Source organism: Malus sylvestris, chromosome 8 (genome assembly GCF_916048215.2).
Source record: "Malus sylvestris chromosome 8, drMalSylv7.2, whole genome shotgun sequence".
NCBI classification, from domain to species: domain Eukaryota; kingdom Viridiplantae; phylum Streptophyta; class Magnoliopsida; order Rosales; family Rosaceae; genus Malus; species Malus sylvestris.
The window spans coordinates 18,043,491-18,115,579 of NC_062267.1; the positions used below are offsets into that span (position 1 = coordinate 18,043,491).

General features: G+C 38.3%; 2 protein-coding genes across 3 annotated transcripts; one reads left to right on the forward strand and one right to left on the reverse strand.

Annotated features, from left to right (window-relative positions):
- Positions 1 to 30,502: 30,502 nt before the first annotated feature.
- Positions 30,503 to 35,917, forward strand: LOC126631646 (metal transporter Nramp5-like). The gene is made up of 13 exons (XM_050301771.1): positions 30,503 to 30,721; positions 30,834 to 30,912; positions 31,198 to 31,238; positions 31,423 to 31,501; positions 31,830 to 31,934; positions 32,213 to 32,322; positions 32,657 to 32,838; positions 33,021 to 33,090; positions 34,069 to 34,242; positions 34,615 to 34,719; positions 34,845 to 34,976; positions 35,147 to 35,242; positions 35,591 to 35,917. The coding sequence occupies exons 1-13, from the start codon at positions 30,569 to 30,571 to the stop codon at positions 35,915 to 35,917; spliced, it is 1,653 nt and encodes a 550-aa protein (XP_050157728.1). The 5' UTR covers positions 30,503 to 30,568.
- Positions 35,918 to 36,604: 687 nt separating this feature from the next.
- On the reverse strand, positions 36,605 to 43,997 carry LOC126631644 (SWI/SNF complex subunit SWI3C-like). Of its 2 annotated transcripts, none has more exons than XM_050301769.1 (9): positions 43,796 to 43,997; positions 43,132 to 43,647; positions 41,813 to 42,351; positions 39,977 to 40,328; positions 39,798 to 39,871; positions 38,827 to 38,954; positions 38,442 to 38,515; positions 38,152 to 38,336; positions 36,605 to 37,236 (listed from the first exon to the last, which is right to left on the reverse strand). In XM_050301769.1, the coding sequence occupies exons 1-9, from the start codon at positions 43,812 to 43,814 to the stop codon at positions 36,775 to 36,777; spliced, it is 2,349 nt and encodes a 782-aa protein (XP_050157726.1). In that variant the 5' UTR covers positions 43,815 to 43,997; the 3' UTR covers positions 36,605 to 36,774. The 2 variants fall into 2 exon arrangements, with proteins under 2 accessions (XP_050157726.1, XP_050157725.1); XM_050301768.1 differs by having other exon boundaries at positions 39,965 to 40,328.
- Positions 43,998 to 72,089: the final 28,092 nt, after the last annotated feature.

Here is a 72,089-nt window from a genome sequence, read left to right on the forward strand (position 1 = left end):
GTGTTTTTTATGATTTATGATTTATATGTTGTAAATGTTACAAGCTTTGTTCTTGCTTTTGAATATAAATTTTGCTTGAAAATTTAGCATCTCAAATGTTGTAGATGTAGTTCATTTAAGCATGAATATTGGAACTAAAATTTGGTGCCACGTATGTGGGGAGATTCGGCCAAATCCAAAGGGTGGATTTTTGGGTTCATGTTTGTCTTGTTAAAAGAGTTTTAAAGTGACTTTTGGAACCCCTAAGTACCCTAGGATGTTAACCCTCTTTTGTGTAGTGAAAATTTGAGTTTTATTGAGTGAAAACACTCATGGAGCTCTTATGAGTTTTCATGTGTGTTCTTCAATGTTCTTGATGTTCTTACCAAGAACAAAAAGTTTTGGTGTTTTGATTCAATATGTTTGTTGCTTTGAATAAAATTTTGGTTTATTATTGATTGGTGATGGATGAATGATTTATGCTTTTATTATTTGACAAAACATTTTTCTTACAACCCATCTCAATCAACTTTTCCTCACCTACCTATCCACTTGCACCAAACACTTTCAAATTTTAAATTTTTCACCAAAAACCTTTTCCCCCTCCTTTTTCACTACCAAAACCGGCCACCCCTTAGTAGGGGTACTTTTGGGGCTTTCATGCAATTACATAAAGTTTTGATACTTTTGTGTATTTGCACTTTGACCCAAAAGTTTATGTTTTTATATTAAGGCCCAAAAAACGCTAAAGGACAAATTGTTTTGCTCCTTTAATGAAGTTTTTATTATTGTTGAAATTTTTGGGTTCTAGTTGTAATTACATGAAGTTGTGGACTCTTGTGTTTTTACAAAGTGACCCCAAAAGTTTATGTTTTAAATTTATGGCCCAATAGTTGTGGTCATTGTTTTTCGGCCCAAAAGATGATGAGAACAAAATGGTTTTGTCTCTTGAATGAGAATTGAATTTTCATTTCATTTAGTTCCATTTAAATCAATTCTATGAATCCGAAAACCAATTGTTTAAGTTGCTTTCTTAGTTAATTTGATTGATTAAGAAAAGGGTGATTATGAACCAAAGGCCTCAATAATTGAGCTATGTGATTGGCCGCTTTACATTATGAATGCTTGGGTTAAGTAGTTTAGATTTGAATGTAATTTTATTAGTTCAAATTTGTTGTAAATGGACATAAGTCCATCTAATGTGTTGTAAAAGGGCATAAGCCCTTCTCTTTATTTCAAGTATTCCTATTTGTTTATTTGTATGCAAATTGGAATAGTTGGGTCCAACGCCCAATAGGAAATAATGGTTTAATTAGATTAAATGCGTAACTAAAATCAACAACTACCTACCTTAGACCCAAGGTCCAACACAAGGCTCGTGTTGGATCAAATCAATCGGCTCATAATCATCCTAAGACCTAATATGACTATATAGTCCATATGAGGATGCAATGCATTCGTTAGTAGTTCCATATAGTCTCGCTTGTTTCATCGAAATAGTGGGAGTATTATATACTACTAATTCATATTAACTTGGACCAATGGTTGTGATAGGCCCAAGTTCTTTTAATAAGATTAAAATAAAATTGATGTAACCCAACACTACTCCCTCAACAAAACAAATATTAAGTTGATAAAGCAAGAGATGCTTTGAACATCTCTTCGTAGGCCTTCCACCATGGTGGGCTTCAATCGTTTGTGACTCCTACACCGGCTTCACCCTATCATGGGGAAGTTCAAAGTATGTGCTTAAATTCAGGAGGAGTCCATATGTACATACATGATGTGGTGAGGTAGGCAACGAGGATGGCCAACATCATATCATTGTGAGGCTATTCTTGAACCCCTACACGAACTAGCATGGTGGGATAACTTAACTAAGTGCAATGGTGCCAACATCATATCATTGTGAGGCATCATTCTCGAGAGCCCAAATTAGATGGGTAATTACAAGAGTTGTAAATGATTAAAGCGTTATTCTCTCATCATTATTTTTGCTAACCAACATCGTATCATCGTGGGGTGGGCTTGGTAATGGTGAGCCTCCCATACCCCGCTAAGAGTTCAACATAACTCTCGAATTCCATTGAGGGGTGTGGAATTTGCCAAAAATAGTGGGTGGTACTATTTGATTTAAGACCCAATCAAGTAGTTTTAAAATCAATAATCTAATACGATTTCTGTTATGTTATATAGTTAACGACATGCCTAAAATTACACCCACCATTATACTTGACAAAAGGGGCCTTAGGGGCCAATGTTTCCTTGCTTGGTATCGCCACATTGAGAATGTCTCAAAGGTGAAAGACATATTGTATGTGCTTAAGCAATCCCCTCCTCATGTACCTCCTACGAAACTAGCTTCAAAGGAGGAGTGTCAAAATTATGATAGACACTATGAGGATGACTTACAAGCCAAATGCTTAATCCTCACTTCACTTAGTGAGGAGCTTATGAAGCTACATAAGCACATGGACACTTCTTGTGCCATGGTTGAAAGTTTGCATAAGATGCATGACATTGAGACTAGTAATGTACGATTTTCAAATGTTTATAGTCTATTGAATGCCAAAATGGCAAAGGGGACATCGGTTCATAAACATGGACAAAAAATGGAAAGGATCTTTCAAGATCTTGAGAGTTTAGGAACTTCCATCAATGGGAAAATGGCCCAAGACTTTTTCCTTGCATCTCTCTCGGATTATTTCACTAAGTTTATTGTAAACTATAAAGTGAATAGATTCGATCATACTTTTACCAAGATGATTGACATGTGCTGTAAGTTTGAACAAGGTTTCAAAAAGGACAGTGGGAGTGAGAATGCAATCACAAGGAAAAGGTTACATATGAAAAAGGCAATAAAATCCAAATGAACATGCTTTCATTATGGAAAGGATGAACGTTGGAAGAAGAAATACAGGGTGCGCATTGCGAGCCTTATGACACGAACTTTAGAAGGGACTATTTCTGTCATAAAAAGTGCTTTTACAATGAGCTCCAATTCCTGGATATTTGATTCAGGCGCTAGTCAACATATCTGCAATTCGTTGCAGGGATTAACAGGGAGCAGGACACTGCGCAATGGGGAGATGATTGTACGAGTTGGGAACTGCATTAAGATCTCTGCAAAAGCAATAGGCACCTACATGCTTAAACTACCCTCTGGGGAAGTCCTGGAACTTAAAAATTGTTTATATTTTCCTTCATGCATAAAGAATTTGATTTCTATCTCTAAGCTTTTACGAGATAGGCACTCAATATTGTTTGACAAAATGAGTTGCACTTTATACTTGAACAGCCGTATTATCTCTCATGGTAATATGATAGAGGGATTTTTTCACCTAGAGACAAGTAGTGGGATGCACTGTATTGAAAGCAGGAATATCTCAAAACCCAAAAGGGCTAAAGAATAAGTTAACCAAGAAAAGATGTGGCATCTTAAACTTGGACATGTGAATCTTGATAAGATTCGCAAGATGTCGAAAGACAGATATTTCCGCCCATTAGGTAATGACCAAATGGGTACTTGTGAATGTTGCTTAAAAGGGAAGATGACCAAATCTCCATTCACTGGGAAAGGAGAGCGTGCCACTGAAATTCTAGGGTTAATCCACACTGATGTATGTGGACCTATGTCTACTACGTCGAGAGGAGGCTTCTCCTACTATATCACATTCACCGACGATCACTCTCGATTTGGCTATGTGTATCTTATGAAGTACAAGTCAAAATCCTTTGAAAGGTTCAAAGAATTCAAGAATGAAGTTGAGAAGCAGACTGGGAAACATATAAAGATCCTAAGATCAGATCGAGGGGGAGAGTATCTAAGTAGCGAGTTCCTAGATTATCTCAAAGAGTGTGGAATAATATCACAGTGGACTCCACCGGGAACTCCACAACTTAATGGAGTTTCTGAAAGGAGAAATCGAACCTTGATGAACATGGTTCATTCTATGATGAGTTTCGCCGATCTACCAGTAACATTCTGGGGATACACTCTATATACAGCATCTTACTTGCTTAATAGTGTACCTTCCAAGTCGGTTTCACAGATGCCCTATGAGATATGGCATGGAAGAAAGCCAAGTCTTAATCACATTAAGATTTGGGGTTGTGAAGCATATGTTAAGAAGCTTGAAGTTACTAAGCTTGAAGCGAGATCAGTTAGGTGCTATTTTGTGGGATATCCTAGAGAAACTATGGGATATGAGTTCTACCATCCTGACGACCAAAAAGCCTTTGTCGCCAGAACTGCTAAGTTTCTAGAGGACGAATTTGTTCTCAAAGGAACTATAAGTAAAACAATGGAAATTAATGAGATTAATGATGAACCACAAACAAGCACTCGACAAGTTGACAACCCTGTTCCTGAACCCCTAGCTCCACATAGATCTGAAAGGGTTAGCAAGCCACCTAAGAGGTATGGCTTAGATAATGACTTTGGGGAATTGCACCTTCTAGGTGACAATGACACAAAGAAGGACCCTAGGGACTACACTGAAGCAATGTCCAACATTGACTCAAAGAGATGGCAAGAAGCCATGAAATCTGAGATAGATTCCATATATTAAAATCAGGTCTGGACTCTTGTAGACCCTCCAGAAAGTATAGTACCTATTGGAAACAAATGGGTCTTCAAGAGGAAGCTAGGCACTGATGGGAACGTGGAGACTTATAAGGCTAGACTAGTAGCCAAGGGTTATAGGCAACGAGAAGGGATCTACTATGAAGAAACCTTCTCTCCTGTAGCCATGATGAAGTCCATTCGGATTTTGCTTGCTATAGCTGCGTACCATGATTATGAGATATGGCAAATGGACGTGAAGACGACCTTTCTGAACAGCTACCCAGAGGAAGAGCTCTCTATATGACTTAACCCGAAGGTTTCGTGTCCAAGTCTGAAATGACTAAGGTATGCAAGCTTCAGAGGTCCATTTATGGACTTAAGCAAGCCTCCAGGAGCTGGAACATTCGTTTTGATACTGAAATCAAATCGTTTGGTTTTTCTCAAAACGAAGACGACAATTGTGTTTATCAAAAGGTCGTTGGGGATGCAGTTGTATTCCTAGTGTTATATGTAGATGACATATTACTATTCGGGAATGACACTGCAGTACTTTCTTCTGTAAAAGTGTGGTTGTCCAAAACCTTCCACATGAAAGATTTAGGAGATGCATCTTACGTACTTGGGATAAAGCTCTATTGTGATAGATCCAGAAAATTAATTGGATTATCCCAATCTATATACATAGATAAGGTGCTAAGTAGGTTCCAGATGGAACAATCTAAGAAATGTCTTCTTCCTGTGAGACATGGAATTCACCTTTCTAAGTCTATGGGACCTAAGACTCCTGAAGAGATACGGCAGATGAGTGTTATTCCTTATGCTTCCGCCATAGGAAGTCTCATGTATGTCATGATATGCACAAGGCCTGATATCGCATATGTTGTGAGCATTACTAGTCGATATCAATCTAACCCAGGATCAGAACACTGGGCAGCTATCAAGACGGTCCTTAAGTACTTAAGAAGAACTAAGGACAAGTTCCTCGTTTATGGAGGAGCAACAGAGTTGCGAGTGGAAGCCTATACATATGCAGATTTCCAATCTGACGTCGATGATAGAAGTTCCAACTCTGGATATGTATTCACTCTAAATGGTGGGGCTGTTAGCTGGAAAAGCAAGAAACAAGATGTAATTGCTGATTCCACAATGGAGGCAGAATATGTCGCTGCAGCTGAAGCCGGCAAAGAAGCGTTCTGGATGGAGAAGTTCATTACTGAACTTGGAGTGGTTCCAACCATTACATCACCAGTAACTTTGTACTGTGATAATAGTGGGGCAATAGCTCAAGCCAAAGAACCTAGGGCTCATCAAAAGAAAAAGCATTTTGACAGCCGCTTTAATATCATTAGAAGATATGTTGTCGAGGGGAAAGTTAACATCCTAAAGGTTGCCTCAGCCGATAACGTAGCAGATCCACTGACAAAGCCAATGTCTCAAATCCAACTTGACTACCATATGGAAAAGATGGGTATTAGATACATGGGAAGGTGGCTTTGAGTGCTAGTGGGAGATTGTTGGAAATATGCCCACAAAGCCACTGATTTGATATAATAGCTGTTGGAATACTTATTGTATTAAACTATTATATGTTTAATAAAGGGCAAAGCTTATTGTTAGTCACTATTTATTGTATCATGTGTTTAAGCAATAAGGGAATCCAAGGAATGTATTTGATCTAAGAGATAAGTGATTTAAGTAAGTTAGATTAACGAGACCTTTCTCTTATGTTCATTCCTAAAACGTTCCTAGCCATAGGATTGCCAATTGGGCATTGACAATCTGCTAAGGTTAGTATGTGTTATGTCAACTCAAACGTGAGTATGACTAGTCTCAAGTCATTTAGTGTTGGACACTAAGACAAACACATAGGTGCTCCAAAGAGTAATCGATTACACTGAACAACGATCAAAAGAGAGTTCGAACATACATGTCATGTAAGAACTCATTAGTTGCAAATACAAATTAGTCCTTTGACCTGAGACATCATAGATGTCTAATGGTTAGGTCATTGATCTTTGATCATGTCAAAGGCATTCCATCGAAAGTGTCCACGGCATTGTTGGGGTCAAGCTATCTAGTCATGTAGGCATATGAATGCATAACAAGGGATCTCTAACCTTCCATGGTGGAAGGAGAATACTCTAAGATATGATTCGGGAGTCTTTGGCCAAAGCATACGAATATGACTTAGGAAGTATGTTCCAAATCATATTCAATTGAATCATATAAAGAAGTATCACATTGGATAGTAGACATGAAACATTCTATCACTCAAACAATGTGATTAAGAGTATTGTATTAGAGAAGGACCGTATTGCATTGTAATTGTAACTGGATAGGTTCTCCAACCACTTCTACTTAGCTTGGGTAGCCATGACATACTGCTAGGTGTTACTCATGGTTTGTGGAAGCCCTGAAGATTAGCAAACACTAATCTTCAACAAAGGGAGAATTGAAATGTTGTTTCAATTCACAATCGATCGTTAAGAGTAACAATCGCCCACTGCCTCGCTAATTGGAACCTAATGGATCGTACACCGAGTAAGGATGAAAGTGAAGAAATATAAATGAGATGGATAAGCAATTAAATGGTTTAATTGAGAATGGTCAAGATTAATTAATTAGTTAATTAATTTTACGAAAGGTTCATATTGGGCTTTTAAGTTAGTTTTGGGCTTCGGGGTCCAAAAAGGTTTGGTCCACTAGGCCCATTATGTTTAAGTTGTATGACAACTAAAACAAATATGGGCAAATAGCCCAATCACTTAAGATGGTCGGCCATAGCAAGGGTAGTGGGAAGTTTTGCTTAATTGCAAGTTTGCCACTCACCTAAGAAAAGAGATATAAAAGCATCTTTATAGCTTTTACCTCATTAGGGTTTTCTTGACACAAAGATGAGAAACACTTTCTCTCTTTTTCTCTAAAGGAGGCCGGCCACTTAGAGAAGATATAGCTAGCAATCTTTTCTTCTCTAAGTCATCCATTTCATCTTCACACCTCATCCTTCCTTGGTGTGGAGACTTAGAGACACCAAATCTTTGGTGTTCTTGGAGATCCTTTCCTCACATCCTCAAGAAGCAAAGGAGCATCAAAATGAAGAAAATCACAAGGAAGATCCAAGGAGCTAGGAGGTGACTTGAAGGCCCTCCACTTGGGTGAATCCCTTGTGTAAACAAGGATGAGCTTCAAGGGCAATGAATCTCTAAATCCTTCATTCTCTTTAATGTTGTTGAAGAGTCTCTTGGTTCACCATTCACTAGGCTTTGAAAGTCATGGGTTTTAGAATTGTTTTTGAATGCATGCCTACTTTAATATGTTAATAGTTTGCATATGTGTTCAAATATTCTCACATGTTCTTAGCTAGGACAAAATTTTTCCTTCAGTCTTTATCCATGTAGAACTTGGCATCCGTGAAGTGTGATTCAGCTTCGTTGAACAGCTTTGTATAGCCTTGTATCACCTTCACCCATTCTTGGTAAAACTTTAGGCATTGGTGGAGGGTGGACGGCACAACTCAATTCTTGTGGATCTAAGGCTTTCTTAAGAACAAGCTATAGGAAGTTCTTGTATCAATCACGTGGAATAATGTGCTTAACTTGAGTTCGCCAATGGTCATCTCGACTCGAATCATGCAAATCTCTCTTTGTCCTCCTTGGTTAAAACCTTGGATTAAAATGCAGCTTCGGGATAGTTCATCCACCTTAATGCCGATTATGGTCATTGTTGACTTTGGCATGATGTTTATGGCTGATCCATCATCCACAAGCATGCAGTTGACTTTATGCTCCCTTACGTACCTAAAGACGAAGAGATGATGGTTAAGAGGCTTTGACACTAGCAGCAAGTCTTCATCAGTGAAGTTGATTTTGTCATGGGTGACATAGTATGTGGCATATTCATGCGGCCGAAGTGTACCGGCAAGACTCGTTTAGACCGCTACTAGTGCTTTCCGCATCTCCTTAGGCAATCATAATGCTTCCTAGATGCTAAAGTGTGCTGACACGTTTTCTTTAGGTGTTTGGAGTTTTCTCTTCCTCAATGGTGATAGCTTTGCCTTTCGAGGGCTCTTCTATCTCTATTTCAACCATGTGGCAAGCAACAGTAGTGCACTGTCGAAAAAAGTCATTCCAGAAGTACTCGTGTAAGGAGACGGGAATGTGTGACTCTTGCTCCATGGGTTCCCCAGCGTACATTGGCATAGCAGCTCTTACGTTTCTGTTGGGCTTCCTATTGTTGCCGCGACGGTGCTTTCTCCCTTGCTCAAGCTTTGGCTGTGTGGCTTCTGGTCTTGGCTTCCTTGTCTTTTTGTAGGTCACCAAGGTCCATCCTTCTTCATCATCGGTACGTGCATCTTGGTCGCTTGCCCCTATCAATGGTTGGGCAGAATGTGCCGTGCAACTTGAGCATGGACGAGAGTGGGCATGCATCACTTAAAGAGGCACGGGATAGAAGGATCCAAACACAATCGTAGTAGTATGTGTTGCTACCGTGTCTTCGAGGTCAAGGTCAATTTGCTCTTTTTATGCCAACTTCATGAGGAGCTCCTTGAGGACGAAGCACTTGCCAACCCAATGGTATTTGCAGTACCTAGGATCGTTATTGTGATTCATCTCTTCGGGGCGCTTGCATTCAGACAGTTCGATTACTTTCTTCTCCAACGGGTTGTCTAGCATTCTGGCCACATCAGAGTCTAGAAAATGGTACGTCTTCTGCTCTAATTCCCTCAAGGTGTTTTTGTACCTATCTTGGGTGCAAGAAGGTTCACCTCTTTTTATCTCCTTTACTTTATTCTTGGAAAAGATCTTGACGGGCAAGGAAGAGGTCTTGATGGGGGTAGTGTTGACGGTAAAGGCTTCCTTAGCGGGCTATTTCCCCGTTTTGTCTATCTTTGGGGCAAACACCTTATCCTTATTGAAGTTCGTGATCGGCCCCTTCTTCCCATGATTGGCGATACTCAGCTCCATGTCATGGAAACGAGTTGTCAACTCCTCAAATGTTCTAAACTTTATGCCTTGGGGGATGTAATGTTATCCCCAGTGCATGCCTTGAACACACATCTTAATGGCGGAGGTTTCAGAGAGACAATCTTTGCAATCCATACTCAATAAGTGCCATTTATTAAAGTAGTCAACGACAAATTCATCCTTCCACTTATTTGTACTCGTCAACTCTAGCATGTTTACGGTTCGGCGAGTGTTATAGAAGCAGTTGAAGAATTCCCTTTCAAGCTGGTTCTAACTGCTGATGAACTCAAGCTCAAGGTTGGTGTACCAGTCAAATGCATTACCTTTCAACGAGCTCATGTCCTAGCTTTTTTGCAAGTTTCAACGAAATGGGCAATATGTTGTTTGGGATTGCCCTCTCCATCAAAATGCATGAATTTTAACGGCTGGTAACCCCTTGGCATCCTCAAGGCATCAATCTTCTTGAGTATGGCTTTAAGTACAACACGGAATCATGCGAGCTTCCTTCGTACTGCGACTTGATGGTGCTAGTGATCATCTCCTGTAGCTACTGGATAGAGAGAGATCCTATGAGCGTCGTTGATTAGTCTGACTTCTCCTCAACTTTTTCTATCGGAGGCTCGTCATCCTCGTCGGTTTCCTTCTTTTGTAGATTAACCTTTAGGTCAGCATCATTACTTTGTTGCGCCTCCAGGCGATTGATGAGTGTAGCAATTTGCAAGTTTTTTCGTTAATGGTCCTTGTTAGCCTTGCAATTGCTTCACTTATTTGTGTTAGCTGCTCCTCTATTGAAGTCAAACCAGTAGTCATGACTTGCATGGCTACGGGATACAAGTGATAGGAGCATATTTGTGCGCCTTAGTTAGTTAGTTCTTATGCATTTATGTTGTGTTTTCTTAGTTAAGTTAGTCTTTTAAGCTATTTTCATGTGTTTTCAGGTTTTAGAGACAAAGTGAGCAAAAGGATGCAATTTGGAGCATTTTGGAGCGAAATTGGGCTAAAATGGAGTTCATGCACATGAAGCACAAGGGATGGACGAATTTGAGGAATTGGTGAAGCTAGGAAGGCGTTTCAAAGTTGAAGAATTGAAGATACAAAGTTTCTTAGTTGAAGAAGGAAATGACTTGAATGAAGGATTCCTAAATGAATTGGGATTCCTAATCACTAAAGGAGTCCTAATTGAAGATGGATTCCTAGATATATGAAGTTTCCTACTCAAGCAAGGTTTCCTACATGAAGAAGAAGAATTAAAGCCAAAGAATCAGCTCAAGATAAGGAGTATTATCCAAAGCCTCATCCATAACCTTATCTTAGCTTATCTTATCCAATCAAACCTTATCCTATCCTATCTTATCCTTATCCTAAACTATCCACATTCCAGCCACTTAGGAGGGTTTCTAATTAGATTAGGATGCTTAAAATGGGATTTCTAGATGACCTTATCTTATCCTATCAAGATGACACCTAGGAACCTTTCTAGAAGCCTAAAAATCTGCCTTGCATTATCTTCTAGAACCCTAGATCCTTGCCGCACCTAATTCCTATTTCCCTTGGGATTTTTGGTTTCTAGAAGCCTTATCTTTTCACACTCTTTCTGCTGCACATTATCTCCCAATCCCTTTGGGTTTTTGACTTGTTTTCCTTATAGGATTGGATGTTATTATCCTATGCAATTTAGGCCTTTAAAACCTTGTCCTTTGCTACCTAGGAATGTGAATTTTCAGCCTATAAATACAAGGCCTTGCCGCACCTATTCATTCACCACCCTCTACCAGATTTCACTACACCATTCACCATTCATACCTCTTGTGCCGTGAGTTTGCAAGGAGAAGAAGGAAGACAACTTGGAGCCGTGCATGCCATTCAAGGAGCTTGGATTGTGGAGCGTTTCTAGGTGTTTTCTATCTTTATGTCAATGTTTAAATTTATTTGTCTTTGTGTATTTGCGAACATGAGGAACTAATTTCTTTATAGTTAGAGGGGAATTCAAAGCCATGATCATATGTTTTATATGACTTGATTTCTTCCAATTATGATTTCATGAATCGTGAATGTGGTTTACTTATCTATTTGATTGATAACATGTTTATGTATGTTGATTGAGGGTCGACACTTAGTTTGCATGCATGAATTTGATGCTAGAGTATAAGGGAATTTCACCTAATCGTTATTAACTTATATTCATAAGTAGTAAAAGTCGCTAGTCACGATTGTGTTAAGTAAATCCTAGGCAAGAGTAACATGCGTATCCCATAGTTATGAATGCCTTGTCAATGCTTATGATTTCCATTGAACTTAAAGATCTTTGATATGTGTCTCTATCATGCGTATTCCATAGTTAGGGTCCTTGATAAGAATAATTTGGTTGTAATGCGTATCCCATTCAATTCAATGAATCTAGGGAAATCTGAGAATTAATTGGTCAATCTAGTTAATTTGGGGCATTGTCATTCATGGTTTGTTGAAAGAGTAATTGGAGATCGAGTCGTATGCATATGTTTCATGTGTGGAGAAGGAACCCTCTAGCTAGCCTTTCCCCATTCTATTTCATCAAAATCGTTTTCATTAAAGTTTGTTTTTAAAGTTTTTGTTTTAAAAGTTAAATTCGTCCAAAATCAATCCCCATTTACTTAGTTGAGTCATAGTAGTTAGAAATCACTTTAGTTTATGTTTTTAAGTGTCTTAGGTCAAGATAAAACCAATTTTCGTCCAAGATTGAGTCTAGTGTTCAAAACTGCCCAGATTGTGGTTTTAAGGCAGTTTTGAGTGTTTTTGGGCTGTTTTGAGTCTTTTGGTTTGTTTTGGTGTTTTAAAGTTTAGTTTTGCATTCTTTGAGTTTAGTTTAGTGTTTTAAACTTGTTTTTACGTATTTGAGTCTGTTTTCAAGTGATTTTGCAATCCCTCCTAATCCCCGGTTTAGAACGATCCCTACTTACATACTTTGCTACAATTGATAAAAAGAGGGTTAATTTGAGTGTCAACATAATTTTCACATCAACAAGCTGCTACTTTAGTCGGCATCGGAAGTCAACAACTCAAAGTACCTCATCGGGCTTTCTTCCCTTGGCGCTCTTAGTGAGGCCAGGGTGATCACGGGCTTTTGCTCTTTTGCTAGAGCTGACTAGGGGTGAAAGGCACAGCAAAAAGAGCTCTTGCCTTGCTTCAGGTTGTGACGCCCAAAGTGCCACCACTTGCGGCAATGATGCTCTTGTTCTTTACGTTGGTAGCGAGAATAGCTTGATCCTTTCTTCATGCCATTTGTGCTTTTTTACGGATTTAAAGACAAAGATGTCTAACCAGGCGTGCCAAATTTGTAAACCTGAAAATTCCAATGAAACGAGAACACATGTACAAAGTAGATTTGTATTGATTTAAATTTGTAGGTTACAATATTTGTTTACAATTTTCCTCAAGTTAATGCTTCGGCTTTGATCGAAATAACGCTTCAGCTTTGGTTGTGCGTTTTTTGAAGATAGCTTTGGCAGCGTATTAATCTTCAAAGATTTGGCAAAGGTTTTCCTTTTGTGAGAATTTCGACCCTTCAATGTAGAAATTGTCGACTTTTATACTTGTTCGAGGACCTTGTATTTATAGACTTGTCAAAGCTTGCCTTTGGATGGATTTGGCTTTGATTTGTGTCTTGATTCATCCATGGAGAATTTAGGCATGTTTCCTGTCTTAATTTCAACCATTTTCCTTTGCTTGGCCGAAATCTATAGGGCTTTCTTGCCTATTTTTTGAGCAATCTTCAATTCTTGTTTGTTTAATGAAGGTGCTTTAGCTTTCTTTCCGGTTTTGGGAGTAATTTGGTCCCCTTGCCAATTTTGAAGGATTTCTTCCCCCTTTTGCCGACTTTTGGGGAAGTTTTATTATTCCTTTGCTTGATTTGTGACACATGTCACTGATGACTTGTCCATTTATGATGAGTCATATGCCACGTGGAGCTTTGTGATGCATGATTTGTATGCAACGAAATTTACATGTCTACACTTTTAGCTTTTGATCTTTTGATGACTCATTCTTATGGTCTTGCTAGCGCATTATATGTGTTTATTTTCTTAAGTTCCAATAGGTGTCAAACGCACGCCCGTTTGTTTTTATTAATGCCGAATACAGTCAAATGCATTAAATATAAAAAAATTATTCACTTCTAATAGCCAATAAGCTTTTGATCTTTTGAGTACTCATTTTTATAGCCCTAGTAGCACATTGTATGTGTTTATTTTCTTAACTTCTAATGGTTCTTGTGGATGCGAATTTCTTCCTCCTCGATCTTGGACGATTTTGCACCTACAAAACAATTAACACCTTAGGTTAAGGCCAAGAGCCTCACGCGCCCACGATGAATGGGGGGGGGGGCTTTGACCGAAGAACCTCCGATGCCAAAGTTAGAATTTAGAGAGAAATAGTGTTTAGAGAATTTTGGGATTTTTGCCAAAGTGTTGGAATTGATTTTTTGGTGAGAATAGGTGCCTATTTATAGAGTTAGGAGGTGGCTAGGGTTTTTAGGTTTAATTAGCCAATTTATTATGATTAATTGTCTAATTTAAACATAAAGGAATGTTTTGATGGTTATGGGTTTAATTGGCTAGCTAATTAGTGTAATTAAAAAGGGAAAATGGTGGAAAAGGTAGAGAATATGATAGGCTCTTTTTGGATGGGAATGGTCGGCCCTTGGTGTGATTTTGGGGTGATTTGGTGATGTAATTAGCCTTTAATATATTGATTATATTAATTGGTTGAGGATGTTATGGAATGTTTGAAATAAATGGCTAATTGAATAAGGAAAAAATGAGGTAAAAACATATATGAAATAGGTTTTGAATTGTTACCCATTTTGGGTACTTCTGACTTGGTTGATGGATGATTCTCCACTGCTCGCGTGTAGGAGACCCGGTATGCCTCAAGGGTATTTTTGTCCTTTTTGTCCAAAAAACCCACGTGTCGCCTTGTGAATATTTTTGGCTCCACAAATGCCCCCACACCTGTTGGGCTGCTCGCAGAAAAGGGCGGCAGGTGTAGAGATTTTCTTGCTTTAGGAAACTTAGGACTGCTTCCTATTTTGATGTAGATTCTCTCTTTAATAGGAAATTAGATCCTTCTAGGAAAGGGAAATAAATTTATCTCAAAGCCTATTTAAGTCCACCTTAAGTGGGTTATTAAATCAACTTTGGAGAGCTATTTATTCTACCCTACAAGAGAGAGATAGCTTAGAGGATATTTGTTCCCCCTCCTCTAGCAATCTTATACATCTTGCCCGTGCAAAGGACCGTCTTTCGTTGCTTTCTTCGTCTTCCTCGTGCCGCACCAATGTAAGAAAAATTTAATTTTTCTTGCCTTATTCTTGGATAGTGCTATTGCGGGGTAGCCGTCGGGGTGGTGCGGCACGTCGGCTAGCAGGGGCCAGGAGCTGGCTCGGCATGAGTTGAGGAGATGTCGTGGCAGGGACCACTGCTTGGGCAGCTTGGCTTGGCTTGGCTTGAGCCAAGGGCAGCTTATGCAGCTGGGGTCGAGGATTGTGGCGCTGGGGCACAATGTTAGGCGAGCCGCATGGCTCATGTCCTTTGGGCTCTTGGACCTGACTCGGGCCAGGCTGGCGATTGAGAGAAATAAGGAGATTGCGGGTCTCATGGGCTGCTGGAATGTTGGGCATGCAGGCCTTCTGCCTGCTGGAATGCTGGGTTGAGCTCCCCTGCTGAGTACCATGAATGTCGTTGGCTGCTTAGTCTTCTTTGCTGAAAGAAAGGTGGGCTGCTCTAGAAAGATGAGGTAAAGAGGATCAAGGCGGATGCATTGGCTCGTCTGATCGCTGTCGTGGAGCTTACTATGAATGAAGATGGAAAGAAGAAATCTTCCCCGCCTGCTCATGAGATGCCTAGTTAAGAAAAAACTGAAGACTTCTTCTGCTGCTCATGAGGGTCCGCTTGCTATCGAGAGGTATGTGATTGACATGACTTCTTCTAATGGGAAGAAAAATAAGGCTGCTAGATCTGAGCATGTGGCGTCTTCCATGTTGAGAATGGCTAGTACAATTGTGGATAAGATTGCTTAGCGTAAAGGTTTTATCATGCCCCCAGTGCCGAAGTCTGTACCAGGACGTTCTTTGGGAGCCAAGTCTGGTTCACCTTTGTAGAGACTTGCTATTATGAAGAGTGGTAAGGTGGACTCTGCTGCTAAAGTGGCGCCAAAGCCTGCTCCCTTTGCTGCTGAGATTGATTCGCCTCAGATTCAAGATCTTAAGCTTGCAATTTCTGAGCTTCGTTTCGCTGCTTATGCTAAGAAGGGAGTGGATGAGCTGCAGCGCATCTGTGTTAGTCTGCTTAAGAAGAATGAGTAGCTGAAGGGTGAGAATGATGGGCTTGAGGTTTTAAGACCTTCTCTATTTCTCCGAAAGACTTGCTTGCTTTTACTTTTAAGGCTTCCATTGGTGAAGTAGTTGGAGAAGTTAGTGCCCAGACTGGGGCAGCCGGGGGTGAAGCGCCGGATGATGCCGTTGCTAAGAGTGTTACGGCTGTTGAAGGTGTGGCGACCGAGTAGTCGTGGGATGTCCAAGCTGCTGTAGTGTAGTATTTTAGGTAGCCTTTAGGATTTTCTTTGTTTTTCCTTGTAGCTCTTGTTTTGCTTGAACTCCTTCGGCCTTTGCTAGTTGTTTATAAACATGTTTTCCTTCGTTTTTCTTCATCTTCACTTCTTTTGTTCATGCCCTAACCTTTAGACTTGATAGACCAGTGGGAGGCATGCTACTTTTTTATAAGCAGACAAGCTCGCGTAGCCTATGCAGCTGTAGGTGTTGGTGTAGAACTTTGCAAAGTTGTTAGCCATAGGGTTGGCAGCCGGATGCCTTACTTACAGAAGAAGACAAGTCCGCGTAACCACTAGGCTGTTAACCTTGACTTTCTTCAATTCCGTAGGTTGCGTAGCAAGTATCACAACACTTTAGGACTTGGTGTAGGTTGTTCCGCGCTTGGCAGAGGTGAAGCTTATCGACTACGTAGCATGTCGGCAGTGGATAAAACTTCGTATATGCACGCTAGCTTGTTTAACCTTTCACAAGAATGTGCGGTTGTATAAGTCTAGCGCGGCTTTACTGCTCGAAGGGCAAGCCATAGGCAGTCTTCCGGAATCCGTAGGCTACCTTAGTGTACTCGGTAGCAGCTTTAGGATTCCAGGGCAGCCGTCCATCGGATGTACTGCGTAATGTGCCCTCTCCGTCTCTAAGGCCCGGTTCCCCACGGATTAGGCCAAGAGACCCAAAATCCTTCAGTTAGCTAAGCCTTGAAAAAGACCATTACGGCTACTTCTAGGAATCCCGGCGCAAGCCATCATGCATCTAGTTATACTAGGGCAGCCAGGCTCATCCACGTCTGGATATTCGGAGTGTAAAGTTTATCATCCCGTCTTGGAGAGCTGACCCATATGGGTGTCGGGGAATTGGTTTACCCTCTCGCACTGGAGAGCAATTAGTTTACCCTCTCGCACTGGAAAGCATGGTTGGTTCCTCGGGGGGCGCAATTCCTGCAATGGGTCCCTAAGAAGGGCACAGTCTTCTTTTGAAGTGCTGGAGTGATCACTTGTTGTAAGCATGCAGCCGAGCCAAGTTGTGATTACTTCTGAATTCCTCATTGAAAAACGAGTGAAACGAACGAGAACTTAGCTGTAAGGTAGGAACTGCATAACAACTGGATAGTCCTCGACTTGTGAGGTGGTGCCCGTCGAGCTTCTTAAGTCTTCGGGCTTTGATGTAGTCGGAGGTCACACATGGTACTTCTTCAGATTGTAGGCGCTCCACTACTTTTCGATCTTTTTATCATTTCATGGTAGCGAGGGTATAATTACTCTTGCCGCCTATTCTGCTGAGCTTGTACAGACCTTCCTAGATGAGATCCATCTTTTTGGATGTTTCGGCTTGCCTATTGCCTTAAGGATATCTCGGCATGGACATATGCTGCTTGATGCCATATTTTTGGAAGAACTTAGCCAAATCTTTGCCCACGAATTGCAGGCCGTTGTTGGTGACGATGGATTAAGGGATGCCAAATCGGTACATGATGTTCCTCCATATGAAGCGTTATATGTCCGTCTGAATCGTGATCGTCATGGGCTCTGCTTCCACCTATTTGGTGAAGTAGTCGGTTGCCACGAACCACAGCTGCTCGCGAGCCTTTGTAGTTGGATGCGCCGTTGACATGCGAATGCCAGAAATCTCCATTGAGGGATTATGTGTGGCTAAAGTGTGATCGACTGCCTTCGGGGCATCGTTGGGCCGAGTTGTTACGTTCGTCAGAAAACTTTACATCTACCAGGGTCTACGCCTTTATCATCGCTGGTTTGGATTCGGTGGAATAGTGCGTCATGATGATGACTGCAGGTAACTGTAGAATACAGGTAGTCAGGCCTCCAGCTCTTCTCGCATGATAGTAGAGCTTATTGCTACTTTAGATACCGTCAAACATGCGAATAAGTCCTCCACTGCTTCTAGGGAGGTGATGTCGGGTACTTCTTCAAGTCCTTGAATGTGCATTGGCGAGCCTCATCCCAAAGTGCATGCTTCTCTGCTAAAGCAAAAGAGTCTGCCAGAGTTAGATCTTCTTTCATGATCAATTTTCCGAATAGCGGGTGGTCTGCTGGAAGTCCTTTTTGGAAGGCTGCTCTAGCTATCGAGTTGTTGCATCCGACTATTTTTGCCTTCTCTACTTTGAACCTCCTCACATAGTCGCGAAGCGACTCCTTTGGGTTCTTCTTGACGTCGAACAAATGGTCAGACTTCTTTTTGATCGAGCGATAAGATGAATATTCTTTGGTGAAAACCAAAGAAAGTTCGTAGAAATTCCGGATGGATTGTGGCGGCAGGGTGTAGAACCAATCTTGCGCCTCGCCTTGTAGAGTAGTGGCGAATATCTTGCACATGAGATCATCGTTGTTTTGATAAAGGATCATTGCACTTTGGTAACGTTTTAAGTGTCTCTCCGGGTCTTCATCCCCTTTGAAAGATGTGAAATGTGGCATGCTGAACTCGCGTAGAGGCTCTGCCTGCTCAATCTCCTCCGTGAAGGGTGACCTGCTTATGTTGGTTATGTTCCGTCGTAGTGCCTCGTCGGTGACCTCGTTGCGTTGGAAATCATGCAATCGCTTGGTCAAGAGTCTCTCTACTTCTTCCTGAATTTGCCTTTGATAGGGTAGCGGAGCTCTCGGCTGCCCCCAGTCATGACTTGCTGGTCTAGGCTGCTCTTTCATGTGTTTGGCTCGTCTATGCCGCGGATGCAGTGCATGTGATGCGTTCCTAGTAGGCGAGCGAGTTCTTCGCATGCTGCTGGTTGAACTTGAGCTGGATTGAGTGACTGCTTCTCTCCGTCCGTCGTGCTGCCTACTCTGATGTGAGGTGGAGGACGCTCCTTGTGGGCTTAGCTGCGAATAGACACTTTTCCCGGAAGGTTGTTCATGTTGACTATCGGAGTATAACCCCAACCGTGAATGTATGCTCCTCCGTGGGCCTAGTCGAGAGTGCATGCTCCTTCGCGCTCTAAGACGGGAATGTACACTGCCCAAACGTTCGGCTCGTGGCTGCTTGCCGGGACGCTGCTGGAAATGTCCGTCTGCCCTTGTCCTACTTCGGGATACCTCATCCGGGGCACGTTGGATCCCAATGTGTTGCAAAAGTTGATTCACCAAGGTTGTCTGTTGTGCAAGGGCGCTCGTCAACTCTATGACTTGTCGAGACAAGTGTTATTCGCCATTTGGATTGGAAGAGCTTGGAAGGAATGCGCTTCCTTGGGCAGTGAAAGGGTGGTAGACTTCGGGCGCGAGATTTGAGTTGGGAAATGTCAAACTCGCGAAAAAATGTGGTGAGAATGCCCCCGGTTCGATGGTAGGTCCGGATGGTTGAGATAGTCTTGGGCCGACTTGGGCTGCTTGGAAAGCCACTGGAGCAGGATAGGCAGTGAGAGTGGGCTGCTCGTCGGGAGCAGGCTGGGTCATGAAAGCAGGCTGCTTAGCAGGAGCAGGCTGGGTCACGGGAATGGGCTGCTCGACGGAAGCAGGTTGGGCCATAAGAGTCGGCTGCTTGACGGAAGCAGGCTGGACCACGAGAGTGGGCTGCTCGTCGGGAGCAGGTTGGGTCACGAGAACAGGCTGCTTGGCAGGAGCAGGCTGGGCCACGGGAGTGGGCTGCTTGATGGAAACAGGCTGGACCACCGGAGTAGGCTGCTCGTCGGGAGCAGGCTGGGTCACGAGAGCAAGCTGCTTGGCAGGAGCAGGCTGGGCTGCGAGAGCAAGTTGCTTGGCGGGAGCAGGCTGGGCCGGAGAGCAAGTTGCTTGGCGGGAACAGGCTAGGCCACGGGATTGGGCTGCTCGACGGAAGCAGGCTGGACTACGAGAGTGGGCTGCTCGTCGGGAGCAGGCTGGACCACGGGAGTGGGCTGCTCGTCGGGAGCAAGCTGAGTCACGAGAGCAGGCTGGGCCACGGGAGTGGGCTGCTCAACGAAAGCAGGCTGCTCAATGCGCGGTGCATGTGAATGCGAGGCTTGGGCTTGGGTCCACGTAAACTTGGATGGCACGGCTTGGATTGTGGTCTTGGTATCGTGAGCCTTGGATGGCACGGCTCGGGCCGTGGTGAAGGCTCCATGGACCTCGCCACGAGTGGCTACCGAAGTAGCCACCGCGGTGGTTCCCATGGTGGCCGTGGTGAAGGCACCATGGACCTCGCCGTGGGTGGCTACTGAGGTAGCCACCGCGGTGGTTCCCATGGTGGAAACTCGTTGTGGTGATGCCGCTCCCCTTATTGTCGCATTTTGCCTCACGGATCTCCGGGCCGTGGTGAAGGCTTCATGGACCTCACCACGAGTGGCTACCGAAGTAGCCACCGCGGTGGTTCCCATGGTGGCCGTGGTGAAGGCACCATGGACCTCGCCGCGGGTGGCTACCGAGGTAGCCACCACGGTGGTTCCCATGGTGGAAGCTCGTGATGATGATGCCGTTCCCCTTATTGTCGCATTTAGCCTCACGGATCTCCGCAATCCCATTTCTTGAACATTAGAATTTTCACTTGTGGAATTTTCTAAATTTCTAGCCATTATATTTTGCTTATACGTTTTATCAAAGAACCTTTGCAAGTAAAAAATTCTAATAATAAGAACGTATGAAAAATATTCAAATGGACTAGAAAATAAAGAAAAAAACCTTTTTGTGTGAGAGTCTTCTACGAGTATGGATTTCAACTCTCAATGAAAGCACCAATTTGTGGATGCAAATTTCTTCCTCCTCGATCTTGGACGATTTTGCACCTACAAAACAATTAACACCTTAGGTTAAGGCCAAGAGCCTCACGTGCCCACGATGAATGGGGGGGGGCTTTGGCCGAAGAACCTCCAATGCCAAAGTTAGAATTTAGAGAGAAATAGTGTTTAGAGAATTTGGGGATTTTTGCCAAAGTGTTGGAATTGATTTTTTGGTGAGAATAGGTGCCTATTTATAGAGTTAGGAGGTGGCTAGGGTTTTTAGGTTTAATTAGCCAATTTATTATGATTAATTGTCTAATTTAAACATAAAGGAATGTTTTGATGGTTATGGGTTTAATTGGCTAGCTAATTAGTGTAATTAAAAAGGGAAAATGGTGGAAAAGGTAGAGAATATGATAGGCTCTTTTTGGATGGGAATGGCCGGCCCTTGGTGTGATTTTGGGGTGATTTGGTGATGTAATTAGCCTTTAATATATTGATTATATTAATTGGTTGAGGATGTTATGGAATGTTTGAAATAAATGGCTAATTGAATAAGGAAAAAATGAGGTAAAAACATATATGAAATAGGTTTTGAATTGTTACCCATTTTGGGTACTTCTGACTTGGTTGATGGATGATTCTTCACTGCTCGCGTGTAGGAGACCCGGTATGCCTCGAGGGTATTTTTGTCCTTTTTGTCCAAAAAACCCACGTGTCGCCTTGTGAATATTTTTGGCTCCACAGTTGTCAACCTCACGCTCGCTTGTTTTTATTAATGGCGTAAATAGCAAATGAACTCAAAATAGAAAAACTATGTACTTTTAACACCCAATAACCTTTTTCAGTACTCATTCTTCTTGTCTTAGTAGTGCACTATATGTTTTTATTCTACTAAGTTCCAAAGGGTATCAAATGCACGCTCGTTTGTTTTTATTAATGCTAAAAACAGTCCAAATGCACACCAAATAGAAAAACTGTTTACTTTGACAGGCAATAAGCTTTTGATCTTTTGAGTGCTCATTCTTATGGTCCCAATAGCGCATTATATGAGTTTATTTTCTTAAGTTCCAATGATGGTCAAATGCACACTGGCTTGTTTTGGTTAATGCCGAATATAGTCAATGCATTGAAAATAGAAAATTTGTGTTCTTTTGACAGCCGATAATCTTTTGATCTTTTGAGTACTCATTCTTATAGCCCTAGTAGCGCATTATATGTGTTTATTCCCTTAAGTTCCAATGGTTCTCAATTGTGTGCTCGTTTGTTTTTATTAATGTCGTAAACAGTACAAATGGACTCAAAATAGAAAAACTGGGTACTTTTAACACCAAATAAGCTTTTAATCTTTTGAGTATTCATTCTTCTGGTCCTACTAGAACATTATATGTTTTTATTTTCTTAATTCCAATGGGTGTCAAAAGCGCTTATTTGCTTTTGTTAAGGCCAAATACAATCAGTTGCATTGAAAATAGAAAACTTGAGTGCTTTTGACAGTTAATAAGCTTTTGATCTTTGGACTAATTATTATAGCCCTAGTAGCGCATGATACTTGTTCATTTGCTTAAGTTCCAATGGGTGCCAAATGTACGCTCATTTATTTTGATTAATGCCGAAAATAGCCCAAATGCACTCCAAATAGAAAAAATTGTGTACTTTTAGCACCCATTAAGCTTTTGATATTTTGAGGACTCATTCTTAAGGTCCTAGTAACACATTATACAAGTTTATTTTCTTAAGTTCCAATGGGTGTGAAACGCACACTCGTTTGTTTTTATTAATGCCGAAAACAATCCAACTCCAAATAGAAAAGCTATGTACTTTTGACAGCCAATAAGCTTTTGAGTACTCATTCTTATGGTCCTTGTAGCACATTATATGTGTTTATTTTCTTTAGTTCCAACAAGTGTCAAACGCACACTCGTTTATTTTTATTGATGCTAAAAATAGTCCAAATGCACTCCAAATATAGAAACTGTGTACTTTTGACAGCCAATAAGTTTTTGATCTTTTGAGTACTTATTCTTATGGTCCTAGTAGCACATTATAGAGTTTGTTTCCTTAAGTTCCAATGCATGTTAAATGCACACTCGTTTGTTTTTATTATTGCCGAAAATAGTCAAAATGCCCTCCAAATAGAAAAGCTATGTACTTTTGACAGCTAATAAGCTTTTTGATATTTTCAGTACTCATTCGTATGGTCCGAGTAGCACATTATATGTGTTTTTTTCTTAATTTCCAATGGGTGTCAAATGAACACTCGTTTGTTTTTATTAATGCCGAAAACAATCAAATGCATTGAAAATAGAAAATTTGTGTATTTTGGATGCCTAATCAGCTTTTGATCTTTTGAATACTCATTCTTCTTGTCCTTGTAGCGCATTATATGTTTTTATGCACTTAAGTTCCAATGGGTGTCAAACTCATGCTCGTTTGTTTTTATTAATACCTAAAACAATCCAAATGAACTCCATATAGAAAAAATGACTTTTGACACCCAATAAGCTTTTGATCTTTTGAGTACTCATTCTTATGGTCCTTGTAACATCCCACATCGCCCAGGGGAGTGATCCTTAAATGCATATTCCCATCCCTACCTAGCACGAGGCCTTTTGGGAGCTCACTGGTTTTGGGTTCCATCGGAACTCCGAAGTTAAGCGAGTAGCGCACGAGAGCACTCCCATGATAGGTGACCCACTGGGAAGTTCTCATGTGAGTTCCTAGAAACAAAATCGTGAGGGCGTGGTCGGGGCTCAAAGCGGACAATATCGTGCTACGGTGGTGGAGCGGGCCCGGGAAGTGGTCCGCCCTGGGCCGGGATATGAAAAATGGTATCAGAGCCAATCCCTGGCCGGATGTGTGCCAACGAGGATGTCGGGCCCCTAAGGGGGGTGAATTGTAACATCCCACATTGCCCAAGGAAGTGATCCTTAAATGTATATTCCCATCCCTACCTAGCACAAGGCTTTTTGGGAGCTCATTGGCTTTGGGTTCCATCGGAACTCCGAAGTTAAGCGAGTAGCACGCGAGAGCACTCCCATGATGGGTGACCCACTGGGAAGTTCTCGTGTGAGTTCCTAGAAACAAAACCGTGAGGGCGTGGTCAGGGCCCAAAGCGGACAATATCGTGCTACGGTGGTAGAGCGGGCCCGGGAAGTGGTCTGCCCCGGGCCGAGATGTGACAATCCTAGTAGCCCATTATATGTGTTTATTTGCTTAATCTCCTTTATGTGTCAAACACACGCTTGTTTGTTTTTATTAATGCGGAAAAGAGTTAAATGGATTGAAAATAGAAAAATTGTGTACTTTTGATAGCTAATAAGCTTTTGATCTTTTGAGTACTCATTCTTATGGTCCTAGTAGTAGAGCTACAAATGTGGTAGTCTCAAGGAGGATAAAGCCTACATTGGGGATGCTCTAACACTATGTGATGAAGAAAATAAATTTGAAATTTTGACAAAAGTCAATTTATAAATTGGTATGCACCAATTCCCTTTGGATTCATAAACATAGAAATTTAGAATTTCCGCATGGAAAAAAACTTGGAATTTGGGATCTCGAATTCCCAAGTTTAAATTTTATTTAAATATGTGTCATTTCTAAATTTCTATGAGTGAGAGTTTAAAAATAACAAATTTCGGATTCAAATTTCATTGTTTTTTATGTTACCCAAACAAAAAAATTCACAAATTCTAAAAAATAAAATTCCATAATTTCAATTTATGTCATTTTAAAATTCTTTAATAATCTTAAATTTCCTCATCCAAACAAGTGGGGACAAAATAGGATGCACACTGTTCAATGTACAATGTTTTAGGCAAAAATGGGTTTTAGAGTGCATGTGTGTGTGTGTGTGTGTGTATAATTTGGGTTTGGTTTGACGATATCGAATTTTTTGGAAATATGCTCTAAAGCCAATCATGAGATGATACTTTACAAACATTCACATATTAAACTAATCTAGTTTAAGATAATGACAATGATTATTGTTTAAAACTATTTGATTAGATGTTATACGCTTGAACAATAAGTCCAAGGAATATGTAATTAAGAGAATGCAATCTAAAGATGTTAGATTCATGAGACCTTTCTCTTTCATACACATATCCTAAATGTTCCTGATCATAGGATTGCCAATTGGGTTTTGACAATCTGGATATATTAGTACTTACTATGTCTTCTCTCTAGAGAATGATTGGTCTCGAGTCATTGGTGTTAATGACACCAAACAAGTATGTAGGTGCTCAATAGAGAGTGAGTCCACTGAAAACAATCAACCAGGTTTTCTTATATTCATGTCATAGGGGAATTCACTAGTTGGGATAATGCAAAATAGTCCTTTGACCTGAGACAACATAGTAGTCTTATGGTTATGTCCTTGATCTTTGACTATGTTAAAGGTACTCCAATAGAGAGGGTGTTCATGACATCGTCGGGATTAAGCTACCTAGTCATAGAGGCATGTGAGTGTACAATAAGTGATCTATAACCTTCAAAATGTTAAGGGAGAATAGTCTATAATATGATTAAAAGTCTATGGCCATAGCACATGAATACAATTTTGGAAGTGCATACCAAATCACCTTCAAAGTAATCATATAAACAAGAGGATGACATTGGATAGTAGACATGAATAAGCTATCATCCAAATAAAGTGATCAAGTGTGATATAGAGAAGTACCATATTGCATTGTAATCTCAAACTGAATAGATTCTCCACCTTTTCTACTTAGCTTTGGTAGCCACAACATAATGCTAGGTGTCACTCATGGTTTGTAAAAGCATGATAGGAGCATATTTATGCTACTTAATTGGCTTGTTCTCGTGCATTTAGGTTGTGTTTACTTAGCTATTTTAGTGTTTAAAGTCACTTTTGTGTGTTTTCAGGTTCTAAGGTCAAAGTGTGCAAAAAGAAGCAAAATGGAGCCTTTTGGAGCAAAAGGAATGGATGAATTGAAGTCTTGAAGAAAGTAGGATTCCTAATTGAAGAAGGATTCCTACTCATTTGAGGATTCCTAGAAGAACAAGGATTCCTACTCCAACAAGGATTCCTACTTGAAGTAGGAAAGTTAAGCCAAGGTTTCCTATTTTGGTTGACCTTTCCTATTCCTAAATGTCCTTAAGTTCCAGCCACTTTGATTGCCTTTTATGCATTTTGGGACACCAAACAAAGGCCCTAGAATTCTTAGGGACCTTTGCCACACATCATACACCAATCCCTTGTCCTTGCTGCACAAGCTTTCCCTTTCCCTTTAAGTTTTAGGACACTTAGACCTTTCCTAAAGCTTTGCCGCACCTTGTAAGGGATTTCTGACCTTTCCTCTTCCTTGCCGTGCAAGGGAGAGGGTTTCTTTCCCAAAATCTGACTTAAAACACATTCCTTTTGTGTTTTAAGTAATTGCCGCAACTTTTGGTGGGTTTCCTTTAAGTTTCTGATTTTATTTCCTAATTCTAGAATCCTTTGACTTAATTTCTGATTTCCTAATCAACCTAGGGTTTTAATTTCTGTTTTCCTTTAAATAAACCTCCTTGTTACAGCCACAAAACATTCTACACACACCCATTCACATCCATTCACGCCAGAAACCTTTCCCCTACCTTTGCCGTGCCCAACCTTCACCCAAATCCATATTTTTTGACCCCAAAACCTTCCTAGCGTGCCATACACCCATCCTAGACACCTTCCCACCATTCTCCATCATCCAAAACCCATCCAAACCATCTCCATACCTTGTGCCGCAGCAAGAAGGAAGAAGGAGTGCTCTTGAATGTGCTTGCTATTCTATTGCAGATTGCTGGAACTTTTAGGTGTAATCTTTCTTATGTTTTCAATGTTTCAATTCAATAAACTTTGTGTTGTGAGTATGACGAACTAAACCCCCTTAGTTAGGGGGTGATTCGAAACCATGTACATGCTTGCAATATGATTTGATTACATTCAGTTGTTATTTCATAAGTTGTGGATTCAATTCGTTCATCTACTTGATTGATAACTTATTTGTGTATGTTGATTGAGAGTGCACGCTTAGTTTTCATGCATGAATATGATGCTAGATTATGAGGGAGTTTCACCTAATAGTTACAATCTTATAATCACAAGTAGTGAAGGTCGCTTGAAAACGATCGCGTTGAATGAATTCTTGGCACAAGTTTCATGCTCATCATAGTAACGAATGCCTCGTCAACACTTATAGTTCTCATTGTGCTTCATGATTCTTGATTGTATCTTTATTGTGCTCATCACGTAAGGAACCTTTGAGGAATGCTTTGAATTGTTGTATGCGCTTTCCCATCCAATTCATTAACTTAAGGAGAACTTGAAGGTTAATTTAAGCGTATCTAATTAACTTGGGGTGTTGAGTTTCATAATTTATTGGAAGAACAACTGAAAATCGTTTTGTTTGCAAGTGTGTCATGTGTGGAGAAGAACCTCCTAACTAGCCTTTTATCCATCCTTTTCATCCGAAACGTTTTACAATCTGTTTTGTTTTAAAGTTTCTGTTTTGTTTTCAATTTTCGTCCAAAACAAATCCCCCTTTATTTTGAAGTCTTAGATTAGTTAGAAAGTGTTTTGATTTTTGTTTTTAAGTGTTTTGAGTCAAGTTATAACATATATTCGTCCAAATTTGTGTTAGTACTCAAAACTGCCCAGATTGTGCTACTAAGGCAGTTTTGAGTGTTTATTTGCTGTTTTGGTACCTTTGCTTTGTTTTGGTGTTTTAACTTTTAATTTTACATTCTTTGAGTCTAGTTTAGTGTTTTAAACTTTGTTTTTACATTATTGAGTTAGTTTTCAAGAGTTTAGCAATCCCTCCTAATCCCCGGTTTAGAACGATCCCTACTTACATCTTTACTACAATTTGACAAAAGAGGGTTTAATTTGTGTGTTTAGTTATTTTACGCATCAAAGCACTGAAGATTAGCAATCACCAGTCTTCAAGTTTCAATTCACAATCGACTAGAACACCATACACTCTATTTTGCGTCAAGTCTTTCGTTAGCTCCAAATACTCCACATCTTTTCTCAAAATCTCTTTCCAAGTTTACGTAGGTCTTCCTCGACCCATTTTTACTTAAGTTTCTGTCTCATAGTCGTATCTTCTAAACTGAGCATTTGTATGTCTTCAGTTCATGTGTCCAAACCCCTTTAACCAATTTTCTCTCATCTTATCTTCAGTTGTGGCACTCCTACTTTATTTCAAACATCCTCGTTCTTAATCCTATCCTTTCTTGTGTGCCTACACATCCATCTAAGCATTTTCATATGAGAGAAAGAGAGAGAGACAGAGAGACAGAGAGAGAGAGAGAGACAGAGATTCCAGGTTGAGTGGCATGAGGAGGAAGATGAAGGAAGAAAGCCTTTCAAGTTATAACTATTCATACCTTTGCCCGACAGAATGGTTTGTCGGGCAAAGGTTTAAAATATATGACACATGTTCAAAACCCTAAAATTTCGTCGAGCAAACTTCAAATGTTCGTCGGGGAAAGGTTGCTTAAAACAATTTGATTTTGATGAAAAAATGGTGGGAAATAAAGTTTACCTGACAAGATTTTGGAATATTTCGTTGGGGCAACCTTTTATTCTTGGGCAAATTTGATTTTTCGGAAATAATTAGGGGGAAATTTTAGAGTTTGCCCAACAAATTTAACAGTGTTGCCTGATGAACCTATGTATGTTTGCCCAACGATTTGCACCTATTGCGTCAAGAAAACATCAAAAATAAAAAATAAATAAAAAAATAAAATTCCTTACTTTTTAAATTTAATTTCAAACGGTACCAATGATCAGGTCTCTAAAATCTATGGTTTTACTCTCAATTAGGGTCATTAGAAAAACTCATCAAAATCAAAGGTCATAAGCCGTTAAATTGTGATTTTTTGTTTGTAACCTCCTAATCCCCAAAAATGTTTTTGATGATTCAACACTAGTTTCGTAGAATGCGTATCCGGTCAAAACAATAGATTCAACACACACTTAGAGTTTATTATATAGTATTTCATTAAGTTGAATATAAGATTTTGTGGTATCCACTAGTGTAAATATTTGAAATTGATGATCGAATTTGTTCATTGTATTCTTTTGTGATCAAAGAGTGTAGTTGTTAAAAATCATCAAATCGGAGCTAAAATACTGTTAAATCGTGATTTTTCGTTTCTAACCATTGAAGAATTTCATCCCTTTGCCAAAGCTCCGAACATTTGTTTTTGGTGATTTTTGGCGTATGCGATCTCGGAATATATACAAACAAGTTTGAGAGACGGATTGTTTAAATTGATTTTGGAGACTGCAAAAATTTTCAAAGGAATTAAATATGTCACGCCCCTCATCTTTATATTTTGCCCTACAAATTTTATACCTTAAATCATAAATATACCTTTACCTGACGAAACCCAGGTGATTCGTCGCGCAAGGGTTGCCATTTTACGGTTTATGTTTTTTCCTTGGCACGAAAACTTTACCAAACGACTGAAGCTTTGCCCGTTGAACTCTGTCCATCGGGCAAAAACCTTTGCAGAAACCAAAACATTCACCCTTTTTGCCCAACAAACATTTGTATTATGTTGGGTAAAGGTTATTTTGCCCCACGAAATACTATTCGGTGGACAAAATTTTGTCGAGCAAATGGTAATTTCTGGTAGTGATAATAGTACATTGTATAATACATTTGACTAATACATATATCGGGTGGCTAAATTAAATTGCAAAAATTATCTTCGGCTTAGTGATTTCTCTTTGTGGGAGGGTAATGGCCCGTCCTGGCAAATGGACTGTACTTTGGACGATTATGTAAGTGTCGATTAAATAAGCGACATGTGTCGCTCTTTTTCCTTCCTTCGTTTTTTACCACCCATGCAAAGTTTTATTAGACAATTGTGCATGCAAGCCCTAGTTTGTACCGCGTTCGAGTTTTGCAGTTTAATGAAATTCATTTTCCCTATTTGTTGCTATAAGAAATACTCATCTGAATTAAAAACAACAGATTATTTGGACTGCAGTCCGTTTAAAAAACAACAAAATCTTCATCCTTTATTGATCGAGCATGCTTGTTCTTGTCTCTTCATTACTAATTAATTGTTTTCAAGTAATAGGAGATGCTTGGATGATGTTGGTGAAGAGAATCTAAGAAATAGTCATCTATACAACTCTTTTTATCAATTATTTAAACTGTTAAAAGATACGTATATATACAGGGATGCCAAAGCTTTGATATTTTGAGGCTTTTTTTGGCTTTTCATATCTATGAGTACAACTTTGAGGATAATATGTTAAAATGTTTTTTTTTTCGTGTCAAACGATTTGAAGAATAATTTTTGTAAACCAAAGAAAAGAAACTTTTACATCAATTTTTTCATCTTTTTGTTTTGTTATGGCTAAATGTTTTTCATTCATATTGTTCCTAAAGTGAAAGTCAAGGTTTTTCAAACTAAACTGGAAAGAAAAAGTCCATATAGTTATGAGTAATGTTAGTTAAGGAGACTACATATTTATACCCTTTAGTGTACCACATTATATGACAAATGATTCATATAGCCACTAGTCAATAAGATGATTTCAATAATTTATGTATCATGTACACATCACTTGTCACATCAAATGGTACATTACTGTGATACCAAAATCGGAATTTGAATCATCCAATGGCCTAAACAATGAGTTTTCAATTTTGCCCTTTGAATGAGAAATCGTGTCATTTTTATTATTACTATTACTATTTCATGCAATATATATAGCCACCTCTGCATATATATGTATCTCCTCACATTCAGGCAGTATTACTATCACTACTCAGTTTAACTAGCTGCTGCAGACAGAGAGAGAGAGAGAGAGAGAGAGAGAGAGGGAGATGGAAAACCAAAACCAAGAACAGCAACAGAGAGCGGGTACAGATGGTGCTTCCACTCGCATAACTGCAGCCATCTATTCGGAAGCCACATTACCCAGTAAACACTTTGATCTTGACCTTCAGCATACCATTGACCCCAAGGATGAGCCTCAGGTCTCTCTCTCTCTCTCTCTCATTTTTATGAAGCTTTTTTTTTTTTTAACAAAATAAAATGTTAAGTTTGCATCTTCTGTTTTTGTTGACTACTTCCGATGATCATCATTAGAAGCCTGGATGGAGAAAGTTTCTAGCACATGTTGGCCCTGGATTCCTTGTCTCTTTGGCATACCTTGATCCTGGCAATTGTGAGTCACTCTTTCTCCCTATGTTATATACATGAAAGGTTTTCGCAGGTTCTGAATTTGAACCGCTGACTAAGATGTTTTTTATCTGAATGTGCAATTCAAATTCACAGTTTGACAATATAAATCCAGTAAAGGCACATTAACACATATATAGTTCAATCAACCTGTCATAACAATATTTTCATGTGTACTTACGTACATACATACATATATGTATGAGACTTTACTATGTTTTTGTTCTTCATTTGTTGACAAAAGTTCATGTTGTTTATGATGATCTTACAGTGGAAACTGATCTGCAAGCTGGAGCAAATCACAGATACGAGGTAATAAAATAAAATTCAGATAAAAATGAAAAAATAAGACAATTATTAAAAACAAGCATTAAGAACAGATAAAAAAATAGTGAAGATCGATCAGATTCTTTATATTTATTTGGCATGCAAAACAAATGGTCAAAGCAGTGGTCTTAATTATAAAGATAATATACTGCTGTGTATGTATTTTCAGCTGCTATGGGTGATTCTTATTGGGTTGGTCTTCGCTCTCATAATCCAATCGCTCTCAGCAAACCTTGGCGTGACAACTGGTATGTAAATGGACAAACATTATTTTAATCTTAAAAAATAGCATATTTAGAATATAATATATTTTATAGAAAAAAATAATTAGGGGAAATTCTATAATAAATAAATAGAAATTAAGAACAAGTTTTGTTTCTTATTGTTGTTGTTAGCTAAAATGGATTGGAGGATAGAGATAAGATAAACAGCTGATACGATAGATGCTAAGAGATCGATCGAGGAGAGAAAGCAAACACAAGATTATATTATTCTGGGCAAAAGAAAAATTGAAGATCTATCTATGGCTGTTTTATTTCAATTTAAAAAATAATTTTTATTTTTAATAAATTTCAGGGAAACATTTGTCAGAATTATGCAAGGCGGAATACCCACCATTTGTCAAATATTGTTTGTGGTTGCTAGCAGAAGTGGCCGTCATAGCGGCTGACATACCCGAAGGCAAATATATTCATTTCAAACTTAATTCATGTTTATGCATTAACATGTGTGTGTACCTAGATACATATATAGCATAAGTGACGATTCTTTTAAAGGGTAACGTATGTATGTGTGTGTGTGTGTGTGTGTGTGTTGTATAAGTGACGATTCTTTTAAAGGGTAACGTATGTATGTGTGTGTGTGTGTGTGTGTTGTATAAGTGACGATTCTTTTAAAGAGCATCGTAGACTAAGCCTGTATGAATAAATTATAACGACGATTCTTAATTTGGAATGCAGTGATTGGCACGGCCTTTGCTCTTAATTTACTGTTCAATATTCCGGTTTGGACTGGAGTACTCTTAACTGGTTTCAGTACTCTCCTCCTTCTTGGCCTGCAGAGATATGGGGTAATTAATTTAATTGGTCCAACTCTTAAGAGATTAATTAGTTTAATCTTTTGTATATTATCTTTTTTAATTATTATATTAAATCACCATCTCAGTATACTAATCAAAATACTTTTAGGGTGAAACCCCATCATTGATCAAAAATCAAATACTATTTTTTTATATTGATTAATATATAATGTAATTTGTTTTATTCAAGTGTATTGAATTTATTTTACGGATAGAAAATATTTTGATTGGAGAATTCTCGATTTTGGTCTTAGAACGAAGGTCGATATTGAGGCTTGGATCAATATTGATTGTATGTTTGTGGTTGCATTATGTGTATGGGCAGGTGAGGAAGCTGGAAATACTGATAGCAGTGCTGGTGTTTGTGATGGCTGCCTGTTTCTTTGGGGAAATGAGTTATGTCAAGCCTCCGGCATCGGGTGTGCTCCAAGGAATGTTCATCCCTAAGCTCAGCGGCCAACGAGCCACTGGCGATGCCATTGCCCTCTTGGGAGCCCTTGTTATGCCGTAAGTACATGTTGCGACAAATACTTATGTGGTCAAATTGTGATTCATTCAATGACAAAAATTAAATTAAAAACTGCTAGTCTTATGTCATCTTATTTTTTGTACATGTTCTTATATTATGTTGCTTGCTACGCCCGATCGCACGTTATATTACACTTACATTTAACTACATATTTTGACAGGCACAACCTTTTTCTCCACTCAGCTCTTGTGCTTTCTAGGAAAATTCCGAAATCTGTCCGTGGCATCAATGTAAGTTCCATACATTAATTAATCAGCTTTTCTATTCAATTAGATTACAGTAAATAATTTATACATAACTTTAAATGGCATGAAGATCCAAGTAATTGGTTGAAAATCTCGAACTAATAATTGACACACCCTGACCTAAATTGAGGCATGCTGGCCGTCATGTCCAACCAAGGGTATAGTTGAGTTCGTATGGTTACAAGGAAGGTGATGATGGTGTTTACAAACTCGATCCGTGCATGAAAAAGTAGATTTGAGAGATTGTTTGTACAATTGTGCGGAAATGGAAGAAAACTCGAGAGGGAAGGAGAGAGAAAGGGTCAACGGGTTGATGTGTGTGTGTGAATGTGTGGTCCAAGTTGCAACCAACCAAAAACAAGGAAAAACTTAGTTCTAATTGGGTCCAAACAATTAGGACTTAACAATTAGGACTTAAACCACACAACGCTCAAGGGTAAAATAGACATTTCACGTCATCGCAAAAACAATATTTCTTACTTCGGGACGGGCTATCACATAAAACTTGAATAAATTATAGAACTAATTATCAACTTAATGCTACACTGTTTGTTCAAAGACGAATTTGAACTACATTATTATAGGATTTCATCTTTCGTGAATCCAGTTGTACTTGGGTTTTTATGAGTTTTGGCCTTTTAATTATTAGAATACTGTGGATACACTAATTATACACACACACACACACACCCTAATAGACCCGTTCTCCTAAACCTCAGGGTCCTAGAAAATAGTGGTTACACATCGTACAATTTTAGTCCAATAGTTGGTGATTATTTAACTTTTGTTATTATAATTTTTGCTTCACTGTTGAATTAAAGATCGAAGGGTGGATTACAACAATTTTTATTAAGCCTAGGTATTGGAGAACGGGACTATATTATAGCCGCCATTACTGTACAATTTTCTTAATTAATGCATCGTGTACTTTATATTTAACATTAATTAATTGAATTTTTGCAGGATGCATGTCGATATTTCTTGATAGAGAGTGGATTTGCATTATTTGTAGCATTTTTAATCAATGTTGCTATTATTTCCGTATCCGGCACTGTCTGCCATCAGAACAACCTCTCTGGTACGGAGGACAAAACATGCAGTGATCTTACTCTCAACTCTGCTTCCTTCCTTCTCCAGGTACGAATTAACACCCCTCGCCCCTCTAATCTAAAAGACACGCATGCGTTTTCATATATATGACCAGCTTCATAGAAGATATCTCGACTACCGTTGCAAAAACAGACAAATATACGAGGTCTTATATATTTCGTCGTCATTTCCATTTTTTGCTCCAAATACAAAAATTATATACTGTACATGCATGGTCCTACAATCCGAATTTGTGCTAAGGAGAGAATCATATACGCCTACCTAGTAACGTTCTCTTTTCTTATAAAATCTGTCAATGTACAAACTCATCTTATTTATAGACCAAATTGACAGTTTATCAACATAACATACAATAAAATACTATTTCCCAATATAACATGAGATAACTAATATGTGCAGAATGTGTTGGGACGATCAAGCAAAATCTTTTATGCCATTGCACTATTAGCCTCAGGCCAAAGCTCCACAATTACAGGCACTTACGCAGGACAATTTGTCATGCAGGTTAATTTGAAATTTAACTTTTTCCTTCGTAGAGGAGTGCACTCTTCTTTGTGCATTCAAGTTCAAATTTCTATTTCCGCAGTTTAAAATAACGTAGAATAACTAAAATTGATGGTGATTTGCAGGGTTTTTTGGACATTAAGATGAAAAAATGGGCTAGAAACCTACTGACCAGGTGCATTGCCATTACACCAAGTCTCATTGTTTCCATTATAGGAGGGTCTTCTGGAGCAGGCAGACTCATTATCATTGCATCGGTTCGTAATTAACTAAAATTTATTCAATTTTCTTGTCAAATTATTACTATTATTATCATCATTATTATTATTATTATTATTATATATATATATATAGAATATGATTTACATCCATAAATAATACCCATAAATAATTAAATTAAGAGCAAATTTTTTAATGCATTTTGCAGATGATTCTATCTTTTGAGCTCCCATTTGCTCTAATTCCACTCCTCAAATTCAGCAGTAGTGCCACCAAGATGGGACCTCACAAGAATTCAATCTATGTGAGTAGTTAATTATCAAGTCCTTTGAGCTTAACTAGCTACTAATTAAGTGACAATCGACCAGACACAAAAAGTTTAAGTTGTTAAGAACATCAGAGCGACAAGTGAGAGATGAGGCTTGAAGACTTGGACACAGAGGTCCGATATTATATTTATGGGTCCATTTGGAAGTAAGAGGCTCCTCATAGGTGACTCTGGCCCTTTCATACTCACTTCCAAACAGAATGGGCCCTATTTAGCCACTAAACCTAGAAAACTCATAGATAATATATCAACAATGTATATCAAACAAACCTACTAGTAGCTAGTACTGATTGAAAGTAACAATGTTGTGAATTTTGAATGCAGATCATTGTGATATCATGGATTCTAGGTATGGGAATCATAGGCATCAACATCTACTACCTCAGCACAGGATTTGTGGGGTGGATAATCCACAGCAGTTTACCCAAAGTTGCAACTGTGTTCATTGGGATCTTGGTGTTCCCTCTCATGGCCATTTACATCCTTGCAGTCGTTTACCTAACCCTAAGAAAAGACACAGTGGTTACTTTTATTGAACCCACAAACAACGACCCCGCAGCCCAAAACCAAATGGAAAGTGGGCTTCTCAATTCTAGTGACCTCCCAGTACCTTTCAGACAGGACTTAGCTGGCATACCTCTACCACAATAGAGGATATACACGTACGTGTATATATTTATATGGCCGTGTTAGTCGAACTTAAGACCTGTTGGAGGAAATCGACCAGCGTTGCCACTTTAGGTTTAGAACTGGAAGATAGAGGCTCTTCAGCAAGCAGTAGGCTCTTTTTGTTTAATTAGTTGATTTTTCATCAATGTAACATGCATGCATTTTATCTCTATCATTCCAATTTTATCGGATGTCCCCGAGAGGACTATGTGGTTTATATCGAGCATTTGAAGTTCTAGTATCAAGTATCAATCTACAATACCTAGTACATTCTCTGTAATATCACTGACACTCTATTATGATATTCCTTCGATATTTTTAGAGTACCACCAAAATACTCCGTGTTAGATATTCTAATGAGAACTCTATCGAAATTTATTCCTAGCATAAAATAAAAACTAAAACCAAAATGATTATTAAACGGATGTTATAATTATTATTATTTTGTTGGTCATTATATCAGGAGTATAATTTACAGACTTACAAATAACTCAACCATGTACTACTACAGACATTTGAAATCTTCCTCCTCTCAGAAACAATTCACCGGCATGCTACGACTGGAGTCTTTGAAGGTGCATTACTATTTTCTAAACAAGAGGAAGAAAGAAGAAATGGGCAAGGAAAATTTTTCCGAACGGGAAAAAAGGGTTTCGGCACCAAACATCATTTCACAACACAATTCATTTTTGGCTAAATCAATTTCAATAATCATGAGAATGCACATACAGGCCCCTACAATCTGCCCAAAGTATCTTCTATGTAAACTAAAATAAAAATGAGTCAGATTGATTGTGAATGCATCTATGTTATCCATTACCTCTTCCTTTCGGTTTCTTTCAACCTAGACCGGAGCTAGTACCTGGTACAGGCCTCAACATTGGATGATTTAGCGTCGGCTGGGCAGCCCCTGTGGCATTAAACATGGCATTTTGAGCCGATGAGGACGGCTGTATGGATGTTAAAGGCATCCTCGGCCCCAACCCTTGCATTGATTGACGTGGCACGAATGGCATGTGGGGATTGACTGGTTGGTTGTTGCTGTATCCTGATATGCTCGGTTGTGAAGCTGAAGGTGACATAATCTGTTGCCTATTGTTACCAACATTATTATTGGACATGGAAGAACCAACACCTGCTAAACTCATGGGCGAAGCTCCAGCAGGTCCAAATTGAGTTGACATAATGCGGGCACGTTCACTAACCATCCTCTGCCTTGTCTTCTCCACTTGTTCGCATTCTTTCATTAGGAAGGTTTCCACTTCTGCAAACTGCTTTAACTTCAGCTCCAATCTCTTCAACTGTCATAAATTGCACACTAAAGATAAGAATACTAATCTTATTCAGTTTGAGTATGACGTCATACGATATTAATTAAACCCTGCTTAGTAAGATATAGGTAACTCAAGGAACCAGACACAGGTAAAAATGTCAGGTGTTATGTTATTGCAATGTATGGCAATGTTATGCCCAGATAGGCTTTTGACATTCGGATAATATCCAGTGACCAAGGATATGACATTATCCCTGTGATTGTGTGAGATAGAGGACAGAACATGAAGTTGATAAACTTTTCTAATCATATAATAATGTTAATAAAAGTTGAAAGTTCAGCAAATAAAGCAGCTCCTGTCAAAATAAAACAAGTTTCTCAGAGCAAAAACACAATGAATTTCTGTGGATATAAGTGGGTACTCGTTTGGCCCATTTTCAATAGAGATGATCCATCTCGGGTTTGTACACCCAGGATACCTTTTAGTCCAATACCCAGGTAAGGCTATCAACAGACACCAGACAAATTGAAATAAAATATCCAAGATCCTAAATACTGAATGACAATCACAAAGGACAGCTATACATGATTTGTGTTATGACTGGATTAATACGTGAGACAATAGTTCTTTAAATCTTCCAATTAACACATCAAAATATGGTTTCTTAAGTACGCAGCTAAAGTCAGATTTAGAAAAGGACCTCTTAGTTTTTGTTCCTAAGAGGTTCAACTCCATCTTCACTTATCTTCTTTTACTGCTTTCTTTTTTCGTCTGATAAGAAAAGTCTCATCTTTACCCATTAACCAACTATCAGACAGCAACTAATACTAGGAAAAATGGCACAAGTCTTTTTTCTTTTCTTTTTCAACTAATACAAGAAAAAGGAAAGAAAAAAAAAATACAAATAAGGAAAGAAACAGTTACATGTACCAATATTTATACCTGATGATTTATGATATTAGCAGATAGCCTCTGAATTTCCCGTTCTTCGTGATCAGCAAACAATTTTGCCTTTATTGCAGCTGCAGCAAGCCCGGCCTTGGCAGCAGCTTTTACTTTTTCTGTACGTATTGGAACCACCCCTGCCTCACTTTGACCCCAAGAACCATGGCCTGCTGAGTTCTTTTCTGTAGATGAATCCATGAATAACTGGATTAGTTGAGAGAGAGAGAGAGAGAGAGAGAGAGAGAGAGAGAGAGAGTATGAAAAAAGAACATAAAGAACTGGCCTACCCTTTTGCGGAATTGAATTTGCAGAATTTCTATAAGTACCACCTTCTCTACCATGTATACTCTCAGGGTTCATCCTTCATTGGTCAAAAAGAGATTTTATGCAAACAGGAAAAGATTCACTATCAATAAAGAAAATACACCAATTACAATAAAAAACTTTTTGGAGTTTCCAATGCGTTCACTAGATTAGCAGTACAAGAGACCCCTCATCTTTTACTAAAAAAAATTAACCAGGCAACTTGAGGGTTAAAAATAGAGAAGGGGGGGAGGGGTGGTAACTGCGGATATTTAACCACTAAAAGTCCTATGAGCTCCCCAGGGAACTATTTTAGTATTAAAAATATAAAATGAGTCTGCTGTAAACATTACAACAAAGGAAAAACACCTCTGGCCTGATCCTTCCATTATACTTGTAGAGGCAGATACACCATTATCCTCAGAAAATACCGTCAAGGCTGCATGGGCACAAGATGCAGCGACTCTTGGCCCAACAGAGGAGGCCAGAAACGAAACCTGCAAAATAATACACATGTTAGCTATGTAAGAACACAAGTGAAGTCCAGAATACCTTTCTCTCGCATTAAATTTGCATTATAATGGAGAACACAAGTGAAATCTGGGAGAACCTTTATCCCTATTGATAAATTCTGCATTCATGAATCTAGCTAGCGCCCCTCTAGACCTTTTTCAGCATGCCTTTAAATGATTAATCAAATTACACAAGAATTCTGATAACGCTATGTTAAGAGAGCGTGTAATCTTGAAATCTAATCACTCAACCCTCTATTATCAGTTTTTATCTAGCATTCTTTTTCTTTTGTCATTTGTTCTTGCACTAGTTGTAGGCTCACCTCAATGCCACTCTCTCAAGAATGTAGAGTTATTATTAAGTGAATGCTTTGCAACCTCAGAATGAATGTTTACAATGCATGGCCCTAGTCCCAACCACGCAATAAGAACGAAAAATTGAACCAAAGAAAATCTTTACAAGCTCCCATAAGCATGTATGCATTCATTATCTGAGTTGGGAACTTAGAATCAAATATACTCAGTTTATTACAATAATTGCCACTCTATCAAAATACTTATCCTGAGTCCAGACTGCATAGGCTAGCCGCATCTGTTTAAACCATTTCCATTTTCCAAACAGATGAAAAAGTCGCATCATGAAAAAATAAATAAATACACATGCTTCCATTCTCTTTGATATTAGGGGTGTGTCCAAGATACACAAATAAAGAACAAGTAATCATGCTTCTTTTATAAAACTGGGACACTACCTTTCAAGAATACGTGCCCATATGTTTCAAGGGAACTATAAGAAAATAAAGGATCACCATCAGATTAGTCACCTACCAGGGCCATGACTGGATTCCCAGAATTCGCAAAAGGGAACCTACTGTCAGAATCAGCATCTTGTAGGCAGGATCCTAAAGACAAATTGTGAAAAGATAAGTTGGCATGTAATTTAGAAAATACATTAGGATTACTTGAGGATGAGAACCATAGGTAAATAAAAAAACCTGCTGCATCACCATTTGAACTTGAATGAAATCCTCCACGACCATCTTTATCTGACAAATTGGAAGACAGGGACATGCCCGGAACTTCAATATTTTCAAGCAGGCCATCCTCCACAGGCAAACGAAGAAAATGAAGGATGCATTGTGCTTTTGATTTTGAACCGACATACTCAGCAATTTCGTTCCAGTTCTCATTGTGTATTTCCATTGCCTCGAGCAGCAATAGGGTTTCTTGATCGGTCCAACTTTCCCCATCCAAATCACCATAATCTTTTGTTGAATCAATCCGTACAAAATCTATGCTTGAATGACCAACAACATATCTTCCCTCATGGAAGCAATTAGAGCACAGCAATACATCAACCTGAAGCACAAGACACCAATTAACTACAGTAGAGAATAAGAATTCAACTAAACTATACTTATCCTAAGAATTAATATAATTAATTTGGTTCAGCTACAAGGATCCTTTGTCTCAACCAGTGTTGCCCCACCTTGGGCGGCCCAAGCACTTGGCGGCTGGACACTGCCACTATTAATCTCTAGGTGTTTAAAAAATAAGAAGGGGCACCTAGACCTACGTAGGCATCTGCCTAGCCCACCTAGGCACCCCCCCTAGGTTGTGATTCTCACTTAGACAGAAAATAGATAACTTTCATTTTGTATTTTAGTTTTTCAATAAATTGTAAGAGACTTGTTGGATACTTGGATGAACGGTCATTATATGCTTGTTCCCCATGTTTTCAATATGTTCTAGTACTTTATAATTTATATGTTATTTAAATAAATTTAATAATAAAACGCCTAGGCCCCCACCTAGGTGCTAGGGCCGACCGCCCCAACTAGCCCCTTTTAGAACCTTGGTCTCCACTCAATCTCATCAAGGTGACATATTATCTTTAAACATATAAAGGCAAACTTCAACGTCATTCAAATAGAAGCAACTTTTGAGCTAAATAAATCCCATTTTAGGTTTTTCTGTTTAATAATATCTTTCTACTGAGTAGGGAAAAAATATAAAAGATGAAAATGTTAATTTATCAGGGGAAATCTTGGGGTAACAAAGTTTCTTAATAAAAGTCCAAATCTTATTAAGTTTGAATTACCATGAGATTAAAGTCAACTTACCTGTCTATCTATAATCAGTTATGAACTACCTATCAGATGGTTTTAAAGCTTTAGAGGTGTACTCGGGTCCAAACTTGGCCCCCTCTCGCTAACTTGAAGGCATTAACTACAGATCAGATGGTTTTAAAGCTTTAAAGGTGTAATTGTGTCCAAACTTGAACAAAGGCTTGAACCAGCATTGCCATTGATAGAGCCATGAGCTAATGTGCTGGTGTTTACATAAAATAACATAACAGGCCACAATACACAGGTGTCGAGGACATGCTGTTAATAGTAATGCATCTAATATGGAAAAGGAAAATGTGGCAGCAACTACTAAATGTGACATTTGAGCCAAAAATTATCACAAGAACCAGTATAAGCTCAATATCAAATCATGAAAGTTCAATTGCACTTGAGGATGCCAATAAATTGAGTCAGTTTGTATAACTAGTTAAATTTTCATTGAAAACTTATTGTGGTATCTTGCAGTTGGCCTGGGAGTCACATCAACATGAAAGTAACATGCCAACAAGTACTGCAGAGTATTGTTCTTGTGCAAAAGTGGGGTTAGGAAGCTATCTAAACCAACCTTCTGCCATTTGACACACAAACTTCATTTCCGTACAATCAACTGTGTGTTAAATTGTGTCACATGTTGTCATAGTAACTACTTACTGCAGTTTCATTCATCCTTTGAAGAAAAAACAACATAACATGAATGGGATGAAAGATACGTACCTCTTTCTGTGACTGATAGTATACACTGGGAAGAGAAGAAGAACAGTAATTGCAATGATTTTCAGATAGACGCTTCCGAATTGTGTTGTCCAAATCAGAGACATCATCATCACCATGACATGGCAATGACGAATAAACTTCAGCTGCCTTAAGCCTACATCTGGGCTTGTCAAATTTGATTAAACTATCAATGGACTTCAGAGCAGCTGATGGCACTTGAATCTCACTATTTACCTCCTCCCTTAAGTAAGAACTGCCATTGCACGGCTCATGACTGGGTGCTTCAGCACAGTAATTAATAATTCCCCAGTGATCAAGAAAACGAATTATTCGAGTCAAATCTTCAGTACTTAGACGACCTAATAATTGTTGGAAATCAGAAAATGCAAGCCTTTTTTCTGGATTTTCCATGTATTTGGCAACAATTTCATTCCTACAATGCATGTATAGCTCAGGAGTATGATCTGATGATTTTCCTGAGAAAAAATGCGGCACCACCTGTCTCTCCAGTCGATGCACTGTGGCAGGTGAAAACCAATCTGCAAACAGGAGAATCCCAACAAGCAGAAATCCATATTCAATATGCATCTATATATGCAAAAAATGCATTATAAACGTGTACAGCAGTTTGCAACAAAAGAAATCTCAACGCTTTAAGGTGCAGATAATATTATAACCATATACGATACTTGCTTGATATAAAAGAATCCAAATCCTTCTAAAGGTTAGCTTCGTCAGAACCCAAAAGTAAATCTTTTGTTTGGGAGAATATCAGAAAAAAGCATCTCGTTATGTCCTTTTCCAATCATATAACTGTCATAACGCCAGTCCAGGTTAGCAAATCAAACAAGTGACAAGTGTTGAGTAAGGTCAGTTCAATTAGGCCTACCATGAAAGTTCCATAAGACACTAGCATAAAAGTACAACAAAGATTTTCCAGAAAAACCAATCTCGAAAAGAGTTATTAAACATCGACACTTCCCAGCCACTTTCTTGCACAACAAAACAAATATGAAATTCTGCAGCTAACAAAAGTCTGATGAAACTTGAATCCCCATTAGTCATTACTTCAGACTATGATCCAACAGATAAACAAAATAAATTGCACAAACCCAGAAGCAATTTTGCAGTGAAATTCGAGGAGACAACAATTAATGCAACCCATCAAATACCCAAAATCTGTAACATATGGAGCTTCAACTATAAGGCAACCATAAAATACCCAGAAATTCTACTGCTTTAGCAACTGTTTGCCACTTTCTTTAGCTCACAAGTAACTGAGATAGAGAGAGAGAGAGAGTTGAATAACACATACATACCTGCGTGCATTGGAACCACATGAACTCTGTTCCCATACCGCTTCACAACGCCACGGCCCTCCATAGTCGACGGAGGTGTGACCACGTAAGCCGCTCCGGAGCCATCTGCACGGTCCGGATCCAACGCCGGACTATCGGCAGGCACGGCGGACAGCGCCTGGAGCTGACCGTACGACACATTCTCCAATACAATCGGACTGGCGGGCCCCTTGGCATCCCCGCCGCAATGATTGGCTCGCTCGAGCGCGACGAGGGCAAGAACGGAGGAATGGGGCCGGTTGACGGTGCGCAAAACGACGGGAGGGAAGTCGCTTACGCGGACCCCACCGTCGAGGACCTCGGTCTCGTGAGGGGCGGGATCGGGTGCGGGAGCGGATTGGGGGTTATGTTGGGGGTCCTCCGAGTCGTCGTTCGGGTCGAGCTCGTTGTCGTCGGCGTCGTCATCTTCGTCGTCCTCGCGCTTGTTCCGGCGAATTTGGGCGTCGCGCTTCCGCTTCCTCCATTTGCCGCGGGAGTCTGGAAAATTCAAAACAATAAGAGAGTGAAAACAAACAGAAATTATGGAGCGCCGATTGTTGTGCGTGTGATTAATTGAAATGTGAGGGTCTGAATTTCTAGAGAGAGAAAGAGATGTAGAGAGAGAGGGCTTAGGTTTGAGTTTTACCTGAAGGAGAAGCAGGCATTTTTAGGAGAGAGAGTGAATTTGTGGGGACTTTGATTGGCGCAGAATTAGAAATCAAAGGCAGAGAGACGACACGAGAGAGAGAGAGAGAGAGAGAGAGAGTATGTAGTGCTTTGCCTTCTCTGTTCCTTCTCAGCTTTGTGTTTTTTACTTTGCTTTCCTGAGCAAATTCTTGTTTTCAGGATTTCTTTTTCCTCTCTCTTTTATTCTTTTGTTTTTTTTTTTTTTTTTTTAATTTCTTTTCTTTTTTGTCATTTATTTCCTTAGTCGTGTCACGCGTCGCACATGCACAATCATCTGTTCATAACTTATTTTTCTTTTCTGTACTATGAAGTGCATTATACACGCATTTAACAGTCAAATTAAGTCCCTCACGCGTGTAACATCTTTTTTCGATATTAACAATGTACATTTTATATGCACTTAATCAGTATTATAGGATGCTAGCGACTTTTCTCATTTGAATCTTCTCATTGTACATTTCCAGCTCTCTTTTTCATCTTATAATGCTACATGGCAATTTGGACGGTCAATTTTCTAAGTCATCCTTTAAAGATCAAATCTACCCAAAATCAATCTAGATCTTAAACCATTTAGTCATCTTAAACTTTTTAATAGATAAACAAACCATGTTATTAAGTTAAACACATAAAATTTGAAAACTTTAATTGAATAGTTAAACAATTTTTTATTTAATTGATTTTTTGCAGAATCAATCTTTATGTAAACTAGAAAGTATTTGTTTCAATCATCGTGCTCTTTGGCTAAACGAACTTGTCATTACATGTAACTTATGTTCCTTTATGTACTTTCAATGTGTGTAGCGCATACACTTATAGCTCGTTTACTAATCTGTAATCAGAAGGAATTGAGGATGAATTGATATGAGGTGGAATCAGAATCAAATTTTTATTGAAGTTGTTTACTAAAGTGTTCTAGAATCTGAGAATAAATGGTAATGATTTCATATAAGTTGTTTACTAATATACAAATTTGAATGAAAACTAATATAATTACTCAAATACCCTTGTCCTAAATTACTTATTTTATATACTAATTAATAGAAAAAATCAAATGCACTTTTCTCCCAATATCAAACATACTACAATGTACAATCCTTTTTCAGAATTTTAATCATTGCAATATTTTTATTTTTAATAAACTTTAATTCTTATTATTTTATTTTATTTAATATTTTCAAGAGTGAAAAATAAAACCATCAAAAGAATTTTAAATATTATATTTCCTCTTTAGAATATCTTAAACATAAAAGAAAATTATCAAGATTAATGTTATAATTGATAAAAAAAAAACTTTAGGAAAAAATATGGTGCACTATATGCGACTCCTCTTTTATCCCTTCCCCCTCTCTATGCGACTCTAGCCCTAGCCTTAGCCCTCTTTCTTCTCCTCTCTCTCTTCCTGATATGCACCAATTCTCAGGTTTCCTAACTCAACATGCAAGTAGCAGTAGGCTAGTAGCAATGGTGGATTAGCAAGGAAGGAAAAGAGAGAGAGAGAGAGAGAGAGAGAGAGAGAGAGAGAGAGAGAGAGAGATATTAATATTTTTCTTTTGAATATAACTGTTGTTGATTCTCATTCATAATTGGTTACATATATTGTTCCCCAAACTCTCTAAGCCAACTAGCACTAACCATTTAACAACTTAATTAAAAATACTTATTTAATTGCTAAACTGCAATTAAGATGATTACAGCTATAACATTGCCCCGCCCTTCAATTAAACCTTGTCTTTAAGGTTGCAGTTAGAACTTGAAGTCTGGAAATCTTGCAGTAAACTCATCATAGTCTTCCCAGGTAGATTCTTCAACATTTTTGTTCTTCTAGTGGATAAGCAATTAAACCCCAGCTGCATTGTTCTTCTTGTAAACCCTTCTATGTAGCACTACTATAGGCTCTTGAACTTGTAAACCATCATCAGTAACCAATGGTAACAATGGCATAGGATTAACAACATGACCTAAATGTTTCTTCAAGTAACTGACATGGAAGACTGGGTGTATCTTTAAGTCTTAAGTAGCTTCAACTTGTAGGCCACATCACCAATTTTTTCAAGCACTTCAAAAGGGCCATAGAACTTAGGATGAAGCTTGTGATAGGCATGAGTTGTGAGTGACTGCAACTGATAGGGAATAAGCTTCAAGTAAACCAAATCTCCCACATCAAAAGTTCTCTCACTCCTGTGCTTATCTGCTTGCACTTTCATCATATTCTGAGCAATGAACAAGTTAATTTTAAGCATATTCAACATTCTGTCTCTAGCAATCAGGCCTGGTTGGACTTTCTAATTTAGTAGAACCAAGTTCATAAGAGGCAATGTGTGGAAGAGGCAATCCATAGACAATTTCAAAGGGGGTGAACTTAGAGGCAGTGTGAAACGAAGTGTTATAGCTCTGTTCAGCCCAAGGAAGCCATTGGAGCCACTTCTTAGGTTGACAACTTGTAAAGCATCTCAAATAAGTTTCTAAGCACCTATTAACAACCTCTGTTTGGCCATCACTTTGGGGGTGGTACCCCAAACTCATGCACAATTTCGACCCTTGTAATTTAAAAAAAAAAAAAAAAAACTCTCTCCAAAAGGCAATAAGGAAAATAGTATTCATGTCACTTACAATGGTCTATGGCATGCCATGTAGCTTAGAAATGTTTTCCACAAATTCTTGGGCTACCATGCTAGCAGTGTATGGATGTCCCAAGGCTATAAAATGTGCATACTTCGATAGCCTATCCACCACCACTAAAATCACTGATTTCCCTTTGCAAGAGGGCAAGCCATAAATGAAATCTATACTTATATCTGTCCATGCTTGCTGAGGTATTGGAAGAGGCTACAATAACCCAGGTGGTGAGATAGTTTCATATTTATTCTGTTGACAAATCTTGCATTCAGCTACCTAAGCTTTAAGGTCCCTCTTCATCCCAACCCAATAGAAGCCTCTTTTCAATCTTTGGTAAGTCTTCAACACCCTTTCATGACCTACCAAGGGTGTGGAGTGGTGCTCCTCAAATACTTTTTTCCTCCAAATAGAATCAACAGCTAGGATAATTATGCCATTGTATTTCAAAAAACCATTGTCAATGTGGTACTTAGAGGCAACAACATTAGTTCCAGAGGCTTGATCTTGTGCTTCTATTTCTTGCTTCTTCACTCCTGAGTTCATCCAGCCAACCAAAATATGGATAGGCGATAGCTAGAACTTCTTCCTTATTTTCCAAAGGTAGCTCAGAAAGAGGCTTGGAACCTGGTGCTCTAGAGAGAGCATATGCCATAATGTTCTCCTTACCATGTCTGTATTGCACTTCATAATCAAACCCCAACAGCTTGGATACCCATTTTTATTGAAATAGGGTATTTGTTCTTTGGCTCAAGAAGTATGTCAAGCTGTTGTGGTCTATTTTGATAATGAAATGACGCCTTTGGGGATAATTTTGCCATTTTTTAACTGCATACACAATTGCAATAAGATCCTTTTCATAAGTTGACAAAGCCTGGTTTCTGGGGCCTAAAGTTTGACTTGCAAAAGCGATAGGTTTTCCCCTTGCTGCAAAACTACTCCAATGCCTAGACCAAAAACATCACATTCAACAATGAAAGGTTCTGCAGAGTTGGGTAAGGCTAGTAGTTGGGGTGAAGTCATGGTTTGTTTTAGCCGTTGGAAAGCTGCCTCAGTTGCTTATGTCCAAAGAAACCCTTCATTACCAGTGAGTTTGTATAATGGTTGGCAAATTTTGCCATAACCAAAACCTGTTAAACCCATAAATCCCCTTAATTCCTTCACATTCTTAGGGGTAGGCCAATCCATTATAGCTTGAATTTTAGCATGATCTGTAGAAACTACATCACTAGAGACTATGTGGCCCAGGTACTCCACTTGGTACTACCCAAATGAGCATTTCTATTTCTTGAGGAACAATTGGTGTTTTTGTAACAACTTCATTGTTTTCTGCAAATGAACTAGATGCTCCTCCCAAGAGTGACTATAGATTAAAATGTTATCAAAGAACACAAGGATAAACTTTCTCAAATAAGGCTTGAAGATGTCATTCATGAGATTTTGAAATGTTGCAGGGGCATTAGTGAGGTCAAAAGGCATTACAAGGAACTCATAGTGCCTTTCATGAGTTCTAAAAGCTATTTTTTCAATGTCATCCTCGTGCATCCTAATTTGATGGTAACCCAGCCTGAGATCAAGCTTACTTAGCAACATATAATTCATCAAGAAGATCATCAATCAGTGGAATAGGATACTTGTCCTTGATTGTAAGGTTGTTCAATTCTCTATAATCCATGCATAATCTTCATGTTCTTTCCTTTTTCTTTACCAACAACACTGGAAATGAGAACGGGCTATGACTAGGCTTGATAAACCCTAAATTAAGAAGTTCTTGCACTGCCTTCTCAATCTCATCTTTCTGTGTAGGTCCATAATGATAGGGTCTAATACTTAGGGGCTTAGTCCCTAGGATAAGTGGAATTTTGTGATCATGTGTCCTGTGTGGAGGCAACTATGAAGGTTGTAGAAACAATGTCTCATATTAATGTAGAACTCAACCTGCAAGTAGTAGTAGCAATGGCGAAATAGCAAGGAAGGAGAAGATAAAGATATATATATATATATATATATATATATATGTATATTTTTTTTCTTTTAAATATAACCGTTGTTGATTTTTCTTCACAATTGGTTACAAATATTGTTCCCTAAACTCTCTAAGCCAGCTGGCACTAACCATTTAACAACTTAATTAAAAATACTTATTTAATAGCTAAACTACGATTAAGATAATCACAGCTATAACACTTCCTCCTTTCTCTCTTTCTCTGTTTTCTCAGTTACTCTCGCCATGTGTTGCTGACTCTTCTACTTTGGCGGTTGTGCTATCTGCGGAGAGTATCGACGTAAAGTTGGTTATCATCGTTGCCGAGAATAGGATTTCTCTCGATCGTCATGGCTTGCAACGTTGTTCAAGCCAACGCGCCTACGAAAGTCGATGAGTAGTGCGGATGATGTTTGGGGTGGAGCACGGTAAAGTCTTGGCTGATGAGTTTTGGCTTTTTGTTTTTCTTTTCATTTTTTCTAATTCAAATTTTGATTGTTGAAGTTGGAGATGGGTGCGATGGTTATATATATGGTGGTTGTTGTATTTGTGGTAGTTTTATGAGGGGTTGTGATGGGCGTAGTGGGGATGGTGGTGGTAGATTCGGGAAAAGACAGAGGCAAAGGGTGGGTTGGGATTGTAAAGGAGTTGAAGGCAAGTAAACTGGAGGGAGTGTTTTGAAATTAACGAATAATATGTACAAATGTTGGATTCCTGAGGGGTTCATTTTTCGGGAACTCTATTACCACCTTACTGTCAAGAATCCGATTCCTTGATTTTAGAAGGTCTAATTCCCCATTTAAAATAGGTTCCCCATATATTTTCATTCCCAAAGTGTTAGTAAAAATTCGAATCACCTATGGAAGAATCGAATTCCTTTTTTATGCCTCCATTTCGGTTTGGTAAACACACTAATAATCAGTTATGTGGTTAGACTAATTCACACTTATATGTGTTGAGTGCATAAAGTTATAGTTTTATGCCCTATTTTACTTAGGTTTTTGACTTAAAATCTCTATGCATCACAAGGTATTTTGTTGTTTATATTGTATTTCAAGATGAAAGTAAGGGCTTGCAGAAATCATCTTATTTTGAATATTGTAACAAGTGGCCTAAGATCCTCCAGAAAAGGCCCTTGCAGAACAACCAACTTGCGAGCTTTGCCCTGAAGTGCTCCAAACGAATTAGAAAATGGGCCATATATGGTTGAAAAGCCCAAGAAGTCTTCTTTCAGATGGCCTTTACAACTTGTGATTTGGAGGTTTTGACAAGAAGTTATGATAGAATAAAGATGAGCTGTTCAGTTACAAATTCTGATAATAGCTAGTTTTCAGTTACTCCAATTCTAAAATATGGTTGTTATGAGTTATAAATGAGAGTCAATTCAAGGATGTAAATGTGTCAGATGTTAGATAAGTCCTAAGCCTTTTAATAGGAGACAAATACTCAACAAAATGAGGAGAATCTGGAGAGAGAGCAGGAGTCTTCAACCTTGAGCAGTTTCTAGGTTCTAGCTTTCTTGACTTTTTATGTATTTTGTTTTTACGAATACTTAGTGCTGCTTTGAAGCCCTAGACATGATTGAATTAATGTTATGATGTAGCTTTAGTTTATCAATTTCATTTGCAAGCTAGAATCAGTTTTCTGTTTCAATCATTTCAAGCACATCTTAGCAACCTTGTTTATGTTTGCTTTCTGTTGAGAATGATAAGGATGACTACCATATCTTCTTTCATTCATTAGCAACATGTGGTTAGGTTCAGAACTAATCATGTAAATTGATTCTATGAAGTTCTAGGATAAATGCCATGTTCGAGGGTTCATGTCATGTTCATAATCGTCTTCATTCTTAATGAATTTCTAGGTGCTAAATCTGAGTATATGTCATGCTAGGTTGCATCTACAAATACAAGTTTTATGTATATGCCATGCATCTAACATGCAAAGTAAGAGAGAATTCATACAATCTAGTTATATGACATGCTAGATATGTGAACATCTTACTTGTGCATTTGAAAGGCATAAGTTAAAAGATAATATCACTGATTTAAGAATGTTTAGGGGAAGGCCTTTGTTTATTTGAAGTCAGAAGTTCTAAAAACATTTCTAACCTATTCCATGTCTTAGGTTTGTTTTTAGATAGTTCTAATTTTTCACTTTTCTTTCTATCTTTATTTCTTTTCCAAAATTACTCGAACCCCTCATTTTAAGTCATATGAGTCTTTATTTCCTTCGCTTTTCTCCATCTTTGCTCATGCCCTAACCTTTAGACTTTATAGGCCAGTGGCAAACGTGCTACTTTTCTAGAAGTAGACAAGCTCGCGTAGCCTATGTAGTCGTAGGTGTTGGTGTATAACCTTGCAAGGTTGTTAGCCATATGGTTGGCAGCTGGATGCCTTACTTACTTACAAAAGCAGACAAGTCTGTGTAACCACTAAGCTGTTAACCTTGACTTCTTCCAATTTCGTAGGTTGCGTAGTGATAAGAGCATATTTATGCTACTTAGTTAACTTATTTTCTTGCATTTTCTAGCTAGTTTCTGTTTATTATAGTGATTTAAGCTATTTTCGTGTGTTTGTAGGTCTAAATGACAAAGTTGGCAAGAAAGTGCAATTTGGAGTATTTTGGAGCAGTTTTGGGCCAAGAATGGATAACACATGCATAGAGCAAGGTGGATGGATGTTTTTGAAGTTCAAGATGCTAGGAATATGTTGAAGAGATGAAGAAAATAAAATCAAGACTTGGAAGATAAGGATTCAGCTAAAAGGAATGAACATTATCCAAAACCTTATCTTATCCAACATTATCCAAACTAACATTATCTTATCTTATTCTATCATAATCTTATCCTACCTTAATTCCAGCTGCAAGGGGAGGATCAATTTCACATTAAATCACCTAAATACCTGGTTTTAGAAGCCTTATCACATGCCCTAGATTGGTGCCGCACCTTTTATTCCTTTTCTTCTAGAAATCTGCCAGAACACGATTTCTAGAAGCTTTGTGCCGAATTCCCTAGTCCTTTTCCCCTAGGATTGTTTAATCCTTCTCCTCCACAACCTTTGTGCTGAAACCCTAGCCTATAAATACATATCTCTAACCATAATTTCGTAACACACACATAAGAGCCTAAAAATCAGAAAAATATAAGAGTGCAGCAGGTTTTGAGGGTTGTTAGAGACTTGTGACGTGCTTGCAAGGAGAGGAAGGACTTGTGCCGTGCTTTGCAGCCAAGGATTGTGCCAAATCTGCCATTGGAGTGCTGGAGCGTTTCTGGGTTCTTTCTATCCTTAGTTTTAGTCCAATGGTTAGTTTAATTTGGTTTTCAATTATGATGAACATGTGGAACTAATTTCATTTTAGCTAGAGAAGAATTCAAAGCCATGAACATATGGGTGATATGAATTGATTACATCCAGTTATGATTTCATAAATCATGATTGCAATTTACTTATCTGTTTGATTGATAACTTGTTCTTGTATGTTGATTAAGGAGGCCTACTTTGTTTGCATGCATGAATTTGATGCTTGGATATAAGGGAATTTCACCTAATTGTTATGAACTTATATTCGCACTAGTCATGATTGTATTAAGTGAATTCTTGGCAGGAGTATCATGCAGTTCATAGTTACGAATGCCTTGTCAATGCGTATGATTATCATAGAACTTAATGATCTTTGATATGTATCTCTATTATGCAATTCATGTAGGGAACTTGATAAGAATAATTTGGTTACGTCGCTGAGTCCAATCCAATGAATTTAGGAAAATCTGAAAGTTAATTTGTGCTTCTCATGATTAATTTGGGGCATTGTCATTCATGGTTTATTGGAAGAATAACTGGAAATCGGTTTGTATGCATGTGTGTCATGTGTGGAGAAGGACCCTTTAACTAGCCATTCACCCATTAAATCACAAATTTCATCCAAAGTTATTTAAAGTCTTAAATCTGTTTAGTTTTAGTCTTAAATTCGTCAAAAACCAACTCCCCTTTATATTACGTGTCTTTAGGTTAGAATCTGTCCAATTTGGTTTCCTTTCATTGTTTTGAGTCTTTTGAATTCAATTTTCGTCTAAATTACCCTCTAGTTCTTGTTTTGAGTCAATTTAACTTAGTTTGTGTGTTTTGAGTCAGTTTAGTCTATTTTGAGTAGTTTGAGTTTAGTTTTCTGTTTTAGAGTCTAGTTTTCAATTTTTAAGTTTAATTTGTGTTGATTAGCATCTCTAACTAATCTCCCACCTAGAACGATCCCTACTTACGCGTACTACAACTATCTTAATAAAGTTTGATTTGTGTGTTAGTTTTTTCCACATGACGTAGCAAGTATCACAACACTTTAGGACTTGGTGTAGATCATTCTGCGCTTGGCAGAAGTGAAGCTTATCAACTACGTAGCATGTCAGCAGTGGATCAAGCTTTATATATGTGCACTTACTTGTTTAACCTTTCATAAGAATGTGCGGTTGTATAAGTCTAGCGTGGCTTCACTAATTAAAGGGTAAGCTGTAGGTAGTCTTCTGGAAACCGTAGGCTACCTTAGTGCACTTGGTAGCAGCTTTAGGGTTCCAGGGCAGCCATCCATCTGAAGTATGGCGTAATGTGCCTCGTCCGTCTCTAGGGCCCAGTTCTCCACGGATTAGGCCAATAGACCTAAAATCTTTCAGTTGGCTAAGCCTTGAAAAAGACCATTGTGGCTACTTCTAGGAATCCTAGCGCAAGCCATCGGGCATCTAGTTATACTAAGGCAACCTGGCTCATCCATATATGGATATTCCGAGTGTAGAGTTTATCCTCCCACTTTGGAGAGCAGACCCATGTGGACCTTCCCAGATGGAATCCATCTTTTTGGAGCCTTCTCTGCAGGCAGTGGTGAAAGCTTTTCTTAGGACTAAATCTCTGGGTTAGAACTACTGGATATTGGCCCTCTTATCATAGCTGGAATAGAGCTGCTGCTGGTAGGCTGTGATGCGAGTGATGGTCTGTTCATCATTTTCTTCTGTCAGATCTAAACTTGTGACCATCTCTTTATTGTTATGCTCAATGCTTGGTAGTAGAGTGTTGATGCTCAACACGATAATGTTGGGAGGAATGATCGTTTCCGAACCAAATGCCAAAGAGAAAGAAGTCTCACTGGTTACTCGTCTTTTGATGGTACGATACACCCATAGACATCCAAGGAGTTCGTCTATCCATTTTCCCATCTTATCGGTTAGATGTTTCAGTCTGCCGATTGCCTTAAGGATATCTCAACGTGGACATGTGCTGCTTGATGCCATACTTTTGGAAAAACTTCGCCAAATCTTTGCCCATAAATTACGGGTGATGCGTTAAAGTTAACACACAAATTAAACCCTCTTGTTGTCAAATTGTAGTAAAGATGCAAGTAGGGATCGTTCTGGACTGGGGATTAAGAAGGCTTGCTAATAACCTCTAAACTGACTCAAAAACATAAAAACAAAGTTAAAAACGCAAAACTAGACTCTAAGATTCTTAACTAGACTTATTTGACTCAAAACAAGCTAAACAAACTCAAAACAGCACAATACTATAAAAAAGACTCAAAACAGACTCTAAAGAGTTATTTGGACGAATCCTAACTTTAACTTGACTCAAATCGCTCAAAAACACAAGTTTGGACAAATTCAAACCTAATTGACAAAATAAAGTAAAGGGGATTGAGTTTTGGACGAAATTAAAGTAAAACAAGTAAACTAAAAACTCAAACAGAAAGTTGCACGAATTATGACATCCTTGAGATAGCCTTGCTATATCAATAAGTCCAATTTCAAGTCTATACTTTAAAATTAACCGTGTCACGTTTTGTCATTTTTCGAGTAACATCTATGTTTTATCAAGTCTATCAAATAGACTTTATTCATATCTTGTTGCTCAAATTATGACATCACTCCCACTGGCCTTGTTGTAACTTAGCATTCATTCAAAAACTTAACGATTATATTTTCTTGATTTGAATGCATATTGCTCCCACTAACTTGTCTTGGATCTATTGACAATCATTGGGATCCATTAGCTTATTGATGATGTCTTAACAATTTTGAGACTATCAATAACTCTAGTTAACACAAGTTATTTAAACGAATCATACACAAAAGAATTCCTTCTCAAGTAATTCCTTTTGAAATGTGTGACTTGCTTTGTCAAGTCTATTCATTTAAATTATATGGTGTCATACACCATACTTCAAGTCTTAGTCATACTAAGACCTTTAATGTAGTTGTATAAGAATTATCCAAGTCTTTAGTGGAAGCATGGCTCCTACTAAGGATATAGAAACTCAACCATTCCTTCTAGGTGGTTGATATAATTCTTTATCAAAAACTACATAGAGCATTATAGTTACATAAGATGTTGAATTTGGATTGTCTTGTTGTTAAACTATATGTTGTGAGTCATTTTGAAACTATTCCCTTTTGTTTCATCAACTTGTCCATATGCTTTATTATTAGCTTGTTCTCATAAAAGAGAATGATGGACAACTCCCAACATATAACCATTTTATGCTAGGTTGACAAAACCAACATTCAAAGACTATTCTTTAGAATGTCACACAACATAGAATTTTAACGTTTTAAGGAGCTTGAGTCTTTTAACAATTAAAATTACAAACTCTTAATAATAGTCAAGTACTATTATTCTTTAGACAACTATAAACCAATCATATTCAAGTTTATATCCATTTTCACACCTCCCACTATTTCTCATGACTTTAATGAGAAATCACTTCATACATTCAAAATGTATAAACGTGGAGTATACGGGTAGAAGACATTGTGTAGTGGCTTTAAAACCTTTCAAGCTTGTTTGTTTCAATCTTCACTAAGTTAATGTCTCGTTATTAAGTGACTAAAGTCTTTAAACATTTTATAGATTTAGACACTTCTTTCTTGGTTTAATCACTAACACAATTGACATTTTAAAAACAATTTAAAGAATGCCCAATTAGTTGTTCAAAACTACTAATTGAATCAAGAGTGATCTTGATTATTGTGGTTTAAGTGATAACCATATAAGAAACGTTTTTCTTATTACTTATATCATTATAATGTGATCTTCCTTTTCTTCAAGAAAGGAATCTCTAGACCTTTGTCAATTCATATAGAACTCATAGGTAGACAATTGGAACCAAATCTAAAGATTCATTGTATCCTTCTATGTCTTACATGTGAGATCTATCCATAATTGATAAGTCTAAAGTTTGGTTATCACATTACAATAAGTGATATAAATCTTGTATCTCAACTAGGATACAACAAGACAATATTCAATTCATAACACTACTTTAAGGAAATAATATATTAAAAGGCATTCATCACATTACATTAATATGATAATTCAAACATTCATAATGTTTAACACAAAAAGTATTAGCTCTATACATTTAGAGACCAATTCAAATACCTTTATACATTTAGGCACTTATAGTGGTCTTCCATCATATGAAGCCACATAATAAGTTCTTAACAAAATAAGAAAGTTTAAAGACCATCTTTAAATGCCTAATAAACTTCCTAAGTAGTAAGCAAAAAACATAGTGCCCGAACCCTTCTCCATATTTTTCCTTGCTTGTTCCTCTTCTACTTGGCTCCTCCACCTATATACAATTATACAAGTGATTAGCCCTTTATATCAAATATAAATATTTAGAAGATCTAACAATTAGAATTGAAGATAAGAACATAAACCATACCTTGTGGCTTGTCCTTAAGAGTTGCAAGGTATAACCTGCAATTCCTCTTCCAATGCCCCTCATTTCCACAGTAGTGGTAAGTCCTCTTGGGCTCCATTGCCTTTTTTTTCTTCACTCCTCCTTTCGGCTTAGGAGTGGGTGACTTCTTCTCCTTCCCTTTGCCTTTGCCTTGCGGCTTGGCCTTGGAAGATGATGGCTTGTTGTAGGCTACTGCAGCAGTCCCTACAACGTTCTCTTTCTTCATAGTCTTCTCGGCAGTTACTAACATGTTTAGTAACTCAGAGAGAGTACTATCCATCTTATTCATATTGTAGTTCATTACGAACTGCGAGAATGAATCAGAAAGAGAAGCCAATATGAAGTCCTGGCCAATTCCCCGTTAAGTGGAGTCCGTAGGTTCTCCAATTGTTCAATGAGTCCTATCACCTTCAATACATGTTGATGCACTGGAGCCCCCTTGACCATCTTGGTCTTCACAAGTTCACTAACAGTGCTAAAGTGACGGTTGCGCGTCCCTTCACCATATAACTCCGTAAGATGGAGTATGATGGAAGATGCACTGTCCATGCCCTCATGCTGTCTCTGTAGCTCCTCATTCATGGAAGCCAACAGATAGCACTTGGCTTGTGTATCATCCTCAATGTGCTTGTCATACTTAGCACGTTCATCCTCAATGGCCTCAGGGTCGAGAGGTATGTGAGGTGGGGCCTTGTCTAGCACGTAAACAATCTTCTCCAGTGTTAGGAGAATCTTGACATTACGATACCATGATGGGAAATTGTGCCCCTCTAGGCAATGTTTGTTAAGTATTTTCACGAGTGTGCTTCCAACCAGATCTAAATACATAAACAATAAAATAATTAGTTTGATTGTTGATTAAGTCAAACGATTCGGGTCTTTAAACCGAATGACACCACCCACCATTTTTGGCAAATTCCATATCCCTCAAGATGGAATCCGGGAGATTTCAAAGAAAGCTCCTAGCGGGTTATGGGAGGCTCACTATTACCAAGCCCACCTCACGATGATACGATGTCGGCTAGCAAAAATAATAATGAGAGGGTACAAGTACCCATTCACAACAACCTCTTGTGATTACCCATCTTTTTGGCCTCTAGAAAACAATGCCTCACGATGATATGATGTTGGCACCATTTCTCTTAGTTAAGTTCTTTCCCACCATGCCGGTTTAGATAGGGGTTCAAGTATGACCTCACGATGATACGATGTTGGCCACACTCGTTGCCTACCTTAACCTCATCAAATGTTTTAAATAAACTCCTCCTGAGTATAAGCATGCACTTTGCACTCCCCCATGATAGGGTGAAGGCGGTGTACAAGTCATAAACGATTGGAGCCTACCACGGTGGAAGGCCACGAAAAAGTGTTCAAAGCACTCTTACGCTTTCAACTTAATATTGTATGTTGGTTGAGGGATTTTAAGGTCTCATCAATTTTATTTATTTAATCACATTCAAATAAATTGTCCTATTATAACTATTAGTCCAAAGTTAATGAATTTAGTAGCATATGATATCCCCACTATTGGTTTTCATAAAACAAATCAATATCAAAACATTTTTCAAAATATTGGAGATATATATAACTACTAATTGTATTCATTATAGTTTAGTAGCGTATGATACTCCCACTATTTGTTTTGAGAAAAACAAATCAATATCAAAAACAAAATTTTCAAATATTGGAAGTAACTATTACTACTTATGGTTTTTGCTTTCCTTTGAATTTGGACTTTATAGTTATCTTAGGCTCTTGGATGACCATGGACTTATTAGGTTATTGCAACAACGAGCCAACATTGTTGAATAAGAACTCGGGGAGGTTGTGTCAATTTAATTACGTGCTTTTCAATCCAATTAAAACATTTTCATTGAGCCATTAGAAATGAAAGACAATCATTCATTGCTAATTAGGGCGTTGGACCCATTTAATCTTTAATCTCATGTCAAAAACCCTCTTTTAGTTATGTCTCCTTACCAATAGTTAAAGAAACTCTAGTCTAGCACTAGAGGGAATCAACTAACTAAAAGAGATTAAGAAGTAATAAGAATTACAAACCGATTTGTACAAATTCCTACAAATTACACATACTAAGAGGGAGAGATAGATTAATGTCCCAGGTGACAAGGTCCAATTGAAACAGTAATTAAAACACATTCCCAAGGTTCAAACAATTTGAGTTTAGCGCCTTATCTCATAGCTCAATTATCGTTTAAGGCATAAGTCCATAGTCACCCATTTTTCTAACTACTTAATCACATTAAATAATCAATGGGAATGCAACATAAACAATTAGATTTAGTGCATATGGGCATAATAGTATTATGAGTTTAAACAACTAACAAAATTAAAATCAAATATTTTAACTTTCGAGTTAGTAGGGGCCTAAATGCAAATATGAAAAAGTTAGAGGTCAAACCGTAAATACTCAAAAGTAAAAATATCTTTTTTCAAATTACAAAAAACCCCACAAGTGGGTAATCCACTAGGGGAGGCCGGCCACATTAAGGGGAGGATGGGAAGTCTCACCCATATTGCAATAAACCAAGTTAAAGTAGAAAAATTAAATTTTGCTTGTCACTTGGTTTTGGCTTTAAAGACTTTAGTGAAAAGGGGTGCTGGAAATCTCCTAGTCAAGTCTAGGATTTTAAAATTTTTGATATGGCTATGGATGGTATGTACATCATCCAAAACCACAAAACAATGCATGAAAACCAAATAAAACCATTTTCACCAAAAACCAAACCATGAGTTGGATGAAATAGGGATTTGAGGAGCTTGCAGCAAGAATTCTTCTAAACTGCCCAGGTCGTCCTCCTCCTCTTCTGCTTGCAGCAGCAATTCATCCATGTTCGGGCTGTGTTTGGATAGTTCTGGGACAGCTTCATCCTTCATGTCACCTTCCAAAGTGATAGCATCGTGGATTTCAAAATCTTCCTTCGAATTTTCAACAGTTGAGCTGGAGAGTTTACTTTGCTCTTGAATTTGTACCATGAATTCCATAATCTCTCCCATTTGACTCTTCAATTTATCCAACTTCTTGTCTTGATTTTGTTGGTCCTGCGTCAAAGAGGTTAGTACTTGAAGAATTTGATCACTATCCATGGACATACTTGAATTTGATTGGAATTGTTGTGGGGTATGCGGTGGTGGCTGCATAGGCGTTAAATAAAACTCCTCAGATTGCTGCCAATATCCATCTTGTTGAGCCTCCTTGGCTTGATTTTGTGAGCCCTGTGCCAAAGAATTTAATTCATCAAAAATTTGATTGTAATCTATTGACGAATCTGAGTTTGATTGGGCATATTGTATATGAGGTTGTGGTGGCTGCATAGGTCCTGAATAGAACTCCTCATATGGCTGCCAATATCCTTCATGTTGAACTTGTTGAGCTTCCCCCCACATATAATTTGAATGATCTCTCCAAGCCGAATTGTAAGCGTTGGAAAACATGTTGCTTGGTTGATCATAGCCTTGATAACCCCAAGCATCTTTATTGGCAGAAAATTGAGGACTTTGATATCCTTGCCCATAGGGCACATCAAGTGTAGGGACACTTGGCATTGTGGTCCGTTCGGCATTACGAGTCAATTGAGCAGTGAGCTGTGCCAATTGAGCTTGAATGGTCGCAATTGTCATGTCTTGCTCCATTTGTACCTAAAATCAAAGAAAGAAAAATAAATCAAATATCAAAAGTAAAATACACAAACACCAATATAAACATAAACAAAAACAAAAATAAAGGGATTTGCAAAGTTGCTAATCCCCGGCAACGGCGCCAAAATTTGATGTGAAAATTACTTGACACACAAATTAAACCCTCTTTTTGACAGTTGTAGTATAGATGTAAGTAGGGTATCGTTCTAGGCCGGGGATTAGGAGGGATTGCTAATCTATTCTAAATTAATTTAAAAATATTAAACAAGACTCAAGGACACAAAACTAGGCTAAAAATTCTAATAACTCGAAACACACTTAGAATGACTCAAAATAATGAAAACAATCAAATTAGACACTAGGAACTGAAATGGACGGAAATTGAATTAAAAGACTATCAACAATGAAACTTACTAAATAATATAATTTAATAATGGGGGGTTTTGGTTTTGACGAGAAGTAAATTAAACTTAAATAAATTACAGAATTGACAAAAGCATGAAATTAAGGTGAAAGGATAAGTGACAGACTAGCTAGAGGGTTCTTCTCCACACATGACACATATGCAACCTAAATTGATTTTCAGTTGTTCTTTCAATAAATTGTAAATCTCAACGCCCCAAATTAAACGTGAATTGCACTAATTAACCCTCAGTTTTTCCACAAGTTATTGGGTTGGATGATTGCATACGACAACCCAAAACATTCCCTACAAGTTCCCTACATGAATTGCATAATAGAGATATAAGCAAGAATCATTAAGTTCTATGAAAAACATAAGCATTGACGAGGCACTCGTTACTATGATTTGCATGAAACTTATGCCAAGAATTTACTTAACGTGATTGTGACTAGCAACCTTCACTACTTGTGAATATAAGTTCATAACGATTAGGTGAAACTCCCTTATATTCTAGCGTCAAATTCATGCATGTAAATTAAGTATGCATTCTTAATCGACATACAAAAATAAGCTATCAATCAAGCAGTTAAGCAAATTAAATCACAACTCAGAAATCACAACTGAAGGTAATCAATTCATATTACAAATATATTCATGGCTTTGAATTAACCTCTAGCCAAAATAAATTTAGTTACACATTATTATCAAATTAAACCAAAAGTAAAACATAAGTTTGAGAAGATAACACCAATAAGAATGGAGTGAAGCCTCTGCCTCTGTGCTCCTCTTCTTCCCGTGCTTCTCCTGCTCTGCGCCTGTCTCTCACGCTGCCAGGCAGCTGTCCTCTGACCTCTCCCCTCTGTCTTCCAGCTCACGCTGCCCACAGGCAGCTCTCTTCGTTTCTGCACAGTTTTCCCCCCGTCTCCTCTATTTCTTCCTATTTTCTGTCAGTCTTACTGCTTTTCTCTTTTCTCCTCGCAGTCCTCCACGCTGCCAAAGGCAGCTCCTCTCTCTTTCTTTATTCAATTTCTGTTTTCTCCTCCTTGTATTCCTGTGCTTCCCCTTCTTTTATTTTATTTCTTTCCCTCACCTATCTGGCCTCCTGGTCTCTCACTCCCGTCTCATTATTCTTCTTCTATCCCACCTAACTCTGTCCACTTCCTCTTATTTTCTGCCATTCTTTTTGTTCCACTACCTTCCCACTGTCTCCCCACTCCTACTTCTCTCCCTCACTGACACGCTGCCTAGGGCGGCTCCCTTTTCGTTATTATAGGCCACATACTCGCCAGATTCAATATAAGGGATTTTATCTACACAAAAGCCACAAACAATACCATGATTTTCATCTACTTCAAATACATGCACACATTTACACACCTACTCAAATATAAACGTGAAACAATAGACCAACAGAAATGCAACCATAGTAACTGAAGCCATTATTATAACAATTCAAATATAATTAGCAGACTCAAGTAACAAATCCAAAACCAATATTCTATCTATTTATTATTTAAAACTTATTTGTGCTATTTTTATTTTCTTTGCATAACAGATCCTATAAACACAAAAATAACGTAAATAGCTCAAAAATATAAGGAACTAACTAAGAAAAGACGAGTGAATTCGAAGTAAAAATATATATAAATATGATCCGATCATCTGCCATATCTCTTCAGGAGTCTTAGGTCCCATGGACTTTGAAAGGTGAATTCCATGTCTCACAGGAAGAAGACCTTTCTTAGATTGTTCCATTTGAAACCTACTTAGCACCTTATCTATGTACATAGATTGGGATAATCCAATTAATTTTCTGGATCTATCACGATAGAGCTTTATCCCAAGTACATAAGATGCATCTCCCAAATCTTTCATGTGGAAGGTTTTGGACAACCACACTTTTACAGAAGAAAGTACTACAGTGTCATTCCCGAATAGTAATATGTCATTTACATATAACACTAGGAATACAATTGCATCCCCAACGACCTTTTGATAAACACAATTGTCATCTTCGTTTTGAGTAAAACCAAACGTTTTGATTTCAGTATCAAAACGAATGTTCCAGCTCCTGGAGGCTTGCTTAAGTCCATAAATGGACCTTTGAAGCTTGCATACCTTAGCCCTTTCAGACTTGGACACGAAACCTTCGAGTTGAGTCATATAGAGCTATTCCTCTAGGTAGCCGTTCAGAAAGGCCATCTTCACGTCCATTTGCCATATCTCATAATCATGGTACGCAGCTATAGCAAGCAAAATCCGAATGGACTTAATCATGGTTACAGGAGAGAAGGTTTCTTCATAGTCAATCCATTCTCTTTACCTGTAACCCTTGGCTACGAGTCTAGCCTTATAAGTCTCCACGTTCCCTTCAGTGCCTATCTTCCTATTGAAGACCCATTTGTTGCCAACAAGTATTATACCTTCTGGAGGGTCTATAAGAGTCCAGACCTGATTTTGATACATGGAATCCATCTCGGATTTCATGTCCTCTTACCATCTCTTTGAATCAATGTCGGACATTGCTTCAGTGTAGTCTTTAGGGTCTTCCTTTGTGTCATTGTCACCTAGAAGGTGCAATTCCCCAAAGTCATTATTTAAGCCATACCTCTTAGGTGGCTTGCTAACCCTTTCAGATCTACGTGGAGCTAGGGGTTCAGGAACAGGGTTGTCAACTTGTCGAGTGCTTGTTTGTGGTTCATCATTAATCTCATTAATTTCCATCGTTTTACTTATAATTCCTTTGAGAACAAATTTGTCCTCTAGAAACTTAGCAGTTCTGGCGACAAAAACCTTTTGGTCGTCAGGATGGTAGAACTCATATCCCATAGTTTCTCTAGGATATCCCACAAAATAGCACCTAACTGATCTCGCTTCAAGCTTAGTAGCTTCAAGCTTCTTGACATATGCTTCACAACCCCAAATCTTAATGTGATTAAGACTTGGCTTTCTTCCATGCCATATCTTATAGGGCGTCTGTGAAACTGACTTGGAAGGTACTCTATTAAGCAAGTAAGCTGCTGTATATAGAGCGTATCCCCAGAATGTTACTGGTAGATCTGCGGAACTCATCATAGAACAAACCATGTTCATCAAGGTTAGATTTCTCCTTTCAGAAACTCCATTAAGTTGTGGAGTTCCCGGTGGAATCCATTGTGATATTATTCCACACTCTTTGAGATAATCTAGGAACTCGGTACTTAGATACTCTCCCCCTCGATCTGATCTTAGGATCTTTATTTATTTCCCAGTTTGCTTCTCAACTTCATTCTTGAATTCTTTGAACCTTTCAAAGGATTCTGACTTGTACTTCATAAGATACACATAGCCAAACCGAGAGTGGTCGTCGATGAATGTGATATAGTAAGAGAAGCCTCCTCTCGATGTAGTAGACATAGGTTCACATACGTCAGTGTGGATTAACCCTAGAATTTCAGTGCACGCTCTCATTTCCTAGTGATTGGAGATTTGGTCATCTTCCCTTTTAAGCAACATTCACAAGTACCTATTTGGTCATTACCTAATGGGCGGAAATATCTGTTTTTCGACATCTTGCGAATCTTATCAAGGCTCACATGTCCAAGTTTAAGATGCCACATCTTTTCTCGGTTAACTTCTTCTCTAGCCCTTTTGGGTTTTGAGGTATTCCCGCTTTCAATGCAGTGCATCCCACTACTTGTCTCTAGGTGAAAAAGTCCCTCTATCATATTACCATGAGAGCTAATACGACCGTTCAAGTATAAAGTGCAACTCATTTTGTTAAATAATATTGAGTGCCCATCTCGTAAAAGCTTAGAGATAGAAATTAAATTCCTTATACATGAAGGAAAATATAAACAATTTTTAAGTTCCAAGACTTCCCCAGAGGGCAGTTTAAGCATGTAGGTGCCTATTGCTTTAGCAGAGATCTTGGTGCCGTTCCTAACTCACACAATCATCTCCCCATTGCGCAATGTTCTGCTCCCTGTTAGTCCCTGCAACGAATTGCAGATATGTTGACTAGCGCCTGAATCAAATATCCAGGAATTGGAGCTCATTGTAAAAGCACTCTCTATGATAGAAATAGTCACTTCAAAAGTTCATGTCATAAGGCTCGCAATGCGCACCCTGTATTTCTTCTTCCAACGTTCATCTTTTCCACAATGAAAGCATGTTCCTTTGGATTTTATTGCCTTCTTCTTATGTAACTTTTTCCTTGTGATTGCATTCTCACTCCCACTGTCCCTTTTGAAACCTTGTTCAAACTTACAACACATGTCAATCATCTCGGTAAAAGTATGATCGAATCTATTCACTTTATAGTTTACAATAAACTTAGTGAAATCATCCGAGAGAGATGCAAGGAAAAAGTCTTGGGCCATTTTCCCATCGATGGAAGTGAAGGAAAAAATTTGTCCTAGCTAAGAACATGTAAGAACATTTGAATACATATGCAAACTATTAACACTTTAAAGTAGGCATGCATTAAAAAACAATTCATAAAACCCATGACTTTCAAAGCCTAGTATATGGTGAACCAAAAGACTCTTTAACAACATTAAAGAGAAGTAAAGATTTAGAGTTTCTTTACCCTTGAAGCTCATCCTTGTTTACACAAGGGATTCACCCAAGTGGAGGGCCTTCAAGTCACCTCCTAGCTCCTTGGATATTGCTTGTGATTTCCTTCTCCTTTTGTGCTCCTTTGGACTTTGTGGATGTAAGGAAAGGATCTCCAAAACACCAAAAGTTTGGTGTCTCTAAGTCTCCACACCAAGGGTTAAGTGTGAAGATGAAATGGATGACTTAGGGAAGAAGAGATTGCTAGATTAATCTCCCTAAGTGGCCAGCCTCTTTGTAGAGAGAAAGAGAGAAAATGTTTCACCTCTTTGCCTCAAAGAAAACCCTTAATGAGAAAATAGCTATAAAGTTGCTTTTATAACACTTTTCTTTGGTGAGTGGCAAACTTGCAATTAAGCAAACTTTCACCATCTCCTCACCATGGCCGGCCTATATGTTGTGATTGGGCTTATTGCCCATTTTGTTTTAGTTTTCATACAACTTAAACATAATGGGCCTTATGGACCAAAACACTTTTGGGCCCCGAAACCCAAAACCAACTTAAAAGCCCAATACGAACCTTTCGTATAATTAATTAACTAATTAATTAATCTTGATCATTCTTCAATTAAACCATTTAATTGCATATCCATTTCATTTAATTTCTTCACTATCGCCCTTACTCGGTGTACGATCCATTATGTTCCAATTAGCGAGGTAGCGGGCGATTGTTACTCTTAACGATCGATTGTGAATTGAAACCACATTTCAATTCTCCCTTTATGATTAGTGTTTGCTAGTCATTAGGGCTTCCACAAACCATGAGTGACACCTAGCAGTATGTCATGGTTACCCAAGCTAAGTAGAATTGGTTGGAGAACCTATCCAGTTACAACTACAATGCAATACAGTCATTCTCTAATACAATACTCTTAATCACATTGTTTAAGTGACAGTTTGTTTCATGTCTACTATCCAATGTGATACTTTTCTATATGATTCCTTTGAATATGAATTGGAACAAACTTCCTAAGTCATATTCATTTGCTTTGGCCAAAGACTTACGAATCATATCTTAGAGTATTCTCCTTCCACCATGGAAGGTTAGAGATCCCTTGTTGTGCATTCATATGCCTACATGACTAGATAGCTTGACCCCAACAATGCCGTGGACACTCCGATGGAATGCCGTTGACATGATCAAAGATCAATGACCTAACCATTAGACATCTATGATGTCTCAGGTCAAATGACTACTTTGCATATTGCAACTTACGAGTTCTTACATGACATGTATGTTCGAACTCTCTTTCGATCGTTGTTCAGTGTACTCGATTACTCTTTCGAGCACCTATGTGTTTGTCTTAGTGTCCAACACCAAATGACTTGAGACTAGTCATACTCAAACTTGAGTCGACATAACACATACTAACCTTAGCGGATTGTCAATACCCAATTGGCAATCCTATGGCTAGGAACGTTTTAGGAATGAACATAAGAGAATGGTCTCGATAATCTAACTCACTTAGATCACTTGTCTCTTAGATCAAATACATCCCTTGGATTCCCTTATTACTTAAACACATGATACAATAAATAGTGATCAACAATAAGCTTTGCCCTTCATTAAACATATAAAAGTTTAATACATTAAGTATTCCAAAAAGCTATTACATCAAATGAGTGGCTTTGTGGGCATACTTCCAACAGGAAGTTCCTAAACTCTCAAGATCTTGAAAGGTCCTTTCCATCTTTTGTCCATGTTGATGAACCGATGTCCCCTTTGCCATTTTGTCATTCAATAGACTACAAACATTTGAGAATCGTACATTACTAGTCTCAATGTCATGCATCTTATGCAAACTTTCAACCATGGCACAAGAAGTGTCCATGTGCTTATGTAGCTTCATAAGCTCCTCACTAAGTGAAGTGAAGATTAAGCATTTGGCTTGTAAGTCATCCTCATAGTGTCTATCATAATTTTGACACTCCTCCTTTGAAACTAGTTTCGTAGGAGGTACATGAGGAGGGGATTGCTTAGGCACATACAATATGTCTTTCAACTTTGAGCCATTCTCAATGTGGCGATACCAAGAGAGGAAACGTTGGCCCCTAAGGCCCATTTTGTCAAGTATAATGGTGGGTGTAATTTTAGGCATGTCGTTAACTACATAACATAACAGAAATCGTATTAGATTGTTGATTTTAAAACTACTTGATTGGGTCTTAAATCAAATAGTACCACCCACTATTTTTGGCAAATTCCACATCCCTCAATGGAATTCGAGAGTTATGTTGAACTCTTAGCGGGGTATGGGAGGCTCACCATTACCAAGCCCACCTCACGATGATACGATGTTGGTTAGCAAAAATAATGATGAGAGAATAACACTTTAGTCATTTACAACTCTTGTAATTACCCATCTAGTTTGGCCTCTAGAGAATGATGCCTCACAATGATATGATGTTGGCACCATTGCACTTAGTTAAGTTATTCCCACCATGCTAGTTCGTGTAGAGGTTCAAGAATAGCCTCACAATGATATGATGTCGGCCATCCTCGTTGCCTACCTCACCACAACATGTATGTTCATATGGACTCCTCCTGAATGTAAGCACATACTTTGAACTTCCCCATGATAGGGTGAAGCCGGTGTAGGAGTCACAAACGATTGGAGCCCACTATGGTGGAAGGCCTACGAAGAGATGTTCAAAGCATCTCTCGCTTATCAACTTAATATTCGTTTTGTTGAGGGAGTTGTGTTGGGCTACATCAATTTTATTTTAATCTTATTAAAAGAACTTGGGCCTATCACAACCATTGGTCCAAGTTAATATGAATTAGTAGTATATAATACTCCCACTATTTCGATGAAACAAGCAAGACCATATGGAACTACTAACGAATGCATTGCATCCTCATATGGACTATATAGTCATATTAGTTCGTAGGATGATTATGAACCGTTTGATTTGATCCAACACGAGCCTTGTGTTGGACCTTGGGTTTAAGGTAGATAGTTGATTTTAGTTACGCGTTTAATCTAATTAAACCGTTATTTCCTATTGGGCGTTGGACCCAACTATTCCAATTTGCATACAAATAAACAAATAGGAATACTTGAAATAAAGAGAAGGGCTTATGCCCTTTTACAAAACATTAGATGGACTTATGTCCATTTACAACAAATTTGAACTAAGCAAATTACATTCAAATCTAAACTATTTAACCCAAACATTCACAATGTAAAGCGGCCAATCACATAGCTCAATTATCGAGGCCTTTGGTTCATAATCACCCTTTTCTTAATCAATCAAATTAACTAAGAAAGCAACTTAAACAATTGGTTTTCGGATTCATAGAATTGATTTAAATGGAACTAAATGAAATGAAAATCCAATTCTCATTAAAGAGACAAAACCATTTTGTTCTCATCATCTTTTGGGCCGAAAAACAATGACCACAACAATTGGGCCATAAGGTTAAAACATAAACTTTTGGGGTCACTTTGTAAAAACACAACAGTCCACAACTTCATGTAATTACAACTAGAACCCAAAAATTTCAACAATAGCAAAAACTTCATTAAAGGAGCAAAACAATTTGTCCTTTAGCGTTTTTGGGCCTTAACGAAAAAACGTAAACTTTTGGGCCAAAGTACAAATACACAAAAGTATCAAAACTTTATGTAATTGCATAAAAGGCCCCAAAAGTACCCCCATTAAGGGGTGGCCGGTTTTGGTAGCGAAAAGGAGGGGGGAAAAGGTTTTGGTGAAAAATTCAAAATTTGAAAGTGTTTGGTGCAAGTGGATAGGTAGGTGAGGAAAAAGTTGATTGGGATGGGTTGTAAGAAAATGTTTTGTCAAACAATAAAGACATAAATCATCCATCACCAATTAATTATAAACCAAAACTTTATGAAAAACACCAAACATTTTGAATCAAAACTCCAAACCTTTTTGTTCTTGGTAAGAACATCAAGAATATTGAAGAACACACATGAAAACTCATAAGAGCTCCATGAATGTTTTCACACAATAAAACTCAAATTTTCATTGCACAAAAGAGGGTTAACATCCTAGGGTACTTAGGGGTTCCAAAAGTCACTTTAAAACTCTTTTAACAAGACAAACATGAACCCAAAAATCCACCCTTTGGATTTGGCCGAATTTCCTAACATACATGGCACCAAATTTTAGTTCCAATATTCATGCTTAAATGAACTACATCTACAACATTTGAGATGCTAAATTTTCAAGAAAAAATTATATTCAAAAGCAAGAACAAAGCTTGTAACATTTACAACATTTAAATCACAAACCATGAAAAACACAAAACCCAAAAGGATTGACCATAAACTAGACCTAGGCTCTGATACCACTTGAATAAAAAATTTTGTCCTAGCTAAGAACATGTGAGAATATTTGAACACATATGCAAACTATTAACAAATTAAAGTAGGCATGCATTAAAAAACAATTCTAAAACCCATGACTTTCAAAGCCTAGTGAATGGTGAACCACAAGACTCTTTAACAACATTAAAGAGAAAGAAGGTTTTAGAGATTCATTACCCTTGAAGCTCATCCTTGTTTACACAAGGGATTCATCCAAGTGGATGGCCTTCAAGTCACCTCCTAGCTCTTTGGATCTTCCTTGTGATTTTCTTCCTTTTGATGCTCCTTTGCTCCTTGAGGATGTGAGGAAAGAATCTCCAAAAACACCAAAGATTTGGTGTCTCTAAGTCTCCACACCAAGGATGAGGTGTGAAGATGAAATGGATAACTTAAAGAAGAAAAGATTCCTAGCTATATCTTCTTTAATTGACCGGCCTCCTTTAGAGAAAAAGAGAAAAAATTTCTCATCTTTGCCTCAAGAAAACCCTAATGAGGTAAAAGCTATAAAGATGCTTTTATATCTCTTTCCTTAGGTAAGTGGCAAACTTGCAATTAAGCAAAACTTACCACTCCCTCACTATGGCCGGCCTCTTTTAAGTGATTGGGCTATTTGCCCATATTTGTTTTAGTTGTCATACAACTTAAACATAATGGACCTAGTGGACCAAACCCTTTTGGACCCCGAAGCCCAAAACTAACTTAAAAGCCCAGTACGAACCTTTCGTATAATTAATTAACTAATTAATTAACATTGACCATATTTCAATTAAACCATTTAATTCCTTATCCATTTCATTTATATTTCTTCACTTTCATCCTTACTCGGTGTACGATCCATTAGGTTCCAATTAGCGAGGCAGTGGGTGATTGTTACTCTTAACGATCGATTGTGAATTGAAACTACATTTCAATTCTCCCTTTGATTAAGATTAGTGTTTGCTAATCCTCAGGGCTTCCACAAACCATGAGTGATACCTAGCAGCATGTCATGGCTACCCAAGCTAAATAGAATTGGTTGGAGAACCTGTCCAGTTACAATTACAATGCAATACGGTCATTCTCTAATACAATACTCTTAATCACATTGTTTGAGTGATAGTTTGTATCATGTCTACTATCCAATGTGATACTTTTCTATATGATTCAATTGAATATGATTTGGAACATACTTCCTAAGTCATATTTGTATGCTTTGGCCAAAGACTCCCGAATCATATCTTAGAGTATTCTCCTTCCACCATGGAAGGTTAGAGATTCCTTGTTGTGCATTCATATGCCTACATGATTAGATAGCTTGACCCCAACAATGCAGTGGACACTCTCGATGGAATGCCTTTGACATGATCAAAGATCAAGGACCTAACCATTAGACATCTATGATGCCTCAGGTCAAATGACTACTTTGCATATTGCAACTTACAAGTTCTTACATGACATGTATGTTCGAACTCTCTTTTGATCGTTGTTCAGTGTACTCGATTACTCTTTCAAGCACCTATGTGTTTGTCTTAGTGTCCAACACTAAATGACTTGAGACTAGTCATACTCACGCTTAAGTTGACATAACACATACTAACCTTAGCTAGGAACGTTTTATGAATGAACATAAGAGAAAGGTCTCGTTAATCTAACTTATTTAAATCACTTCTCTCTTAGATCAAATACATTCCTTGGATTCCCTTATTGCTTAAACACATGATACAATAAATAGTGATTAACAATAAGCTTTGCCCTTCATTAAACATATAATAGTTTAATACAATAAGTATTCCAAAAGCTATTACATCAAATGAGTGGCTTTGTAGGCATACTTCCAACATTGAGAACTGGTTTAGAAATGTAGAATACCTGTAGTTGGGCCCTCAGCTCTTCTCGTATGAGGGCCGAGTTCACTACTAGTTCTGAGACTGCCAAGTAAATGTATAAGTCCTCCGCTGCTTCCGGCTTGGATAGTAAAGGAGGTGATGTGAGATACTTCTTCAGGTCTTGGAAAGCTTTTTCGCACTCTTCATCCAATTTGTTTTGTTATGCCCTCTTTATGGCATTGACAAAGGGCTTGCATCGATCAATGGACTTTCTGACAAAGTTGAAAGTTTCCGTCAAGCTTGGGATCTCCTTCAAGGTAGTGGGAGATTTCATCTCTAGAATCGCTTGGATTTTCTTAGGATGAGCTTCGATTCCTCGTTGGGTTACTAGGTACTCTAAGAATCTGCATGAAGATACTCTGAATGTTCATTTGGTGGAGTTGAGCTTTATCTTGTACTTTCTGAGGATGTTGAAAGTTTTCGTCAGGTTGCCGATATAGTCTAACCGCTGCTTGCCCTTCACCATGATGTCATCGACATAGACTTCCATGGTTACTCCAATTTGCTTCTTAAACATCATGTTTACTAACCTTTAGTAAGTGGCTCCCGCATTCTTGAAGCCAAAGGGCATGACTTTGTAGCAGTAGGTGCCTCGCTCGATCACGAACGCGGTTTACTCCTTGTCGAGCTCGTACATGGCTATTTGGTTGTACCCGGAGTATGCGTTCAAGAAGCTGAGCAGTTGGTTCCCAAAGGTTGAATCTACTAGTAGATCGATTAAGGGAAATGGATAAGGATCTTTTGGGCATACTTTGTTAAGGTCGGTATAGTCTACGCAAACCATGTTGAGTGTGTTACCTCTTCTATGAATCTGGCCTCCAGTAGCTTGTCAATTTAAGCTTCGATGATCGTTACTTACTCGGGTGAGAAATGTCTTCTTTTTTGGATCACTGGTTTGGCAACGGGGTCGACCTGTAACTTGTGGCAAGCTATCTTAAGATCAATGTCGGGCATGTCGGAAGGTGATCATACAAAGATGTCTTGGTTTTCCTTAAAGAAAGTCGTGAGTTTTTCCTTCTCGGCTAGACTTAGACGTGAGTCGATTCTAGCCTTCTTTTCCGACTGCT

Excerpts from the sequence above, each read along its gene's own strand:
- LOC126631646 (XM_050301771.1), top strand. The coding sequence starts at position 30,569 with ATGGAAAACCAAAACCAAGAACAGCAACAGAGAGCGGGTACAGATGGT. Across the intron at positions 30,913-31,197 it reads ATACCTTGATCCTGGCAATT|TGGAAACTGATCTGCAAGCT; the intron begins GTGAGTCACTCT and ends ATGATCTTACAG. Across the intron at positions 33,091-34,068 it reads AATCTGTCCGTGGCATCAAT|GATGCATGTCGATATTTCTT; the intron begins GTAAGTTCCATA and ends GAATTTTTGCAG.
- LOC126631644 (XM_050301768.1), bottom strand. Across the intron at positions 42,352-43,131 it reads TGTGGTTCCAATGCACGCAG|ATTGGTTTTCACCTGCCACA; the intron begins GTATGTATGTGT and ends TCCTGTTTGCAG. Across the intron at positions 39,872-39,964 it reads TTCAAATGGTGATGCAGCAG|GATCCTGCCTACAAGATGCT; the intron begins GTTTTTTTATTT and ends ATTTGTCTTTAG.